Source organism: Rhamphochromis sp. 'chilingali', assembly GCF_963969265.1.
Source record: "Rhamphochromis sp. 'chilingali' genome assembly, chromosome: 16".
Classification (NCBI taxonomy): Eukaryota; Metazoa; Chordata; class Actinopteri; order Cichliformes; family Cichlidae; genus Rhamphochromis; species Rhamphochromis sp. 'chilingali'.
Genome location: NC_137943.1, coordinates 23,645,947 through 23,718,035, shown reverse-complemented (window position 1 = coordinate 23,718,035; position 72,089 = coordinate 23,645,947). Strand labels below are relative to the sequence as shown.

Genomic DNA, 72,089 nt, shown 5'->3' with positions numbered 1-72,089 from the left:
ACAGACCAAACTTTTAGGCATACTTCACGAATTTCCCTTGGGTTGAGGTTGGGGTTTTGGGAAGGCTGCAGTGAAATTACAATAAAATTCATGTTCATAATGAGTATATGTTCTGACCACCGCTGTATGGAAGCTTGTTTCTACAGGTTTAAGTCAAAATAAAGTCAAAAGTTACTTTATCAGAAGCTGGAGTCAGTAAGTCAAAATCTTAACATGCCTCACGTGAAATTTTGAGATAATAACCTGATAATCTGAAATTTTAAGTTATAGATGGGATTTTCCTTTGAGTGGCAGAAACAAAACGTTTTTTTTCCAATGGTGGAAACAAACTTCCATAAGGATCATGTTTCAAATCCAGTATGTCTCTTCTTTTTTTTTTTAAACAAAGCATATATTTTCAGGGATTAGCCAACTGTGCAGTAAGACCTTGATTTGTTCAATAGTAACATTCCCAAGTGTGCTTTAATACAACACACAGTTTGCATAGCAGGCAAGTCTGTAGTTTCTGATTTGCAATTCATAGCAGCTTCCCTCACACGTTTGCTCTGGTGTAATAGACTCGTGTCATTGATGAGTCCCTGGGGTGTGTAGAGTGAATCCTTTCTCAGGTCTGTATCGATTGGTCTGAGAGTCCTACCTGATTTACATTGACAAGAGCAGCGGGGCCCAAATGAAAGTAAGCATGTTTCTCAAATTGGAAACACAAGGGGCACGGTGCTCCGCAAACAGACAGCTGGGAAGGTAGACGCTGACATTTAGATTGAACACCGGTGAGGAAGGCTGACTCGGCTGCTTTTGGGGTTTCTTTAGACGCAGTGGTCACTTCTAATTAATCATATACTCAAGGATTAACAGATTATTTCAGGTTTATTTTATCTTTTAAATGTGACACAGGGCTACTGTTGTTAATTAGTTACTGATTTTTCAGTTAAAATAAATTATTTAATTACATATTTTGAACTTCATTAACTATGATCATATATTTTTAAAATAAAATTATTATTGTGAGTTTAATAAAAGTTACTTCTTCATTCCCCAAGGGGACACCACAACACATGGATCTGAATATCTGATTTGACACTACCTTGGGACCAGCACTTACAACATTTTATTTCTTAGAGTGTATTTACTCCACCCAGTTATGTCAACCGGTTCCACACAACTGGGTTAGTGAAATATAAAATGTATGATACATTTAATTTGAACAAGAAATTTTAAGTACATCTGATAAGATTTGGATAATTAAATGCAAATCAAAAGAATCATGTTGTATTAGCTGAATATCATAATGTTGATATAACTAACCTTGTTGATTTAAATTGAGAAGACTAAATAAAACCTACTCAACCAAAACAAGCTGTACTTACTTTGAGAAATAACATGTTGTATTTACTCCACCCAGTTATGTCAACCGGTTCCACACAACTGGGTTAGTGAAATATAAAATGTATGATATATTTAATTTGAACAACAAATTTTAAGTAAATCTGATAAATCTACTCACCCAAAACACGCTCTACTGAAACTATAGGATTAAATCACTTTAACAGAATTGCAACTTAGTCTATTTAAGTTTGTAAATTAAATAAATCGAACACAAGTTTATTCAGTTAACCTAACTTTAATAACACTTTGTGTAAAACTTGTTGAAGCACACTTTGAGCAATTCAAATGCTTCTAGATCTTTTCCCCCAAACAATCTTTACATATATTCAAGTGCATTTTAGGTGCAGGAAGACAAGATACAGAATGTCATGTTAAACTGAAATGATTAAAACTGGAAAGTGTTGTGATTCCAACATTTTTAACATTAACATGACTTAATTTAAACTTGATTGGGCTACAATGAAAAGCCCACAATACAGCCCTGCAAACAGCAGGTAGAAATTACTTTTGTGTCATTTTTGTCCATATTTAGAAAAATAACCTTTGCTTCAAAACTTAAACTGAAGTCCAAAGTTAGGAGCAGTCTTTTTCAGTGTAGTTGGATGTTGGTAAAGGTTCAAGAACAAAGAACGCAGAAAAGTGAAAGGCCTTGCAGAAGTTCTTGTGGCAATTCAAACTGAACAGTTTATGAAGTGCAAGGAGAAGGGTTCGAGAACCTTAAAGTTCAGTGTCCTCTATAGTTCACTGCAGGCTGTTTCACTCAAGCAGTTTGTTTTTCAGAACCTGCACCTTCATGGATAGGTTGTTCCCATCCAACTCCATCAGCACCTTCTGAAGAAATTCAAATGTGTATTTCAGGTGCTTTGGGTAGCTCAGATTTAGACTATAGATTAGTCCAAGCAGGAGGGCACAACCCTTTGCCACATCACTAAGAGCTTGCAGCACAGTGCATCCTTCTATGATGACACCAATGTCCTCAGGTGTATCTGCAGAGTTTGCTCTCATGTCTGACAACATAGACTCCCAAAGTCAGCTGCTCTGTTTCTCTGCTTGCACCAAGATCCACATCCTTTAAATAAAAATTAAAAAAAGATAAGTTAATTGCGTACATATACATATGGACAAGTAAGTCCACCTTCCATTTCCAATCCCAAATTTAAAAAAGGAAAATAACTGATCGTTTTCCTTTTTTAACTTACCAAGAATTCCTTGAACAGGTCATCTGGCTTTTCATTTAAGTAGACACAGACAGCTTTCAGAATGCATTCCTGTCAAACATCAACGCTGGGATTCTGGTGGAGATAAGAACTCAATATGAGAGAAGTTTCCTATTTTGGTTCCTTTCAACCTCTTTACAAAACAAAGTCAAAAATATTAACACATAGCAGATATGTGATTAAGCAATGTTTCATAACTCACATCAGTGATGTGCAGTGAGGTTCATGATTGGTAAGGCACTGACTCCTCTGTGTCAGATTAACAAATATATGAACCCAAAAATCGAAGCTTTTCAATTTTGACATTACGTGAAAGCTTTCATTTTTGCTTTAATCAATTCTAGATTGTTCAACAATATATTTAATAATTGTGCCCCTAAAAATATTAAAATTAAATAGAAGATTAGAACTGGGCAATATGGACTTAAAATCCTATCATGACATTTTGTGGATAACAATAAGTCTGTGAAGGTTCACAGTCATCCCCAGGTCATCGTAGTCTAAGGAGCTTGGAAAGAAAAGTGAAGCTTCTTCAGTGAAGATTTCTGACACTAAACCAGAAATCAACATGGAGTCGAATTCTTTCAAACAATGTAGCAACTTAATTGATGCACATTTCTAAAATACACTACACATTCATTTCATTCTTCAAACTACAGGATCGCTGGCGCTCCCAGTGGTCATTACTGATGTCAGGGAGCAGGTGCGGTAGATGTTGGGAGTAATTTTAAAACTGTCGGTCTTAGTAGGCAAGTCTCATCTTAACAAGAATCGCAAAAGATTTTGGAAAATTACACCGAAGCAGGTTCAACAATATTTGTTAAATGTTTTCATACTTCTAACATGTGAGAGAGGTATACAAGCTAGAGTGTTAAAAAATTTGCCAGGCATCATTTGTTTAAAAAAAAATGCAAAAGTATTCCCGAAAGTGTCAGATGTGTATCAGTTAGTATACATTAATCAAATTTGTCATCCTTAAATTGTTGAACTTACCAAATAATCCTCAGATGGCGATGGATTCTATCCAGGATGCTAAGCATATGCAAGTCTCAGTTGAAAATGGCGGATGATCAAACTTCCACACTGCACATGTGCAAACTCAGAAGTACGGAGAGCCTATTAGGACAATCCTCTTTAAATTAAAGTGCTCTTCATTTTAAATGAACTTTTTACATTGGATTTAATTTACTGCACTTTGTTGTATTGAAATATTATGTTGTTAATTAAATTCAAAACAACATACTTGTGTTTAAAGTTAAAAATCAATTGGTGGCATTAGTTTTAACATGAAGCATTTACATAATGCTACCAACATCAGTGTGTCATTTCTTAGAGTGTAGAAATGCTAGCATATGACCTTCCTAGGGTGGGTTTGTGTGCCCTCCCAGTTCCAAACTAGGGATGTGTGAGGTGAACAAGTCTGGTTAACCGCTGGTTAAGGACTACACCATGGAGCCACTTAAAATATATTTATAGAACATTTATATTCATATAAAATAATTAAATAGTTAATAAATTAAACTTAAAGTAACAGAGTTAAGTACAAAATGAAAATAAACTTTAATATACGATAGGGCTGCCACGATTTTTCGACTAGTCACGATTACGTCGACTATCAAAATCGTCGACGACTGATTTAATAGTCGACGCGTCGTTTGAAGCTTTGTAAGATCACAAAAGACGCAGGAATAAGTGGCAGGATTTAAGAGTGTAATAACGGACTGAAACAGAAGATGGCAGCATTGCATGTACAAGGATGCCAGCTACCGTTAAACCCCGAAGAAGAAGAAGAAGAAGCAGCTGTGTCCCAGAATTCATTGTGCGGCCCAGCGCAGTTTCCAACAATGGCGGCAGCTAGTTAGTTTTAATGTTACTCTTATTATTCTTTCTGGGTCACAAAATAAACGTTTAACATATTTTCAGGCGAGAATGTAGCTGTGTAAACCTCAAATATCTGCTCAGTTTATCAGGACACCACATATTTTCAAAAGCGCTCCGACGTTTTCGGAGACATCTGTTACCCACTAGGTCGTTAGCGAGCCGGGGGCTAGGCTCACTAGCCCCGTGAGAACACCGGACTCCCCGCAAATCGTTTTCAAACCCACCGCCGTCTTTCGCTACTCAGGTTAAATATATATGAGTCACTTACATAACTTAAAATGTTATTGTTTGGCTTTTTTTTTTTAGTATTTTATTTGTTCCTGAGTAAATCAGTTTGTCTGAGATTAAAGTTATAGTTTTTACACAGCTGAATAAACGTCAAGCAGACAACTGATTATCAGAAGTGTGAGATGCTCCAGAATATACTCCGGTGTCCTGTTATATTTTAGATAGCAAGGAGTTTATTAAACTTCACCGAAACAATCTGCAAATTTCATTAAAATTTAATAAACTATCATCTTGTCTTTATTTTTAGTTAGCACAGACCTTAAACACTTAAAGCTGTAAGCTAATGATAGTTATATAAGAGCAGATGCTGCTGGTGCAATAAGCTGTAGTTTTACGTCCAATGGATGATGATCTGATTAGTCGACTAATCGCAAAAATAATCGGTGACTAGTCGACTATCAAAATAATCGTTTGTGGCAGCCCTAATATACGACAGATATGCTGTGTATATATACACACACACAAAGCCTCTGTAACCTTAGAAATCTTTAAGAGGTCACGTGTGTAAAAGATGTCCATGATACAGTCCTGGACTGCGCTCAGATCGTGGGTGGAACATGTTTTTAAAGCAAAAACATTCATTTGTATTTGACAGGGGGCAGATGATGGAGTGAAGCTGATGTAATTATGATGTTGAAGCCTGGTATGAGAGTCGACGGAGCCAGCAGCTCAAGGAAATGTGAGCCTAAAGAATGTCAAGGGTTTTAGTTTCTCTGAGGAACACGACAGATCTTGGGAAATGTCAATGTGTAAACACATTAAAAGGTTACGCTTCATCAGTCACATGTACCCGACAGGTGCACAGACGAATCTGCACATGAACAGACGCTCACTCTTAGACGTTTGAGGAAAAAAGACAACAAAAACCCCCACATAAATAAATGCAGGCAGATTCACAAAAAGCACACATACAGACTGACTGCATCAGTAAATGACCTTTTTGTCTAATCCTTATTTTTGAGTAAGCAGCACAAATGGCTTTTTCATGAATCTCAGAGACAACCAAATTACTTTTCTTTGCGTAGTAATTTCTGTGAGAAATGGCAGGGTGTGCAAAGCAATGCCTGAAAAATGGGGTATGAGCAAAAACAGAGCAACAGTGAAGGGAAAAAAATTACAGGACAAGCACTCAAAATTTCCTCAGAGCTGTAATTTAGACACCACTAAAATGCAGTATTTTTTCCTCCCAAAGAACCTTGAATAATAGCAGCAGCATTGCACCAGGACAAAAAATGATTTGGTCTTCATAGATACACCACTCAGCCACCAGCTTTCTGTTCCCTTTCTGCATATCCTAAATTGTATTTAATAGCTTCAATCAGTGTGGGGTAGTGAAGCCTGCTGCTAATGCACTAGTCGTGTTTGAAGAGGGGGCATTGTGGGCGAAGCATCAGCCCGTCTGCCATTAATGTTGCATTACATGTCCCGTTCCCTGCTATAATTACAGCTCTTTCTCTGCCTCAGTTCAGACTCGTGTCTTGACCTGAGGCTGGGAATAAATCCAGTTTATCAGGGGCTGAGGATGAGACCGGCCCTGCAGCACACACAGCTCGGCTGCAAACACCTCTTCCCAATGCAGGCGTGTGGCTCGGACCTGGGAGTGTCAGCCAAAGTATCAGCTGCATAAGGCGAGCTGCATGCCAGATATTGTTGGTCTATCCACACAGAGCTCGGGATCCCAGCCAGAGAATTACCATGCGCACCGGGGTGGAGGAACGTGGCTTGAGATGAATAGATACAGAAATCCTTAGTCACACTGTGCTGGAATGGCATCTGCTCTGAGATTTGTGTGACACTGAGCAGAAAGGAGTGGTGTGCATTTTCCCTTTGTTGCTTTTTAGGTTTTTGCAGAAGTGAAGACTCAGACCTTTCAGATGCGTTGCTCTAGGAACAGTAGGCCACAGATTTCTATAAAAAGTTGAAATTACCCTCAGCATACTTTTTTCTGGCTTCTGTTTGAGACTTTGGCATTGGATCTAACATTGTGTGAAACATGGTCAGTAAAAATAAATTTATGCTTCTTATAACAATGGCTCTCACCTACAGTGTGGTGCAAAATCCTTGAGTCTCTCGTCATTTTTAAAGCGGTCTTGAGCAACCATTCTTCAGGCTTTTACTTTGGCTGCTTTCCACTCACTTTCAGTCCAGTTCTTGCACCTGACTTTCAGAGGAATGCTTTTAGTTTGTTTGGTAAGCCGCTTAACACTGACCTATGAGTCATTCAAGCACAAAACTAACCCAATTCAAAGGATATGTCTACACATAACAAACAACGTAGAAATAAATCCATTTTAAATGGTATCTTTAGGCATTTTTTGGCAAAAATGCATCATTTGGTACCATTTCTTCAGTTGAATGAGCATGCCAATGACAGGACAATTTGACAGGAATAAAACACAATTAACGCACCAACGAAGTGATTCTCAAAAAGCTATTAGCTGTAAACTTGGCCAATCTTAGCACGATGTGCTATGTGTCCTTAAAAAAAAGGAAGAAACTGGACAAATGAGGATAAAAGAAGAAGTGTCACTGTTAAAAAACAGTCTGCAGCAGATGAACTGTATCTACAAGTCATGCCCTTAAGAAATAGATATAGCTCTTACAAAACATAGCTTTGAATATCCTGGAGAACTATTCCTGAAGACTACTTGAAGAAATTACAACAAGCTTGGCTAAGAGAGTTCAGGCTGTGCTGAAGAATAAAGGCGGTCATACCAAATATTGACTTTCAGGCTTGTTAGAATTGTACAGACTCTGGCTTTGCCTGATACGCTGTAATTACTGCAACCATTTCCCAATTTCCTGGCAAAATATAAAGAAAGACGCGCCTAGTGACTTTTGCACAGTGTTCTAAATTGGTATTATAACATTATCACACTGCCTAACAACCGGTTAACAGACAACAACATTAAGACTGTACAGCTAGACCAAAGCGTTGCAGGAAGCAAGCAAAAATTAGATAAGATTAGATTTTTCCAACTTATAATGTATAATTTTATTTAGTATGCTTTGGTTAGATTATTTTTTGAGGGTCAACTGCACAAACACACCAAACACACATGAGTGTGTCACAGTGTTGCTGTAATACAGAAATCTCTGTCTGTCTGTATGTGTGCAAACTCCTACACGATCAGAAGCTGAGAAACCAAAATTGCCACACAGGTACATGTTAGGCCTATATCCCACATTATGTCATTGTGTTTCCTAGCAACCACCTACTAACAGTCAAAGGAGCTTGCAAAGAAAAGCGTCTGGACTTCTTTAAGTTGCTTGAAGACGTTTCACCTCTCATCCGAGAAGCTTCTTCAGGACACCAAATGTCTGCCATCTATAATCCAGTTTTGAGTTCCCTCCCCAGACGTCTTAACTTTGACTAGTAAAAGCGCTATATAAATACAGGCCATTTACCATTTACCATTTAACACCCACTTACATCCTGGGCCATCTGACCTCAGGAATTCGCATGATAAGGTGGGGCCAGGTTTCACAACGAGCTCACCCGAAACCCTGGCTGATTGGGACCCACACCCAGTTTCACACCTTTGCTCATGCGATTAGAGGATCATCAGGGGGTCCTTTTGTCCCTCTGTGGGGGGATACTCCCACTAGGTTTAAATCTGGGACTCCCCACCATTTGACCTTAGAACTGAAGAAGCTTCTCGGATGAGAGGTGAAACGTCTTCAAGCAACTAAAAGAAGTCCAGACGCTTTTCTTTGCAAGCTCCTTTGACTACGATGACCTGGATGACTGAGAACCTTCACAGACACCTACTAACAGGCTAAAATGACACATTATGAACCTGTAAAGCCTCATGAAAGCATCTGATCAGTTCAACTTCATGACGGTAACATATAATTTATATCCACAAAACCTGACTTATGTATGGTATATTATACACCGACTGTAACAAAGAAGTAAAATTGCTGGCCACACAATACTCTAGTATATGCTGTTGCTAGTTTCAATTCTACTCTTCTATTCTATTGTAAAAACTCACTGAATAGATGCATTCCAATTAAAAGTTTAAAATACATTTCTTTGGCTTTGGGATTTATGGGGAACTTCAGATATTTATTAGAAAGAAGTAAAGGACAGATGTTCTCTAAGACACCTTAGGAACTCATATGTCTAATTTTCTACATTTCAACTATACTAAAGTCAGAGCCTTGAGAAAAGAGTTGTAGCAGACAGGTGATCAGGTTGAAGTTTGTCTTAATTAATTAATAAGCATAAAACTGAATTAGATATAGAGTGGAAAGTATTCAGAATGAGTCATATTGTACGGCAGCTTTTAATATCAACCACGTGCAACATAAATACCTCTCTCCATCCAGTGCTTGTTACACGGTGATAGTCTCTTGACAGTGATATACCTATTATCCCACACAAAGGTGTGTTATTATGGATCACATTATGATTATGCAGGAGTTTCCAATATATCATGATCTGCTGGCAAAAAACGGATAATTTAATTGGGAGATTTATTATAATGAATTTGCATCTATTAAAAAATATACTTTACCAACCAAGTTTTTGAAAATTAATCTTTAAGCCATTTATAATTTTCAGTTTAAACCATCAAAGTCAATGACTTGTAGACCCCCATCCATGTCATCTTTAATTAAATCTGCTCTTTTAATGTAATTGGGTTCTTTATACAGAGATAAGCAAAAGTAATGTCGTTTATTTTTTGTAATAACTATTTTAAATAGCAAGTAGTACTGAGCAATGTTCCCTCTAATTTTTCATTTGTCTGAGGAAAACACACAATCTCCCTGAGCGATCCCTTGGACCACTGTGAGCAACAGCACATGTGTGCACTGTGGTCACGCCAGCATCGAATCCATCCAAGTTACATGGTTTATTAAAATAATCAAATTACAGCACTTACATTTATTTTAGACTACTTTTAATTAAGTGCTTCAGCCCATTTACAATCAAAATTTAAAAATAAATCTTGTTCATGACCTGTGTAGTATGTTAACACTATTGGAAGTAAAAATAACTTTAACTCCAATTTTGAAAACACAGCTTTCTTTTTTTTTTTTTTTTTTTTAAATAAAGCTCTGACTTGTATTATGAATCCGTGGTCTGGGAGAGAGTCCTGTAACTCTCTGTCTGCAAACTACAGTATATAACGACCAAAGTTGGGCAATTAATTATATAGTTACTTCTTCAAAAAAAGTTACTGAGTTTTGCAAACAACAAAGGTTTTTTGCAGCTGTTTACCTAAAAATGCAGCCAAGGCGGGTTTTTTTAAACAAACATTTCAAACTATTTACAGAACAATCAGGTGTTCTGCATCAAATTTGATGCCACACAAATTATTTGTGCCACTCCAAAAGATAATTTCTGTCCACTATGAGATAAAGGAGAACAACAGCCTGATACCTGCAGGCCTGACAACAGGAGATGTATCACTCCTGTAACACCTGTAACATTCAGTAGTCGCCTCATTGTTCTGACACACACAACAAAACTATTGACTACACTACACACTAACTACACAAGATTTGCGCTAAACGTCGAAAATCTCTCACATCTCAAAACACCGCCGTCACTCCTAAAACTTCCCCCCTTCCTAAACAACTAAATGCCATGTTGCCATATCATTTTTTTGATTGGTCGACATGGTACTTTTTTCGACCAATAGGAAAGGGTGGGGGTTTTTTTGGTTTTGTTTTTGCTCACAGGCTTTCGAGCGTTTTCCTTATAAAACGCAGTTTTTACCGTTTCTTCCCGCAGTAAAGATAGTATTCAGGAAGAAAACCAAACATTGCATATATTTTTGTCATAACTCTGGTTTTACGTGGCCTATCAACACAATAGAAAAACTGGTATAAAGTCCACACTGTTTCCGTCAATTCTTCCGTCTGTTCTGCTCACATCTCCAATGGTTGTGCACGTTGTCATTAACATGGCTTCACTCCACATCAGCATGTGTTGGCACATAAGGACGCTGCCATAGCCTGCCTGACGTTGATTAGCTGCGTATATACGAATGTGAATCACATTATTGGCTGGACTATGGGATAAGGTGGCATCGTTCTAATCCCATACGGGAGCAGCCAGTCACTTACTGACTAACTGTCACGGTCCTGGGTCGTTTTGACCCAGCGTTTTGTGTTTTCTTGAAGTTCATTTTTGTGCCTTGTGTTTGTTCTGATTTGTATTGGTTTAGGGTTGAACCTGAAGTTAGTGTATATTCAGCCCTACCTGTGTCTGTCCTTGGTGCTCTGTTCTTGTCCCCATGTTGTGTTGTAAATCAGTCCGTGTGTTCCCTGCTTTACTTTGTAGGCTCGTGTCCTAGAGTTCCTGTCTTATTCTGAAAGTCTGTGTCTCCTCCGGTCCTCATGTGTATTAGGTTCAGCTGTTCTTCCCTCCTGTGAGTGATTACCTGATTACCTTGTGTGTGTATATTTAGTGGGTGTCGGTCTGTGTTCTTTGTCGGCTCGTCTGCGTTATCTGCATTCATCTGCCTACATTACTCTGCCCCGCACCCCTTTGTATGGTCTCAGGTTTGCTCTTTAGTTTCTCCCAGTTTAGGTTTCCGTTTGTAATTGCTCATGCTGCGTTGCCTGTTTTTGCCACCTCCACCTTGTAAATAAACATCACTCGTATCATCAGTTTGCTGCATTTTGGGTCCTCCTTTTCCTCCACAACACACGGCTCACTCCGCCAGCCGTGACACTAACACTGCAAAACAGAACTGTTAAAGTATTAATTTTAATTTCAATTCAGGTTAGATTTTTTTTTTGTGCGCAACACAGATTTTCCGTGCGCAGAGACCGTGCCAGCAGTGCGCAATTGCACACGCGCGCAGCTTAGAGGAAACATTGGTACTGAGTATGCTGGATGAATCCAAATCGAAATGCTCTCCAAACAAGCTTGAATGAAAGACAGGAACTAAAAGCACAGAAGACTCATAAAGAAATATATCAAAATAAAACAGGAGGAGAAAACCATGAGGGCAAAGGCCTTCATACAGAGACAAGACAGAGGGAGGAACAAAAAGACACTGCTGGAAACAAAAATACATTCCCAAAACCTGAAACTGGGACAATCACAGTTATTTTGAGTAGCTGGTCTTTGACTCTTATCATTCATTATTGTAAATGATGAGTTGTAGCCAATATGCAATCTGTCACATCTGATGTGCATGATCAGCCACAACATTAAAACCTGCTTCCTAACATTGTGTAGGTCCTTGTCTAAGCATGAATCTCTGCGTGTCTCCCGCTCTAGGACACTTGCAGCGGACCCTTTAGTCCTTTGTACTGTACAGTAGGACCTCCTTGTGGGTTTGTTTTGGCAGCTCAGATTGGGATCTGGGGAGGTTTTAATCTCAGCCGTGCTGTTAAGGGCAGTTTTTGGGACAAAGCTGTGGCCATTACTCTGCTGAGAGAGGCTGCTGCCTTCAGATCACAGGGATAGGTGTTTAGGGGCATGTCACAAGTTAAAGTAACATCCACATCAATAGCAGGACCTGAGGTCTTCCTTCAGAACGCTGCATTTTAATGAGAAGATCGGTTTTACTTACTTCACCAGTCGGCGGTTTTCATCTTGTGGCTGATCTGTGTGTACCTGTGTAAAAGATTCCTGCCCCGAAGGTTTCACAGTGACCTTCACAAGTTGTGTAGCGTTAATACGTGAGCATTTCTGGCCCTCGTCTACAACGGGGATCGTGTCTCATGCAATATAATTATTTTCACACAACATCCCATGCTGCACTAAAAACACCACTGACTTACTGGTTGCTATGGGAATAAAAAGGAGGAAAAAAACCTCATGTTGTGGCCACCATTATCCGGCATTTCAGGGTTGTGTTCAGAGGAGCCAAGAGCATGGCACACAGGAGGCAGCTGGTAAAAGCAAAAGAAGAAAAAGAAAAAATAGCAAGCGTTGCTTACAAAAAGAAGGTTAACTGTTCCAAAACAACGAAGCATGAAAACACAACACGGGAGCAGGCCGAGGCTGAATCCAAAGCACAGGCAGAGTTCAGAGAAACAAGCAAGAACTAAGAGCTGAAATCTGAATCCGTAAATACACGGTGATGCTCTGGTTTCTGCTGAGGCAACAAGAGGTAGGAGGGTGGGAATGTGCTGCATAAACTGAAGAGGGCTGATGAGCGGTGTGAAAACAGGTGAGAAGAGGGTCAGGAAACATCAGGTAATGCAGCAGGGCAGGTGGGACTGAAGAGGCAAGTGAGTGACTGAGTCAATGACTGCACAAATTAGGCCTCCAGCTACACAATATATTTGTTCCCGACATCTAAAGCAACCCACCTAAGCACCACTGAAAAGCTGCACAGTGCAGGAGTGGCTCCACTTCAAGAGAGTGAAAAAAAATCAGAGGGCAGGTAGGGTGCAGGAACCACAAATGTTACAGCTGACTTTTGACCACAAAATTTAAACTGCTTGGCAATTTAACATTGCACGCTGTGCAATGTTAAATACATTTTGTCGGTTGTCAAAGTGTTTAAGATTAAAAACAACTATAAAACTACAAATAACCTATAGCAACTGTCTGGGGGAGGACAGTCTCAAATATCAGTGATAAAACCTGCTATGAACGAAACCTTACTCAGAACCCCATTTAAAAGCAAAATCTATGGAGGAAGCGATACCAGCATATGCAAATAAACTACGACATATATTTTAACACATGAACTGACGGTTGTTTAAAAAGAATCCGTCTCTTGGATAAACTGTGAAAAAATGTGTCAGCATCATAATAGAAACTGAATGAAATCACAAAAGTAGCATCAGTTATGTTTTTGTATACAAATATTAAGTCTCTGTAAAAACATTATCTCCTGATGCATAGTTACATTCACTGGCCACTTTGTTAGGTACATCTGATCAAACTTCAGTGGAAATATCTAATTAGCCAATCACAGCAGCAGCCTGCTGAATATCGAGCTGAGCATCAGATTGGTGTGGTTGTCAGTGTCAGGGGCTCAGGAAGTTGCAGAAACTGCTGATCAGCTGGGATTTTCCTGCACAACTATCTCCAGGCTTTACAGAGAACTGTTTGAAAAAAGAGAAAATATCTCTGTGTGAAAATGCCTTAGAGGTTAGAGGTCAGAGGAGAATGGCCAGTGCCAAAAGAGCATCTCTGAATGCGCATCCGGTACAGCAGCAAGAAGACCACACCAGGTGTCACTCCTGTCAGCTACAAACAGGAAACTGAGACTACAGTTAACACAGGGTCACTAAAACTAGACAACAAAAAAACAAAAAAACAAAAAACAGTCTCACTGGCTTAGTGAGTTCTTATTTCTGCTTCAGCTTTCACATTGCCAGAATTTGATGTAGACAGCACGAGAGCATGGATCCATCTTGCACTGTGGTTCAGGCTGCTGTTGGTGATGCAGTGTTGTAGGCCCCTTGAGAATTGTTTAAACAGCACACCTGACTATTGTTGCTGACCATGCTGAACATGAAAATGAGTTCACTATGAGTGTATGGCCTTCACAATCACCAGAACTCAGTCCAACAGAGCACCTTTGGTGATGTGGTGAAACAGGGAGATTCACATCATGGATGTGCAGCTGTCAAATCATCTGCACCCGCGTGATGTTGTCATGTCAATATGTGCCAAAATTTCTGCGTAATGTTTCCAGAAACTTGTTGAATCTATTCTACGAATCATTAAGGCTGTTCTGAAGACAAAAAACTGGTTCCAATCCAGGGCTATTAAGGTGTACCTAACAAAGTGGCTTCTGGCGTTATAGGCATTTGTTTATTTTGTGTTGCAAAAATGAATTTCTTCTTATTGGCACTAACGTTTTTTTAAGCTTTACAAATATCAAGTGAAGCTCAAAGAGATTAAAGTTTGTTATCTGTATCAGTCACAAAACACACTTTACACAAGTTTTCCTAAATCACACTGTATCAAATCAAAGAAGCACAAAGAACATGTCTGATAAATGCCGGTCCCGAGGTATTTGTCAAAGTCTATTAGGTTATTTGTCTTTGTAAAAAGAAAACAAAGGTGCATGGAAGCAGGCTGCCCCTGCGTCTATCTGCCTGTGTCTATCAGGGCCTTGAGAAGTCATTGATCCATGCAGACCCTTTGCTCATATGCCCGGCAGATGCTGCAGTAACAACAAAGACTTCTGTTCCTCCCTGACAGCACGACCACTCGTGTTTCCGTCAAGAATGGGTAGAAACCCTGGAGCCGTCAACCTTGCACAGCAGGATCAAATAAAACACGATGATAAGCTGGGGTGAAGTTTTCCAGACCTAAGAAATGCTGCACCTTTCATGTCCTCGAGTCGTATTAACATCCTGCAGAAAGCTCAGTAAATACTGCTTCTTACCTGTGGCCAACTGGCAAAGTGGACATTAACTGAGCTTTAAACTCTGTTATTGAGCCGCTGCCATTGACATCTTCATTGATCACCAGTATTCTCATAAGGCCCAGTAGAAACTCAGCTGATTAATCATTTAAGCGGATTTTAATGAGAGCACAAAGAGGCTTGAATTGGAAATTGATGATATATGAAAATCTTAGAGGGTGATACTGCCCTCAGCAATGATGGTTAATTGGCAAAAGGACTGAATTTATGTAAATAACATAATGAGCTACAAGGAGCGGTGTAATGAAAAATGTTGATGGATGTCAGTGACACAAGTAATTCTCTCTTATGTTGAACATTTGACAGCGGCATAAAGGAGCTTCAATTTATCATACATGCGACAAGATTGCTATTTTTCCCCAGTTTTGAACATCATGTATGTCACTTGTGAAACTGCTGAGATCACCACTGTGAGACCGTGATGGCTAAAACGAGGAAGACAGTTCATCAGGTGATCGAACAGGATTTAAGCTCAACAGATATTGTTTAAGGACTGTTTTTGCATTACTTCAAGATAAACGTAGCCTCAGAAAATAATGTCCTGTCAAAGTCTTTGGTGGGTTACATTATACAGTGTACTTTGGTGGTGCTGCAGAGCTCATGCAATGGCAATATAAACAGGGGTCACTTCCAGCTCATCACTTTTCTACATGCATTTTTAATGTTTTGTAGATCATTTTAACCTGAACCATGCTTTTCCTTAAGGTACAAAAGCAGTTTTTAGTGAGTAAACCTAATCAACAAGTGACAATGAAAGCAAAAAGTGAGTGCAAACTATGGTCTCCTGGCCATTCCCACCCCCACCAGCCTTCTTGTCTGGATACTGTAGGTCTGTTAAACCTGATCATTATTTCTCGGATATTGTTACCTTGTGCAGGGTGGCATTATACAGTGCAACAACCTGGGATGAGAATATGTTATGGAACATTTACATAACCTCACAATACTTTTGAGTTATTTCTCCTGCTACATATTCACTAGAGACTGAACCGCAGCAGCAGGAGAAGTCCGAACAATAACCACTTATCCAGGCGCAGTTCAACAATCACAGCAGGAAGAACAGCTGCAACTGTGCTCACAACCTGCAGCTGGATGCTGTTGGACATCTACAGTTTAATATGAGTAATGAGCATTAAATGCATCATGTAAAATGTCACATCATTTCTCCTCTTCAAGTTATCTGCAGCCTTTCTTTTACTGGACTGGATCACAACGACTATTCATGTGGATTAAAATTCATGTAAACCATATTACGACTAAATTATTGTGACATAAAGGCAAAAGCATTGCAAAAAAATCTACATTTTATGGTGAGTTAAGAAAAAAATGTCCTCTGTGGTCTTTAGGGAGCGCCATAGAAAAGGGTTCAGCTTATTTTGGAGATTTGGGGTGTGGTCGTTTTAACTCAGAGTGAAGGTTCTTGCCCCATCTCTCCTAATTTTAGTGATGCAGTCCTAATTTTTGTCTGGGTACTGTTATATAATGGATATAAATGATGACCTAGAAGCTGGAGTTATACTAGCAGTATGCTTAGGAGAAACTTTTTTAGACAAACATCTCAGTAATTCCCAGAAGTTAAAAATTTAAAGACCCCAAAGACGCTCAGATGTCTTATAGGTAAGTTCATGCGGCAGATGTGCTTTCCTATAGCAGCTCCTGCAGGGCTTTAACATTTCTGTAGAGAAGCCTGTTTTTGTTTTTTTTACTGTCCATCCACCCAAAACTGTGTAACTAGAAATTTTGAGATAACTCAAAACTTTGACTTAGCACTGCTTGACATTTTTATTTATTTATTTCACTGGCAGCAACAAGCTTCCATACATCTCTGCTTTTCTGGGTCAACTCGGATTTAATAAAAAGTTCTCAGACCAATCAGAGGATGAGCTATCGGGCCTTTTAAGTCAGTGTTCCTCCAGCAAATCAAATCAATCTCCACATTATACAGCAGAGAGGTTACAAGATGTTTGCAGACTGTGAATTCAAACTGAGCTTGAAAACTGTCTCTAAACTGTATTATTAAAATAATCACATTGCATGTGTTTTTTTTTCATGTAATGAACATAATAAATAATTGGGAAATAGATGTTATGTTACCACATGGACCCTCCTGGGACTCCCGCAGTGACCCTCAAAGAGGTGCCGGTCTCTATTTTGAGAAACTGGAAAAGCTCTACGTGGAAAAATCAGTGACATTATCAGAGAGAAAGAGAAAGAGAAAAGCAGAAAAAGACAGCAGCGAATACAAGAAGAAAGCTCGGACTGATTCAAAAACTCTGACCAATCCGAAGTCACATGACTCAACCACCAGCAGCGAACGGAGAGCACAAAAGAGACGCAGAGCCTCGGTGTACACAAGCCTGCACACCGCCAATCCGACACGGCTATACGCCCAATTTCTTTTTAATTGAAACCTTTTACTCCCGCTCGGTGAGTACATTTCCCACTGCCATTTTCTTAAGCATATTTTTGTCCTCTTTTTCTTCCTTCCTGTTCTTGGTGTTTCGACACGGGGAAAATGTTTTCTCGTTTTCTGCATGCAATGATTTAAATCTTGGATGCAGAGTGTTTGTGCTCCGGTGACATCCACTGAGAAATAGCCCTACGTGCTTGCGGACGCTCTTGATATTTTTCCCCCCTCTTCTCTGTCTTCCTCTCCTCTTCCCGAAGCAGCTTTTTCACGAGCTCACTTGTTCCGATCTCGACCTTTTGCTTATTTTCTGGCTTTTTCCTCCTTTATCATGGCTTATTTTGGTGTGGTTTTGGTGCTTTTCTCGGGTCTTACAGTGTTTCTCTGGTGTTCGAGGCTGTACGTCTCCTCGGGCGCAAAAATAACAGTTTTGATTTTCATCTTTGAGGATTTTGCTTTTCCAATAGGTGAGAAATTTAACTTCGCTGGAGTTTGTTTTGGTGCTGTCTTTGTACTTCTTTCTGCAGCCTAGATGAGAGAAGTCTGAACTTCCCTTTCCTCTTTTTTTGTCTTTTTAAGTAAATGTCTCGAACAAACCTGGATTTGTTTTAAATAATGAACTAATTTGAGCTCTTTTAATGAAGAAAAAAGAGAAGAAACATAAATCAGTCACCATGCTACAGTTAGAAAGATCTCCACTGTAAATGTGTAATTTGTTTCTATAGAGAGCGACTGGAAAAGGTGAAGGCATTCAGCTCTTTTGCTCTTCACATTTGCCTTCCAGTGACAGCATTGTGCAAAATTCAAACAACTTTATGAATGCAAATCGCTGATATGCAAAAGGAAACAGATTCCTGCCAGCTGAACCAGACACAGCTGTGCTTCTCTGCCCTGTTTGTCTTGCTACACACATAAGCCTTGATGCATGTGGGATTGATAACTGGTTGACACAGTCAGGCTTTACGCAGAGAAGCTGGGAAACTTAAACTCACTAAATGAGTCAATGAAGAGGGGAAAGGAGTTGGCTGGAAATTCTGTGACAGCTCATTATGCAAATCAGGCTTGATAGATTTGATTAATAGTTTGACCTTGCTGTATCAGCCAGATCTCACCCACAAACCTGCAGGCAACAAATCCAAAAAGAACACTAAATCCCAGACAATCCATATTACGTTCCCCTTTTAAATGGCTGCTGGAATCCTTGACCAAAGTTTTGTTTTTGTGCTCCACTGAGGGAAACTTTCAGAGCTCTAGACAAAAACCTTTCAATCAGCCTCAAAAGATGTGTGTGGAGACGTTTGACAGCGTTTCCAGCCTTCAGACTTCGCAGGTCAGGGAACAGGTGGGGGAAGCCGAGCATGAAATGTGCTGCTACGCAAACAATACTTATCTCTCACAAGGAATGAGGGTGGGAGGCTGACTCTGGAATAGCCAGCCGATACACGCATGCACTGAATCGCTATGAGCTCAGAGAGGGGATGGAAGGAATAAAGTTTAGCCAGGCATTTCTGGACCGGTCAGCAACCTGCCCGTATCCAGCGGAGGCCCGGCTTTACGTTTGTGCCCCCGTGGGCTGAGATGATCATTGACCCTTAGCAGGTGTACGATGCGGGCTGCCTTGAAGCCACGCACCACAGAGCCCATCTTCAGCGAGCTACGGATGAAAAACATTTTAGAGCGGCTGCAGCTTTCAAACTATAGGTCAAAGAACAGATTAGGAGAGCTGTCTCTCTCTGTCTCTTTTTATATCCCCTGCATGTGAGAGATAACCAAAGAGAAAAGCATACGGGCAAAGGCAGAAACAGAAAGAAAGATGATGGGATGCTCATGTGGAGGAGTGGGCTTTATGAGTACATACGTGTGATATCTACTTCAGTTCTGTGTTACATTATGCATGTGGTAATACCCACTGCTCCTTATTAAGGCTGCTGCTCTCGGATGCTATTTCTATGCCTGCATTTGTCATATTCAACACATTTCTCTGGGCAGAGTGTGTGTTTGGATAGCAGCAGCTTGACTGAACGACAGCCAGTGTGTACGTATGCATGCACCTGATGCTCACTTTTGTTGTGAGACGTGCCATTCGCCTTGCAGCGTCAGTATCTCGGCATCACGGCCAGTTACTTCTATTCCCTGTGCACAGAGATAGTAGTTGATTTCAGCACCATGGACAGCTCCCAACACTTTATTCCTTTGGCAGCTGGAGCGAGATGATTCTTGCCTGGAAGTCTGGAGCGTCTCTACTCACTAACCCCTGCCCTCTCCACCGCAGACGTCTTATTCTCAGCTATTTCAAGCTCTGCACCTCACATTCAAAAGCCGAAGAAAGGATAATTATCATTTTGTGTTTTATCAACAGAACAGGGAAAGTAGTTTAAATTAAACATTTGAGCATTTCTTGAACCGTTTCAATATAGGAATCTAAAGTATAAGTTTAATTTAATACTTTATATGAAACAGAATTAATTAGTTTCTGGATTCACATGTTGGGGAATTAAATCTTGTTTTATGACCCACGCCATCTTTGTTTTCTGTTCCCAGAAGTGACTATATTTAGAGGAGAGAATTGAGTGCAAAGTTAACACCTGGAATCCTCACCCATAAACTGCACAGGTGCATCACGCAGACACAGAAACATGCTAATTAGTAACAGATTGATAAAATAATTTCTCCCAAACCAGAGAGCAAAACTGTTAGACAGCACATATTTCACAGTCAGCCTTATTATTTATCACATAACTCCAGTGATGTGCTCCTGAAGGAACTGACACCACAAATTGAGGCCTTAGCAGATCGCCTGCAGCTGCCTGTGTCGGTGCTCCTCTCAATCAAATCAACTGCGCCCCTAAATTTAATTGTTAACAAATTCAAGGGTGATCATTGTTCTGTTGTTATAAAAGAGAATATCAGCTTTCAACACTAAAACCATTTCCAGCACCAGGGTGTAAACATGCTTTTTAGTGCTTAGAGTTGGACATTTTGACTGACTGTACACAGGATAAACAGACAGATGTCAACAGCTGGTTTTCAAATATGCATTTTGGAGCTTTGACGTTAGCCCTTGCTGGCATGTTTGCCAGATTGGATGAAAGGGTGGAGTGCTAAGCTATCAGCTAATGTCAGATTGTTTTGTTAGGTGTTAGCAAGCTGTATTCATAAATTACATCCCTGCATTGCGCAGACACTCACATCTAATCATTAGTGCAAAGTAACATTAAAATACTAAGATTACATTTACCAAAACTGAAGCACAAACTTTTTGAATCGATTGAAGCTGTAATGTTTGTCATCTGTCCATGAAAATGCTCCTAAAGGCACCAACAGCACAGCCAGAGTGCAGTGGTCCAGTTAAGTGACTAAAAGAGCCTTTTATTCTAGTGTTCAGATGGATAAGTTATAAAAAATTAAATCCCTTTCAGGCATTTTTGTGAAGGGTAAGACTATCCATAGAGATACTGGGCTGTAAATGTGCGTTTTAATGATGGAAATTTGGACATTTTAACATGAGTCTATATGGGTCGACTCACTTTTACAGCCAGGAATTGTCCACTAGAGAAAATGCACATTTTGGCTCATCCTTGTGGGCTTGATTCTTTTAATTCCCCCTCATACTGCATGTGATCTGTGGAAGTTTGTTTATGCCACTGATACAAAAATGTTTTGGTCAAAATTTCATGTTTGTATCGCAAAATTTTGACTTGCTCAGAAGTAACACAAAATTTAGAGATATTAAGCCAGAACCTTGACATTTAAGATTACATTATTTTCTTTTTTGTGTGTGTGTGTTTTCAAGGGACCACAGTGAGCTGTTTGTGTTGACAAAATATAAACAGCACTATAAAAGCACACACTGTGCCCTTTAAGTTACTCTAGAGCTTAACTGAGACTTCTTCAGCAAACATTAAACATCAGCTTCATTAAAGAAGCTCAAGTGTAGCCGGCCCAATTTTAAAAACCTAACGAGATAACTTATTTTAATGATTTCTGCTGTGTTTTATTCTTTAGTGTTTAGAATTTAATCTCTAATCTTATGCACTAAGAATAAACAGAAGTATAGCAGAGTAGATATTTCTGTTTTACCAGTATCAGGAACATTTATACTTTTTCCCAGAGCGTTTTCTGACCCAACCCCAACAGAAGTAACCCTATGACATTCACCACCATTTTTTACCAAAGAAGAAGAAGCAGAAAGCATTTTGTGAGTTGGACTTTGTTGGCGGAAATAAACTTCAGTACACTGAGATTTAACAGGTTTGCAGCCACACAGACAATAAAACAGAAAAAGAAGCTGCTATTTTGCTACGTGTGCAAGTATAAAACTATTTGCTGCCGTGGTATTGGTATCCTAAAATGACCACACGCTTTGAGCCATGCGGCTTTGTGCTTTCAAACAATGTATAATCGAGTCCAGTGCCATTCAAAATACAATGGTTTTCAGTTTTTACTCTGCATTTTGAAGATTGGTTCTTGGTAAGGAGTAAATATTATTGTTGCTCCAAAATGTTATTTGATGAAGATTAAAGAAGCTCTTTCACCTTAAAAACATTGAAATGTTTTCGTAGAATACACATTATACTATAGTAAATCTTTAAAACGGGAATATCCTTTAGTTTTTAAGGATAGAAATGCAGATACATTTTTTTTTGCTACTTTACACACAAAAATTACTCAAGAATTTAATAAACAGTCAAACTGGTAAAAAAAAAAAATGCATCAGATCGTGTTCTGAACACACCTCTGAGGAATCCACTTAGATAGGAACCTTAATCACAAATCCCATTAAAACCAACCACCGACTGATCCCACAACATGTATTGTCTGCATGCAAAGCCTAAAGATTATACCGCCGTGCCGAGTATTCCCAATCAGGGATACATCATCCAAGGGGCTATGCAGACTGTCGGTGTGAAAGCTGCACAGGACTCCATTTGTTGCTATTAATTTACAGCTGAAATGGGTATTTGACCAAAAGCAGATCAGCAGCATACCAGGCTCAAAGTTTGGGAAATTCCAAGCTTAGTAAATCTAAAAATACTAAAAGAAATTCAGCTGTTTTAAAATTGATTGTGTTTGATAGCAGCCACTTTAAAACCTTTAAAAAGACACACACTTTGAACATGACTCATAAATGACTCAAGCTGTTGCACGGTCTCCATCATTACTGTAAACCTAAAAAAATGTGGTTTATTTCAGGCACACTCACTGTCAGAAACTGATCTAAAGCACCCAGGTAATTTAGTAAATTAGTTATGAGTTCTACACTTTTGCCTAAAAAGCAAAGGATTCCAGGAGGAGACACAGAACCCTTGGAAGTTGCATCAGGAAGGCCACGCAACATAAAAATCTGCCAAATCAAATATGCAGAGCTTCCCGCTGGCGACCCCTTGTGAATGAGGAGCTGAAAGAAGCTGTTATGTAGTTGTATAAGTGAGACTGGTCTTTTCTGTAGTTAGATTTCAAAGCCACGGGTAAAAAACAAAACAAAACAAAGCTGGAATATGCTCTACCTGACACTCACTGGCCACTTTATCAAATACACCTGTTCAGGTGTTTGTTAATGATGGCTCTAATCAGGTCAGATGGGACCAGGCATTAAAAAAAAAGTATCAATATTTTGTGTAAAAACATGAAACATCGTGTAGCAACAGTTCAGGCTGCTTGTGGTGTCGTAACAGTGCAGAGGATAATTTCTTGGTACACTTTGGGCTCGTTAGTAGCAACTGAGCATAATTTAAACAGCACAGTCTACCTGAATATTGTCAGTGACCATGTCCATCCCTATATGACCAAAGTGTACCCATCTTCTAATGGTTGCTTCCTGTAAAAGAATACATAATGTGACAGGGCTCGCATCCTGTCAAACTGGTTTCTCAAACATGATGTTGAGTTCACCGTACTCACACGACCTCCAGAGTCACCAGATCTCAATCCAATAGAGCGTCTTTGTGCAGGGATGGGAGATTTGCATCATGGATGTGCAGCTGACACATCTGCAGCAGCTGTGTGACGCTATCATGTCCATATGTACCAAAATCTCAGAACAGTCTTTCCAGGTCTACGTAAAAAAATTGGCTGGTGGATGTTAATTAACATTCTTCCCCTTATTTTCATCTCCAACACAAAATAAGAACTGTAATATTTACAAATGTAGCATTTCCCACACGACTCTTGTTTGGGATTGGGATTTTTTTTTTTTTTTGGTCAACAAATATAGAAACCAGAAAGCGAAGGATCACGAAGAGAGAAAAACTGGCTCCTGCCCGAATGTTTTTGTTCTTTTTTAATTGAATCTTTCCTGCTTGCATCACAGTGGATGTGTATTTGCATTAAAATGAGCACTATTTAGTGTTTGTGACACAGCATGCATTCACCATGCCGTCACTCTGCTTACAAAATCTGTTGTGCACAATAAACTGAAAACATTGTCGGCACGTAACGTTTAGCAGCAGAAGAGAGCCTTTTTTTCATTTAAATTGCAAATTCTTCCTAAAATGAAATGATAATCAGCTCTTTGTCGTGCTGTTTTTCACATTCATGGAAAAGAACCTCCACATCATCCGCATCCCCCTCAGCCTCATGCATATTTCGACTCATTTGCTCCATTTCTGACTTTCACGTTTGACCTTTCACCCTGGGTGTCAACTCCTGCCCCAAATTATTACCTCAATATGCCTTTTAACCCCCAGTCTTCACCCTTCTGGTGTCATAAAGCGGAAACATATTTTGTTATCTGCTAATTACCCACAGCTCTAGTGACCCAGTTACTTTAGCCTGCTGGAGAGGAAGCTAAATTTGGCACTCACACAAGAGGAGAATTAAGGAAATGGAGAAATATGTCCGTGCCAAGAGATATGGGAAAGCATGGCATATGTTCGTATGCCCTCGAGCAGAGCTGTGTGTGGACTCCCCCTGCTGCAACAGCAGGTGGAGTCTTCCCCCCCCTGTCATTCATTCACATACACATATTAGTAATGCAGGAGAAATCCTCTGTTTTCATGAGAACAGGGTAGACTCCCAACAAGACGGAAAGTAAAATTTTAAGAATACTTTGAATGTAATGAATTGGTGCACAGCGATGCAGTAAAGCAAAAATGCCTGAAAACAATGTCCCTGTGGAATCAGTGAGACTATATGTAAGCAGCTTTTACCATCAAAATCACCCCAAAACAGAGTAGTGTGAAAGACACACACTGACCTCACAGATCACGTTTCTGGTATGTTATTAAATTGCACCGATTTCAGAGATAATCTGAACTTCTATTATTGTAAGATGCGAGATAAAATGTCTTCCAGAGATATGACTTCATCCCATCTCACTGTACAGGTCACATTGTGCTTTATCTCCCGGCTGTCGTCGCTATAGGTTGCTCAAATCAGATTATGGCACTGCTCATTTTAGGCACGTGACCGTGTGCCCTCAGTCTTCATGCTTCACAGAGACTCCATAAAGAGGCTGGTAAAGCTGATGGAAAATAGAGTGTATTCTCCTTTGAGAAACTCTGCATATTCGCATACTTGTGGACTCTCGCACAGTAAAGCATAGCCTTGCAGTTCAAAAGTCAATTCATCAAATATATGAAAAATATGTAAACGATAAAAGGCTGATGGGATAGTAATATAAAAGGATAGAGTCGCAGTAATAATTTATAAGCTAGCACTACCTACCAACCGCATGATGTATGCCTGCATTTTCCATCTTTGATATTCCGGTCCAAGGCCCAGTTCTAAGCTCCTTGAAAATGATTGGCATTGCAAATGTCTTTTTCCCTTCTTCCTTTTTTGAAGTTCGCTCATTCTCTCCTTCCATCTCACCTCCTTTTAAAACCCCCCTCTCTCTTTCTCTCTCCTTTTGTTGCCATTTCCCCTCTCCTTCTTCAATTCAAACTCAAGACAGGTATTATGCAGAAGGTAATGGGGTGTGAACTGAAGGGAAAAAATATAAGAATAGTGCCTGACAGTCATCCTTCCTTGTTAAGATCCACAGCAGAACTGAAATTCCTGCTACATAGTAAACAGGGCTCGAAACTGGAGGGCAGGTTTCTGGTTATATGTGTGCAGTAATGGGCTATTCTCTATTTCCTTTGCACTGTTAGCCAGTATTTACTGTACAAGTCCTGCAGGAGAAATTAGATTCCACCAGGCTCCTCTGGGCAGGGAGGAAAACGGCCCAGCAAGGACCTCTATTCATTAAGTCCTTAATTGCTAATTGGGGTCTTTGAATGATTCAGCAATAGCTGCTGCTGTTGGGGCATTAGCCGAGTAATTTATGGCTGAGAGGGAGCATGGAATAATGAACGAGGGTGAGACAGGGTTATTAAAAAAGGGCACTGGTGCCCACAGTGTTGTTATTACACAGTCACCTTATGTTAATGCTCAGAAGTCTGTGGTATGCTCTTTTTTTCTGTCTGATTTTCACCATTTGTCTGAGTTAAATTCATTATGTTCTGCAATTAAATTTAATTTAGCACTAATGCAATTTTTTTTTTTTTGATTAAGCATATTATTGTGCCTTTGTGGAATTTGTGCATTTAAAGTGATGACATCTCTTTCTTTGACTGTGACAGACAATGAAAAATTGCGGCGGTCCTATCAGCTGCAGTCATTATTCCTGCTCCAAAGTCTCCCAGTAACAATAAAAGCTGGTGGGTCACTGAGAGATTCTTAACAGCATTTTCCCCAGCATTTTGATAAATCTTCACACCTCATGCTGTGTATATTCTCACATAAGAGAGGACGGGGAAAAAACTCATACATGGAAGCAGCATAGTTTATAAATGTTTTTCTGTCCACATTTAGTTTCTCATTTGGCTGTGATTCAAAAGAATGGAGAAAACGGGCGTATCATAAAAACTGATTCCTTTGTAATGCGCATGTCTTTGAACAAAGGAGACATAAATTAGATTAATAAGCTTCAGGTATATTATTCTCACTCCCTACAGCCTCAGAGATATAGGTCTAGTAATCAGCTGTTGACCCCCTGGCAACCTCTGCTTGCTATGGAAAATGTATTCCCCAGCCTTACCACATTTCAAATGGTGCAACTTTGAAGGTGACATTCTCCATTTCTGGTTTTTCAGTTTCATTGCTGCTTGACGAGTAGAGTGTTTGCACACAAGTCGGTGGTTACCAATAGTTTTCAAGCCTCCATGAATGTGGGACTACCAATAAAGTTTATAGCAACCGATTGGGGAATACAAATTTTTCCGTTGGAACAACACATCTCTTACTGTGCTGTCAAGTTGTTTTCAGATAGTTTCATTTGCTGAGATTGAAAGTGGTTACTTCCTTTCATGTGCGGCGATTACATTGAAATTACAAACCAGATGTGATTAGTTTATTGCATTCAAACTAATCATTAATGCCCGTTTCCAGCATAACATTTAATAAATCATAATACTAGGTTTAGTCCTAATAAATAACATTCACTAATCTACATCACTCTACATGATGAGTAGTTAAAATAGTTTTTAATCATCATCCAATTGTTACTTTGATCTGTTGTGTTTTTCTATTATAAGTTACAGAGCGGCTCATTGCACCTTTATACTGAACTCACAAATACAACAGTGTTATCAGTTTATATTCAACAAAATATTTTTCTGTTTTTCTGAGTTGAATTCATTACAAGATTGTATTCAATGCACTCCTCATGCAATTTTAACAAGGTTTTTCAATTTTGAAAATTAAACCTGTTTTTGTCTGGAGATGTTTTGCTGCTGTAATTAAGCTTTTTTACTGGCCCATGACTGAGAGTGACAGCCACAGACCAAGTAACTGAGTGATTTCAGCAAAATTATTGAAACATTTTGTTAAATCCTCACATCTTCACAACAGAAACATGGAAAGTGCTACGCGTCTGCATGAAAAAAAACAAAGAAAGAATTAAAATACACGAATGCTTCATTCTTCATGTCTGTTAAATTCGGAACAACAGTCAAGAGAAAAACTCAATTAACCTGGTATCACCATAGTGTTTATTGTTCTTATTACACATTAAACATTCAGGGTATATAGTGTTAATATAAGGCAGGGATGTCAAACATAAGGCCTGGGGGCCAGAACCTGCCTGGAAAAGATTTCTGTTTTTTCACGATTGACAATCATTTTTTTATTTATTTTACAGCAGTAAATTCAAAGTTTTTCACACTGAGAGGAGAGTTCAGTGGCCCATGATGTTAAATACCCCTGTTTGACACCTCCGGTCCCCTGATAAAAGGTTAAGAGGTGGTTGAAGAACTTCTATTCTCCAGACATGCTACTCTTGCTGTTTAGCCTCTTGGCTAAGCTAACCTCCAGCTTCATCTTTATCAAACATACGCTCAGGTGGAATCTATCTTAAACACCTTAAACCTACCTGTTGTTTATGGCTGATTAACATTTGTTTGATCTATTTTAATCTACATGATGATCCTCATGGTTTGCGTTACACATGTTAAACAGTAGAAAGAGAAGAAATAATCCATAGCTGCATTGGTGCCCAGTTTGTAAATTTAGATTGTATGAAAGCGTAATTAGGTTTCAGTACACAGTATTTCCCTTGTAATGTGTTTGGCTGTCCATCAAAGAAATGAGGCAAAAAGGTGAAAAGGTGTCTTATTATAAACCAATATTTTGTTCACTTGAGCAGCCACGTTTTTCCAGAAAGGCACTACAAGCAAGAGACATGAGACACAGCTGAAAAACACCTGCCTCCTGATAAAGCAGAACCGACGTGTGTCGATGGCTCTGTTCAGACAGACTATGAAGACGTCTGCAAATTAAACTTTCCTCTGTTGACGAGAGTCGAGGTTAGTCGCTTTTGGTTGTGCGCTGTCAACTTGCTAAAGATAAAATGTTGCAGTGCAGCATTCAAACAGTGGGGAGTGAGTGTGGCCTGAATGCATCTTTCACATCCCATATGTATTTGTCATATTGGATGAGAAGTTTTCATCTTTCTTCCTCAGACAGGAGCATGAGTCAGTGAGGAGAGATCAGGGAGAGAGGAAGTGCTAAAATGATTACTTTCACCAGTTCCTCGCTTCTTTATCTCAGGAGAATTCAGGCTCTGAAGCCCCTGACAGTCAGTGTGAAAGGACCAAAGAGGATCCATGAAATACTTACACTTGGAACCTCTGCAACACGGGAGGATGCTGTAGAAGCCCTGAACAAAAAAAGGAAAGGAAAACATCACTGTCAGACACTCACTTCTGTGTTATAAGAAAGACTTTTAAGAGACAAAACAAAGTCTGTGTGTGGAAAAACATGCCAGTGATGAGTTTGGATGTATTCACAGCTCCGGTGATGCACGAAGATGTAATTTTGCATTAATTTCAGGAGCGTTAAGCATGCCAAGATGAATCCAGCACCATCTCTCTCCTCCTGTCTTGCCTATCAGACTGCTTTGAATTCGATGTGAGCGTGTTTCCTGGCCTGGGACGTTTCCACCAAGCATTTGCCAGCAGTTATGCCACATGCTTCTTCTTAAAAGGCTTTGAGGATCTTAGAGCCTCATGAATATTGTAAATGGCCTTTGAAGTCTCTTTCTTTCCATTTTGAAAACCAGAGGAATAATGTTACTCCTTTTTCCTGTGATCACTTTCATTAAAAACATGTAATTGAGGATAACTGAGTGATGCTCTACGTGAAAAATGTGGCGACTGAAAGCTTCTGCTTAGACTGACTGTGGTTGTATTTTTGTACCAGATGCAGCCTGCGGTTATTTAAAGCGTCGCTTGAGCGGTTGCTCAGTGACCATCTGATGCTGTCAGCTGCTAATAGAAGTTTGACAAGTTTGCAGACATTGTAAGAAACTTCAAGCCATTAGTCGAGGTAATGTCTTGTGTCTACAAGCAACTTTGCACCAGGCTTTAAATTCAGAAACAGACATACAAACACTTAAGAAGCAATTTGCTGTTTTCAACCGTTTCTGGTCCATATAGCTGTTTTTGCTCGATGCCGTTCCCTCAGGCTTTGAAGAACCTACTGATGCTGGGCAGGCATTTGTCTTCGTGCTCATTACCTTACTTAGATGCTAACGTTTGAGCAGCTGTGGCTCAAGCTATAGAGGGAATGTCCCCTAGTCACAGAGATGGCAGTTTGAGAACAACATATATTCAACCCAAAGTTACTCTCGATGTCCGGTGAGCTTCTAATATTCAGGTAGGAAAGCTTAGCCACTTGCTATGCAATTATCTAATGAAAGTTTGGACATCTATGGTTTGGATGGTGCGGTGGTTAGGTGGTTACAGTTGCCAAAAGGTTCCTGGTTTGAACCTGCCTACAGGCTTTTATGTGTGAAGTTGGTGTTTTGTTCTTTCTGGGTACTCCAGCTCCCTCTTACAGTCCAAAGACATCCATGTTAGCTTAACTGGTCATTCTAAATTGGCCATAGCTCTACCCTGGGTACCCCACCTTCTACCCAGTGGAGGTTTCAGGTTCCCTACGATTCTGAATTGGATAAGTGGCTAAGAAAATGGATGGATGGCATAAAGTGTGGATCATTTGGGTTCTAATGTATATTTTAACAGTTCAGTGTATATTGGAACAGTTGGATTTTAGCAATAATGAACACATATACTGACTCCTCAAACTGCATGAAAATAAAATAATAAAATAATAAGGTACCCTCTAAAATATGTCATTAACTCTGAAACAATACAACCATGCATGCTGTAAAGTCTGTTAATTATAATTTCAAGGCTGTACTTCCAGTAGTTTACTGGAATATTTTCTGGACCAAAGCCACATTCCCACCTCCAAAGCTAAAATTCTTTTTAAAGAATAAATCCTCACTGCAGTTTTTTTTCTTTTTAAGAATGAGCGATGGTGCAGATGTAAGACTCTTTTGTCTCATATTAATACATGTGATTAATCTTGTGATCACTGAAAACTCATTCTCTGTTTTAAGACAGAATATGTATAATTGTTCAGTTTTTGCCTTAACTGACCGACGTCATTACGAGTAGGCTATTCATGCCTTTGCGTACCGTCTGCCTCCTGGAATCCTTATATTGAAGCTATGATTATTTTTCTCCCACTGATAAGTGAAAAAACTGTGGGAAAGAAGTATCTGGAAACCCAGGAGGGATTGACAGTACTGAACAGGCCAAACACAATAGTTGTAGGCTGCATCGACATGATGTGTAGCTCGATTTTCCAGGGAGCTGCTTGTCAATTATGGCATCTGTTATGGCGTAGGTTACATCGTAGGGTTAATGCTGAGTGTCCATTAATTAAATGTAAGAAACAGCAGATTCCATTTAGCATGTCCCACTCCACTGTATGTAATGAATAAATATATAATACCTAAAAAAATTATTTACAAACTACTGTAGTCTTTCCAGCACTGTGCATTTAAACCGCTTAACTAGTATTTAATAAGCAAATGCCACCTCTTTCATTCAGTGCTCAGCATTTGTCTGAATCACATTTTCTCTTATTAAATCTATTTAAAATATTCTCCTGCTTAATCAACTATCTTCCATCTAATGGCCTCACCTCTGTACATTTGCCTCAAAGAGACCATTCAGTGCACTCCACATCCATCAGTCACTCCGCAGGTTGGGTAAGGTGTTGGGGGTGCGATACCATTCAAAAGGTAGAGACGGGGTGAATGGGATTTGAGGTTTGATTGGATAGAGTGTCAGCTTCCTGCTCTCTCACTACCGATAATTAAGTCAATTAACTCCAAACTCACAGCACTACCGTAATATGGGACATGCACCAGTTTTAATTCATCTACTCTTCTCTGTTGTGCAAAAGGAGATTTTTTGAAGAGCAGCAGAGGAGATTTAGAGTGGATTATATGTGGGTGGAGGCAAAGGATGGAAGTAAAGAAGCGGTTGGGGAGGATGGGGGAGGATGGGGGAAGCTGTGACGCAAGGGGAACCTGAGAGAGGATTGACTGCACTCAGTGCGTCTGTGTTGGTGTAGATGTGTGCAGATGTTTAGAGTAACTGTCACTCGACATGCTTGCACTCCACCTCCAGCAGGGAAAATGTTTCTGAGAAAATACCTATGGATATAACTGCACCTCTTTTTGTATATGTTTTATATTCAGGTCATTTGATTTCAGCTGTGCAGCAAAATCAAGCAATTAAATATATTCGTAAGAGGCACATCAGCTAGCAAGTACTATATAGAAAACAGTAAATATTTTAGATTCTATAAAATGAGTTTTTTAGATTTCTTAGCTTTAGTGTTTAATTAGAAGAAGACGCTCATCCAGCAGGTGATTAGCTTAGCCTAGCACAAAGACAGCTAACTTGATTCAGTACAGGAAATAAAATCTACTAATGAGACTTTTTAAAGCTCCATAACACAAGAACAACCCAGAGCACCCTCTCAATTAAGAAGCTTAAACCACAGAGATTGTAAATTAATTGATTATGACTATATATAAACAAATATATCTAAATCTAGTTAAATAATTCTTAGTATTAATAATTAATCTCTCTACTCTCTGTGAGTAGCTGTAACAGCGCTAACCACTGGGACTCACTTCTGTCCTTATAGCCTCATGAGAGCTTATCCTGCATGGCAATGTGTCTACACTTTGTGAAATCTGGGTTAAGAAAGCCTCATTACACACTCTCACTCACAAACAAAGACCACCACCAACTGGGAATTCCAAGAAGAAACAACTTGAAAGTTTCTTCCTTCCTCTTGAAGTGGATGTGTCCGATTATTGTGGTGCACATCTTTATGCTCGTCTCCCAGGACTGTGGCATGATAGGAGCAAACAGTGCAGGCTCCACAGAGGTAAAAAGATCATGATGTGCTGCTGATGTTTACAGAAGGATTGCCCTAAGATTAATTCTAGATGACCTATTGGCTTTATGCTTAAATGCAAATTAATGTTAGGAGTCCAGTTAAATTATCTTTATTTCTGTTGACCTGGTTTCTGTTTGAAAGTAATTCTTCTTCTGGTGGTTAAAATATTCACATGCTTTCACATACCATGCTGCACTCAAATAAATCTTTCATTCAAAGAGTACTTAACCTAAGCATAAGTAGTGGTTATGCAGTTAAATGTCATTTGTGATATTATGATGCAAATATAATGACATACTACAAGATTAATGCTGATAACCTGGGAGGTTGGTACCTTTACACAAAGCAAGTTTGTACATATACAGTCATGTAAAAAAGAAAGTACACCTCTCAAGTCTAAGGTTTTATCAGGTGTTTATCAGGATATAATAAAAAAAAATCTGTGTTTTTGCTTGTTAAAAAAAATCTAAATACAACAACGTGTTACACCATGTCATTTATTTGTTTGAGTTTGTAGAATGACCTTTAGCTGCTTTAGCATGTAGTAATTGTTTTCTGTATGAATTTATCAGTCTGTCACATGGCTGTGGAGGAATTTTGGCACACTCATATTTACACCATTGCTTCAAACTTGTTTTGGCCGGTTGTGCACCAATTACCTACACCTTGAATGTTGGTTGCTAGAGATACAGCCAGTTTGTCGTGTCGATTTTTTAAACCACCAGTTTAATGATATATTAGTACAAGCCCAGAATTCACAGTGTATACAGAGAGAGTTATTGCAAAAGTTTGAAAAGATTAGATTTCTCCTCTTATACCAGTGCTGATGTCTGGGGCCTCACACCTATCATTCAAGTGAATGCAACATCAATAGCAATGTGCAAAGCAACCAAAGCGGCATGTATAATGTGATCCTAAGCTGTGTTGCCATGCTGTTTTTAGAAAAAAAGACACTTTCTCATGGCATCCTTTACAAACAAGGTAAATGTACTGTCATGAACATTAACATACTTCTGCATTTGCACTTAGTTTTTGGTAAATAAATAAATAATGGATGTAAATAAATAATGTTGGTATATTTACCTAATTTTAAGACTTGCTAAGGACTTTTTTAATGTGCTGATAAGTAGGGTGTGCTTTATTTATCACATGAACATGTATATAGAAACAATGTGTCAACCATAGCGGTAACAATATATAATACTACATTTTCTCCTTTTTGAAACGCTGTGAAAAAGATGAACATAGTGATTATAATGTGAAATACTCAGTTGGAGTATAAAGGCCACCTCTGGCACTGCATATAGAAGAGACTCAAAAGGAAAAAAAAAAGAAAAGGGTAAAACAGTGAGTGGGGATTCTTGTGACTTCAGTGTGATGCGCTATTTTCAAATGTGGGAACACAGTTCACATATATAGTGAGATCTATCAGATTCACACGCCTGAATCACAGCCGCCTCCGTGTCAGAGTTCCTCTCCCCTCCTGCAGACAGCAATCTGTCTCCATGCTCACTGAGGTAGGCACAAGTACAAGTGAACACTTAGACAAGGATAATAACAGCATAAGCAGCATAACGACTCATGAGCTGTAACCATGTGATTCATTGAATACTCGAGATAAATAATGTAGAATTTTAAAATAGCAGTTTAGGCAAAAATAACCAAAATCAGTCTGTTCAGACATTTTAAATGTATTTCATTTTCATTGGGTTTTTGATTTTTGCTTCCACAATCAAGCAATTAGTTTAAAAATATATAAGCAGTGGAGTAAATCCAAAGTTACTGTCAGTCATTTTTTAAATTATAGATTTTCTTGTTTTTTTCTTTGTTTTATGTCAGCAAACTGAATATTGTTGGGTTTTATCAACTAAAAAAATAGACACCAGGAAAGAGTTCCCTCTTACCTTATTTTATTTTTTGATGTTTTAAATGATTAATTGAGAAAACAGTTGAAAGATGATTGAAAAAAAAATGTCAGCAATCAAGGTTTGGCTTTGTAAAATTATGTTCAATGGTGCCTGGAGTTTGATTTAAACTTTGCTTGATATTTATTGTAATTATTATCTATCAATGTCTTCCTCTTTGTCAGTCCTTTTGCTCATTTGTTTAATCATAAAAATTTCTCAGGAGGGAAAGATGACACCAAATACATGCTGTATTATAATTTTTACAAGTGGCAGTTTTAAAAATAAATAAATAAATAAATACGTGAATATGACTAATCTAAAATCATTAAAGATTTGTCTACAAAAAGCCTTTAGGATAACATGCAAGCCTTTTTACCCCAGTTTTACTAGGGAGGGATTTGTTTCTCAGCCTGTACAAAGAAAATCTGAGGAATTATTTACAACATATGCTCTCAGATCTGACCAGTGTTTACATCCCACTGCTGCTCGCTGTTTGACTCTCTATGTATAACCTCTGCAATCTAACCTTCCTGGCTTCCTGAGCAGTGTTCAACTGTGTCTCCCTGCAGGCATTGCTGCAGGAATAGGATGACTGGGAAGACCCAGACCAGCAACGTGACCAACAAGAATGATCCTCGCTCCCTCAACTCTCGCGTTTTCATCGGCAACCTCAACACAGCCGTAGTAACCAAGGCTGACATTGAGGCCATCTTTGCCAAATACGGCAAGATTGTGGGCTGTTCTGTCCACAAAGGCTACGCCTTTGTTCAGTACGCCAGCGAGAGGAATGCCCGGGCAGCCGTGGCTGGAGAGAACGCCAGGATCGTTGCTGGACAATCACTTGGTAAGCAACAATTTTGATCCATGAACAGGTGAAACTTTCCATTATACTCCACATATACTACAGTGAACATATGATCAACTGAAGCAGTATATTCAGTACTTGCAGTATAAATAGAGAGAACTTTGTTTACAGCTTAAATACTTTCAATACTTCGGAGTTGGTTCTAGTTTCACTGTGTGTCAGGACATACAATTGTGGTCAGAAATTTTTATACACTGATCAACAATAGTTTGGGGCTTTTAATTGTTATTTTTTTTTTAAACCTTTTCCACAGTGGAATGATTGTACAACATACATCTTTAATGTCCTCTTAGCAGAAGTGAGGAATGCCGAAGGTTTTAGAGCAGGGGCTTCCTTCTTGATTGACACCCGCTACATGTAAATCTCGCTGCACTGTGGACAGGGATGCTGGTGTACCAGCAGTTTCTAGTTTTCAGTTTACATGGCCACTTTTATTCGTCAGATTGATCTGAAAATTCAGAGCAGGAAATTAACGTGATTATTTACTCCAACACTGTACTGTACAATTTTCAGGTACTTGTATAAGTGTTTGGATTTGCAGTCAATCTACTACATTCTCTCAATACACTTTAATACATTTACTTCTGAGCTTAAGCTGCTATTGTTGACAGATCTGATTATGACAGAATAAACTTCTGGGCACTTTCATCCAGAAAGCCCGCATCCGTGCTATACAACAGCAAAACCAGACTGAAAGCCTGCTGGTGGTTTATCTTTGTCTCTGTGCTTCTTTTTTTTTTACCGCGTTGCTTTGACTGCAAACATTTTGTGTTTCTTTAAAGCTGTTGGCATTTTCATCTGTATTGTGACTTTTTTGTTCTGTGCCTCTTAGTAGTGTGGCTGTTTAAGAGGTTTTTGTGTCTCTTTGTTGTTTGATTGACTGCCCAACAAGAGATGTTAACAGTCATGTCTTACCAGGGCTCTGGCCAAATGAAATCTCTAAGGCCATGTGATCTGGCTCTGTGCCTGGCAGTCCTATTCAGTAATCCATCCTGATACTACTCTTATAATGTTATATGCACACAATATAGTTATTGAAAAATGCTCCAACTTGACCTGCTGCAGGGCTCATTTACTGCTCAATAATGTATCAATAACAATAAAATGCTAAAGAGGTCACTTGCACACGACATATACGGTACAGCAATTTGAGTCTTTCCATTATATCTTTGAAAGACTTTTTCTTGTTATGAACGATTTCATAGTAGTATATTTATACTTTTACTAAAGGAAATGATCTTAATGATGTCAATTTGGATAACCTTGGTGGAAAAGCATGGGAAACAATAATAGAAGTTCATGCAAACGAGGTAAGCAACAGCAGGTCATTGCTGAAAAGGATGGCTGTTCACAGAGTGCTGTATTAAAATTAACTGGAAGGAAAAAGTATGATGGGAAAAGGTGGACAAGCAACAGTGGATTGTCAAGAGAACTTCACAAGGACTGAGGCTGGTATCAGTGCAAGAGCCACCACACACAGGGGTATTCAGAAAAGGGGCTATTATGATATTAAGCTATTCCTGAACCAGAGACAGTGTCAGAAGTATCTTGTCTGGGCTAAGGAGAAAAAGAACTGAAATATTGCTCAATAGTCCAAAGTCCTCTTTTCTGGTGAAGGTACATTCTTTCATTTCATTTGGAAATCAAGGTCCCAGAGTCTGGAGGAGTAGTGGAGAGCACAGAATCCAGACCAGTGTAAAGTTTCCTAAATCTGGGTTGATTTGGGGTGCCATGTAATCTGCTGGAATGGCTTGTCCACTGTGTTTTATCAAGTCCAGAGTCAACATAGTCGTCTACCGGAAGATGTGTATTGCCTTTTCCACCAGGACTTAGTACCTGCCCACAATGCCACAGCTATTACCAAATTGTTTGCTAGACATGTCATTACTGTATTCAACTCCCTAGGCCTGTTACTATCAAAACCACCTGGGCTTCAGTGTCAACTCAGCAGTGTCACAAGCTGATTGTCTCCATGCCATCCTGCATCGACTCCCAACCAAGTACTCAATATAAAAATGAACATATTTTACAGAATACTAGGAAATGTTCTTATGATATTTTCACAATTTGAGAAGCCTGAGTTCTGATTTTCATGATCTATAAGCCAAATACAGGAAAGACCTGATATTTCACTTTACATTGAATAAATTCAAAATATATGAAAGTTTCCATCCATAAATCCATCTGTTCCTGCTTACCCATCCAGATATTTACATTTTCTGAGATGAACTAGTAGACTTGATCATTTTTTCCCTTTTTAAATAAAATAACTAGCAATAATAAATGTTTATTTAGAAACCTAAACAAAATCAGTTTTAATTTAAGATTTAAAATATGATTGATTTGGTCCGTGTAAGGGCTTCTAGAATTATGTTTCAACCTCATGGAGCCTGAACAGCTTACAAATGATCAACTCTTATTTTTAATCAATAATGCCGGAAGACCTTGAGCTGTCATTTGGTTTTTACCATTCATGGTCAAAAGTTCTGCACTGTATCTGGTTGCCAGTCTTATATTTGATCTGTAAAAAGTATGAAATAATTTAATAAACTGAAGTATGGCCTCGGCAAAGTTTCTGAGATACAGAATACGTTTTTACTTAATCAGCTGAGTTAAAAAGGGAGATGCTGCGGGAAGGACACAAGGCGAGCTCGTACTGTACATACATTCAGGCCTCAGTCCTCATAGGCATTCTGTGGATCCCTCTAAGTCTTCCTTATATTACTTATTGATTGGCTCACAGCCTCCTCCATAGAGAATAAAAGTCCTCCCCAAGCCCTGTTCTCTCATTAAATATGAATAAGAGTGCTGCAGGGTCACATCTGTAATTCCACCTTATATTTTCCCAGTTTCATGCATTTCTGGATATGAAATTACATGCGGCAGTGGTAAAATTGCAAGGTTAACAGTTATTACACATAATTACGTGACTTGAGAACTGTTCTGGTATTATTGTAACTATATGACTGATCTCTTTAGTGAAACTGTCACTCAAGTTATCAGCCTGAGCCAGTAATGAAAATGTATCCTTAAAAAAACAAAAAAACAAAAAAAAAAAAAAACACCACACACGAGTGTTTTTGATGATTATTCATATAATATGATTATTGTACTCACCAAGATATCAGTACAAGTCTAATGGTGAGGAACCCTCCAGATCTCAGACCTCTCTGGAAATGATTAACTGGAACTACCCAATCTATCAGTTCATTATAATTTAAAGACTAAGTTTCTGGTTTTGTCCTTTAGTTTGTACCAAACTTTGCATTTATACATCAACAAGACTCTAGTTTACAGTCCTGTGAAAAAGAGTTTTCACAGACCTCTATTCAGTCCCCATGATTGAATAGCTGGTAGAAGCACCTTTAGCAGCAATAACTTGAAATAACCATTTTCTGTATGGCTTTATCAGTCTCTTACATCATTGTGGAGGAATTTTGGCCCACTCTTCTTTACAGCATTGCTTCAGTTCATTGGCGTTTGTGGCCATTCGTTTATTCACAGCTTAAGGTCCCACCGCTGCATTTCAATCAGGTTGAGGTCTAGACTTTTCTTTTTCAGCTATTCTGTTCTACATTTGCTGCTGTGCTTGGGATCATTTTCCTGTTACATGACCTCGTTCTGGCAAAGGTTTAGCTGGTAGATGGGTTCGCCTCACATTTGACTCTATAATACTTTGGTATACAGGTCGACTCAATGTCTGTAAGGCACCCAGGTCCTGTAACTACAAAACAAGCCAAGATCATCACCCCTCCACCACCGTGCGTGACAGTTGGTACGAGGTGCTTATTCTGATGTGTTTGTTTTTTGCCAAATCTGGCTCTGAGCATTATGGCCAAACATCTCCACTTTTGGTCTCATTTGTACAAGTCTTGTGTCTTTATCAGATGCGACTCTGGAAGCCTAAGCCTTGCTGCCTTGTTCCTTTTAGAGAGAAGAGACTTTCTCCTAGTAACACTTCCAAATGAGCCACACTTGTCCAGTTATTTTCTAATTGTGCTGTCAGGAACTTTAACATGCTAACTGAGGACTGTAGAGTCAAAGCAGTCCACCAACTAACTAAAAGAATACCTGAGCTCACCACAGTTAGGTAAAAATATAAAAACTTAAATTTGGTAACCGACAGCTCCTCAGATAACGTAACCCTTTCTAACATTTGCTATAAGGCTTTACTTTTCAAAGTGAATAGCTGTCTCAGGCAGAGACAATATTAGAGACATTTCAGGGATACTTAATTTAGTAAAACTGGAAAAAACAGTAAGCACTGTGATTTTTTTTAACATCATAGTTAAAATAGAAATGCCACAAAAGCCAAAGTTGTTTGCATATGATTAATTCAAGTTGCTGTTCAGACTCAAAAATTGTCAAGAGTATAGTGAAATGTGATAGGTGGGCACCAGAGATTAGCATCAATTCACTATCAGACAACATATGAAAAAGTATCACAATGTCTCCTATGTGTTTGCAGGACATTTGTCAGCTGAACCCTTAAGCTCAGTAATGAAAACCCAATGTCAAATCCCTGCTTATATGTCTTGCTAGCTGTCAGCTTATCAGGCAAACCAGCTGTGTCTTTAGGAAACAAATATAAAATAAAGACAGACCAGCCAGGGTTTGCTCCTTTTGATTTTCTCTCTATTTTTGTTTGAAAAAACTAAAAACAAAACTACATAAAGACCATAGGTCTATTTTAGAAATAGCAGTATTCTAGCTTTGAACAGTCTCTTTATGGCTAAGTTAGACTATCTGTCAGCTAGCTTCAACTCAGCGCCCAATCAACTGTTTTAAACAGTTTTCCAGCAAAGATTGTGTTTAAAAAATAGATGTGGTCTTTATGTTAGCTTCCTTTTAGCTAGAAGTTGTCATGTAGTTGTACAAGGCAGTAAAGTTATTAGTTAATGCTAATGAGCTTAGCTAGCAAGATATCTATAGATATCTATAGACATGCATAACCGCTATTTAGTACTAACCGACTAATGAAACACTAGAATCTCACTCACCTAAACTGAAGCACAAGGATGCACCAAAGAGCAAGCCAATATTAAGTGTCAGATTATTTCCTAAATTCGCTCCAAAAGACACCAACAGTGCAGACAAAGTAGAAAGTTTTAGTTTAGTGACTCTAATTAGCAGAGACGAGGCTGCTAATTAGATGATCCACCACAGCTGCCAGGTGTTGAGGCATCTGCCTGTCAAACCAGCCAAGCTCCTACCTTCAGTGTCCAGGTGGATAAGTTATAAAAAAAATTAATTACCCTCCTGAGAGTTGTTATGATGTGTTAAACAATCCATAAAGGACCAAACTGTTTGTACCACACTGTAAATGTGCTTTTAATGCTGCAAAGTTGGGCATTTTAACATGGGAGTTTTTGGCACTGACTTCATTTTAATTCTCTTTCCAAATTAAGTGGCTGCTGGCTTTAGCTTAACTAGCTATCCCTCCTGTGTCCCTATCTTCCTGTCTCTGCTGGCTCTAGCTTTGTGTTAAATGTACCATGAAAAAAATGGTATCAATCACTTCGTCTAAGTAGCAATCAAAGTTTTTACTCCGGTGTAAATCAACATTTTAGCTCTAAATGTAGGCCAGAAATTGGGGGTATAATAAGATCTCTAATAAATGCTGCTCATCACTGCATTCATAAGACCCAGTTAGTGCCAAGAAAAACAGTCGTAGTCATAAACACCACTCTGTTTCACTTTGCCACAACACAGACATATTCACAGTGATGTCAGCACAAAACCACATGTCCCCTTTGCTCTGCTAAAAGAAGCTCGCCTCATTGTTATGCATGCTGACACAGTTGTATTCTCTGAGAAACACACAGAAAGAGTGTCTAGAGAAGATCTCGGGTCAACACGTCATCTGAGCTTCATACAGCAGCCAAAGTGAAATACTACTTTGCTTAGTGTGCCATACTGAGGCTCCACTGGCTGCTCTTGATTGTCTGACCATCTGTGCGCGCATGCACACACACACACACACACACACACACACACACACACACACACACACACACACACACACACACACACACACACACACACATTAAATCCAGCATATTAACAATGCACAGTAGTAAGTTGCCTAAAGTAATGTCTCTTCCTACTTTGGAAGTAATCTCTTCTGCCTTTATTCTTCCAAGAAATTTAACCCTAAACACCTTATCTTTTAAACATGAACAGGCATCTGCAGCCTGCCTAAGATATTAATGCTTGATATTTTCCTTAACATTTTTTTTTTTATTAAATTATATTCACTGAAGCATGACAGAAAATGCAGCTGTGTGAAGGTATGATATGTGACAGGAATGTTACAAGGTCAGAATCAAACCTGTATATCCTGCAGTGAGCAGCTCAGCCTGCTGAGGTACCACAGCACCCCTTGCATGAGTAGATTTGATAGCAATGAGATACTGACGTGCTTGCTTTACCTGCTTTAATTTCTTCAGACATGACTGGATTGCAGATACAATGACTTAAAGTGTTAAATGTGACTAAAAGTGACATTCAATCACCCTGATGCGGTCTTCGTCTCGCAACCGCTTCTTGGGCCCCTGATGAAGATGTCTGCTGGTCATAGGGGAGGGTTTCATTTCTTTTTTTACTCACTCAGCTTCCCTTCTTGTAATGTCTCTGTGGATAAAATCTGGACACAGATGTACTGATATTTCCCACATTCATTTTTCATAATCAGTGTTTGTGTGATCACATCTTGCTTAGGTTTATAGTGTTTGAGAGCGTTCATGGGTGACAGCAGTCTTGTAGTGTTTGAGTGCCTCCCTGTGGTTGAAATAGATACTACAGTAAAACCTGTGAAATCCTGGCGTTTAGTTGAGAAGAGCGGATGGTCCTATAATAAATTCTGCACTTGTGAGTTTGAGTCAGGAAAGGTGTTACATTGTAGTAGTTAACTAGTAATAGTTTAATTGTAGGCTTGTTTACTGAAACTCCATCTTAAATAAAAATAACCCCACAAGGAGAAACATTTCTTTGAGATTGCTTTAGTTTAAAATCAATTTATATAGTACGTTTTGAAGGGCTTCACAGGAACGAAAAAGATAACAAAGGAGAACAAACGTCGTTATACGCACAAGAATAATGGCATAAAATCAATACAGAGGATTGATTAGATGCCTGTTTGTTTTTCTTTTGCTAATTTGATATTTATATTGATTCATGTTCTTCTGCTTATCCAGTTCAGGGTTGCACGAGTGGGGTATCCTATTGCAGCTGTCATAGGGGTGCACAGTGGACAGGTTGGCAGGCTTTTGCAGGGCTAACACAGAGAGACAGACAATCATTCACGCTCGCATTCACTTAGAGTCACCAATTGGTACAAGATGGACTGTAGGAAGATCCTGGAATACCCAGACATAACCCACGCAGACACAGGAAGAACCTGCTGGGGTCTTTCACACTGAAAGACCCCAGCTGGACTCAGGACCTTCTTGCTGTGAGGCCACATTGACATTCATATATTAATGCTTAAACTTTTGTCTAAAGGTTCCTCTGTTTTCTTTCCAATAGCAGCAGTTTGTTGGCCTCTGCTGATGCATTTATTAATTTCTCATCTGCATGAACACTAGATGGTGCTGAGAGAATAGCATTGAGACCAAAACTGGGACATCTCATGCTGTCCCTCAGCATGTATCATTCATTTGTAGTCAGCGAGGGAAAGACTGCATGCATCCTGCACAGAATATCCAATCGCATTTTTCCATTTATGAATCATTAAATTCCACAAAAAGATTTTTCTCTGTTTGTTAGAAAGTTCTTCGCCTGCCACTCAATGTGGTTTATTTCTAAATTAGCCACAGGCCAGTTTTTTGAAAATATGCCAGAACACAATTATATATATATGTTATATGTTGTTGTCACGCAGTATTTTCACCACTTAAGTCACACAGCGGTATTTTTACTCTTTCTTAAGAGATGTCAAATTGAGACAATAGCTGATGACACTGGAGTTTGATTTCGGCGACTTGAAGCCACAAATCGTCTCACTCAGCCTGTTTTCTTCACGAGCTTTTAGTTTCTTGTCTTTTTTTTGTGAGAACAAAGAAACAATTAAGACTTCAGGCTTTGCACGAGGCAGCTGCAAACCCCATGTCAGTGTAATTAGATATCACAATTACAAGGCTTCATCTTCATCCAAGCCTAAGAGCTGCAACAGCTGGGGAGTCGGCTCCTTTAGACACACTGCTGATTTTTTTTTTTAAATCTGTCTCTTAAGTCCACAGGCTATCCACTTTAAAATGAATTAAAAACCCTGATTGATGAATGAGTGATTGATGAATGAGAGACAGTGACAATGGGAGGCTGATTTACTTTTATGACAGGATGCCATTTGAATAGTGAGGTCACACAGAAAATTTCTGTGGCTTTAGAGGACAGAAAAATCAGGACATTTTTTAAAGATGTAGCTCAAATATCAAATGAATCGTTCATTTGTGACCCCCGTGATTAGATTTTGTTTTGTTTATTCTGCTAAAAAGATTGGTTAAAATTCTGTGATTAATAGAAAGAATGACCTTTTTTTATGCTTGCATGTAGTCATTATACCTATAAAGCATCATGGAACTAAGGATAAGATCTTAACAGTTCTTACAGTTGAAATTATATAATAATAAAATGAATACAACAGTCTGTGTGTATGTAATTAAACATGTTAAACATATTATCTATGACTGGGCAAGTGTTCACACAATGCAGAAGTCTATATTTAGAGTGTGCAGTGCACACACGTGTGCATCTTTGTTGTTGTACCAATCACTATTTTTATATCATTGTTGGGTTAAGTGAGTTAGAGAGGGCCGCTCACAAGTGCAGACTCACACATGTGAGCGCACAATTCAGCATCTTTCAGCTTTTAGTCTTGCTTTTACTGCCTACAGCTTTATGTTTGATACAACCCCATTTCTCTTTTGGGGACCCAGTCTGGGCTAATGTGGGCAAAGGTCAGTTTTTCTGTGCTGTTTCTCTCTGCTGGGCACTGTTTAGAAAAGAAAAATAAGTGGAAACATAATTTGACGAAAGTTCAAGGCTATCTGGACAAATGCCATGAGCTGTTCACCTGCATGCAAGCTAAGCCTGCTCAAATCTCCTAGGTCACAGGCCAGGTCGGCTAAAATCAAGAACCCAGAAAGTTATCAAAACGTTTCCCCTTGCCAGCAATTTTTACATAACAATATCACACATGTATGTTTATTTACATCTGGTCATGATTATGCAAACTGGAACAGTGCTGGTCAGTGCTCCTGTTTTCGCTTTATATTAGGCCTACACTGTAGATTGGATGCAAGTATTTTATGTTCATTTTTATTTTTTTAAATGAAGATTTTTAAGGCTAAGCCTATTTGATACACCCGGCATCAATCATATTGGTCACCTGTGAGTCTCATGGACACCCATTAGTCTATGTAACCCCACCCTTTTTGCCTAGTGGGTCTATTCACCGCCGACCTGGCGCAGCAGATGGCGGCCCCTCCCTCAGCCTGACTCTTCCCACTGTTGCCAAGTGCTTGTTCATAGGGGGGCGTCGGATTGTCTGGGTTTTCTCTATGTTAGTGTGGGGTCTTTACCTCACATTATAAAGCACCTTGAGGTAACTGTTGTTGCAAATTAAATGGAATTTCATCTCCTCACCATCAAAGTGAGAACAACGAGAACCCTGTAAGTCAGGAAGAATCTGTGTAACCTTTAAATTATTTGATTACCATTCACTGTAGAGAAATATTTCACCTTTAAAGACGATGGAAATAATGAGATGGTGAATGCAATGGGGATGTAAACTGATTTTATCCTAATTTATTAATTTATTTTGATGTGTAGAAAAACAAATCATCCATCCATCCATCCATTCAATCATTAACTGTCAGATTACCAAAGAAGATATTTTAAGGACATATCTGTGGAGTCTTTGAAAAGAGTCTTTTAAACATGCCATGTTTGTGACAGTTACATTTTTCTGCATCTATCATGGCTATTTTAGATTCAGTAGTCTTAGATTAAAGTGGATTCTACTGAAGCAGCTTTGCATGATCAGCATAGTTCAAAATAAATGATTTTCAACATACAGTGGGGGTTGGGGCAGACACTCGGTCAACCCTCTCTCTCTTTCCGGCACCCTCACTTTAAGCCAACCCTTTTCTTATTGGCTGCCCCATGAAAAGAGAAGGTTTGAACTGCAAGTGAGTGTAGCTATGTAGAAAGTAGAAAAAAGTAGAGCCTCAGCTCTTTTTTTTGTCTCATGGGGATAACACATCTACACTGACCTAATTTTTGAAAACTTTGACCATGTTTAATAAGAACATCCAACACTGGAACTGTTTATATGTAACAGAAAATTAGAATATAAGACAAAATTTTCTAATAATAACAAAAGCATATTTTGGCCAGTAAGTAAGTGAAATATGATGTGTGGCATCTTTTGAAAATATTCAAACATTACAGGAGAAATGAAAAATGACAAAAACCCGGTTAATTTGGTAAACACTTTGTGAAGGAATGGAGAAACTTTGAATGTAGCCATGGGCAAAATATATAAAACATTGGAAGACTTATCTACTGGAGTCATACAGCTTCTTCAAGATTTTTTATTTATTTATTTTTTTTGGCTTCAGGGGCTCCACAAAAAATACCAGATATTACAACAACTTCTATTAGGCAAAACTTTAAGGGGAGAGTAGCCAGTATTTTTTTCTGCCATCCTTAGATAATCATTATAATTAACGCATTTTAATTCTCAGCAAATAAACCGCGCAAAGACGTGAAAGCAGGATTTTTACTTCCCCTTCTGTGCTTTTGCTATTGGAGCATAGCGGAGCGTTTGCGTCTATGGCTCCCCCTGGAATAGGTGGATTAATGGTACGGTCCAGAGCGGCTCAGCTCAGCTCTGCTCGGAGTCTGGAGGTGCTCCGGCAGTCTGTCTGGTTTTTAGGAGAAAGAGGAGGCAAAGTCGGCTCAGCCACAGCATCACCCGTTTTGTTTCTACGCTCGTCATGACCATGTACAAAGGCAGGCGTCGCAATCAGAGATGTGAGTATGAGGAGGTCATTACTGGCACTTTAAACATCTGGTGCAGAATGTATAGGAAGATTGTGGTTTTTGTTTTAGTCGTGTAAATGATTAAAAAGTTGTTCAACTGGAAGTGAGAAACTAAGTAACTGGAAATGTGTTTATTTGAGGCACTTTTCGGATTAAAGTTTGTAACCACTGCTTTTCCATCCTCAGTATTTTAATGAGTGGATGCACCTTTTCGAACAACTCGCTTGATCTCACAGCGTGGGCTGTCGCACTGTAACTAAATCGCGCAGAATCAACACCTCCGAGTCATTTAAGCACTTCATACAGCAAAAGATCCTCTTCCTGTTTCTTTGCTTTTCAGAGGGCTTGGAGATTTCTGAGGATGCGGGATCTGATTTAATTTTACTGTCGCTGGAGACAAATTAAGAGTGCGGTTGTACGAGTAAGACGTCTTCTCTGGAGCTGCTCAGTGGCTCGCAGCTCCAGGTGAGGCTGAGTGCTGCGGGTCCATCTTTGCAAATTTGTGGGTGCATGAATAATTTTTAATAAACCTCATGTACCAAGCTCTATATGTACTAACTGATAATCGTCATCAATTATTTATAAAAGGCTGCAGTTTGCGTTTCTAACTCTCCTATTAATATTTTATTGAAATTAATTCAACGTGGCCCGCAACTGAGCGTTATTTTTGTCAGCAGCAGGGATTTCTCAGCAGACATGCTCATTCACACACGCACAGCCCCGAGTTTGTAACGTCACGTAAGGCTCTGGTGCATCAGGACTCTGAAATTGAAGCGGCTAAATGGCACCGCATCATTAACTTTAGTATTATTATTGTGATATTTCCTATTTTAAAGAAATCTAAGTCACTACTATTACATAAAATCAACCCATGCAGTAAATTTGAATGTGAATTTTTGTATTTCTATTTTGGCTTAAATGTGATTAAGCCAGTGGTTTTCAACCTTTTATTAGCTTGCGAAGGAGGAAAATGTCACAAAAATTGTTCTCCTTTCAAATACAAATAACCTCCACATCGCTTGTCTGATTAAACTTTGTCCTTTTATTGGAGGATGAGTACCAACATGTTGGGACCTACTGGTTTGAACAATGAATTATCAAAGTAGCTCATCACAGAGTTGGTGACAATTCATGTATGCTAAAGATGTCTCACGGGAGGTTTGTGTGCTTGTATTAGTTTAGGCAGGTGGTTTTGTCTACAGTCCACCTTTGAATGAAGTACACAAGTTTTGGAGCAGATGTTCAAGTAGTTTCAAGCACGTTGCAGCTGTCACTTTGTTTTCCAGCTGCTTGCACAGATTAACAAGCGTGTGCTTATGTGGAAGTGTTGGACCGGCTCCAGGGGTTAAAGTGCTTCAAAGTGTTGCACTTGAGAGCCACGTAGTTACATCATAGGAAAAAAAAATGCCAAACTGGAAAAGGAGGAAAGTGCATTAGTGCAGGAGTGCAGCTCAGGAGAGATGAAAGACTCTTAAATTATCTTTACCTCAGGCTACAGCTGTATGCTCATTATGTTTTAATGCAAAAAAAATTAACACATACCAATGTTGGGAGATACAACAGTGGCATCAGAATGTTGCCTTTTGTGCTTACGAACATCCGCCTACTAATAGGTATATCGCCAATGTGATATTTAGAGTCCAGTGACTCCAGTCAACTTGGAAGTTCAGTGGCCTAACATCACATTCTTCTAAATGACTCATAGATCAGCAGGTCAAATAATTTCATTAGATGCTCAGGAGCTTGAAGACAGGCTGCCAAATTTATGCACTGCCAGGAAACCATTTTCCTGAAAAGGGCAAAAGAGTAAAGTACACGGATTTCATTAAGGAAGGACAAGCTGTTGAGCGATTAATCCCCGTATCCCCACAACAAAAACTGTCTAAGCCCCGAGGTCTTCATCCATATTGGAATAACTACATGGTTAGACGGAGCCATGCAGTTCAAAGAGAGCTGACAGATTAATTACAGTACACTTCTTGGGTGGGAGTCCTGCAAGCAGGTTAAGACTAAAGTATTTGATATTGACAGGATGATTCATATATGTCAGTAGCTCATTAAAGCAGTCCAATCTTAAATTCACTCTAACTGCGTTTGACTTCACATTGAAACATATATAACAAGCTATTTCAAATTCCTATTAGTAAGAATGAGCTAAATCAAAGCGACTTACAGGGAATTTTGAGATAAAAGATATCTTCCAGTAATTACCTGGTCACAGATCTAACAAAAAAGCGGAGCTACAGCTTCATTCATAGTACTGCATTGAATCCCTGTCACAGTGCGTGACGTTGTGAGCTGGTCCGTCTGCATTGCTCCGTCCTTACAAGTGAAACTCGGCTGATCATTTTCAACTCGGAGCTGGTAAATATTGAACAACTGTTACTTTTAATCAAGTGCAGGGAGAAGAGAACACTTTATACACATTTGATTCTATACACATAATGTCACACAGAGCTGTGACAACAAGAAAAACAGCCTGTGTCCACACTGGCAGAATACTAGCTGTTGCAGTAGAATAATGGGCACACTAAATACAATTACAGCCTATTACATTTTGTTTCACAGAGTCACGAGCCTTGTGCTAATCAATGTGTGCATATTACCACCAGTCAGACCTGTCACAGCTGCTGCATCGCTGCGACGTGTAGTAACATATTTTGGGGAGGCGCAGGTCAAGCTACAGCATAGGGTGTAGGCCTACGCTGTAGATTGGATGTGGGTACTATAAATCAAGCGTAACTATGTTAGTTAAGCTGCTATTGAGCTTGGAGTGAGGGGGGAGCTATTTTGGGCACTGCTGGTCCAGGAAGGATAATTTATGGATGTTTTTCTCATAGAATATAGAATAAGGACTCGGTGCTACACCTGGACGGCATGAAGCTCTAAATTATTAACAGCTAAATACAAACTATCAGGTTCTTTTAAATGATTTTTCAATGAAAAGTACAATAATAATAATAATGGATTGGTTTTATATAGCGCTTTTCAAGGCACCCAAAGCGCTTTACAATGCCACTATTCTTTCACTCTCACATTCACACACTGGTGGAGGCAAGTTACAGTTGTAGCCACAGCTGCCCTGGGGCAGACTGACAGACGCGAGGCTGCCATATTGCACCATCGGCCCCTCTGGCCAACACCAGTAGGCGGTAGGGTAAAGTGTCTTGCCCAAGGACACAATGACCAGGACAGAGAGCCCGGGGATCGATAAGGCGACCTTCGATTACAGATGAGCTTCCTCACCTGATGCTTTGGCATGCTATTGAGAGTGCATGGCATTGTTTTTTTGTGTGTGTTTATAGGAATGGCGATATTTTTCAGAACAAAAGTAGAAAGGTATACATGTCATCATCATCAACAACTTGTACCTCAAGATATTAACCGAGACGTCCTAGGTGTATTGATGAAAGGATTCACTGCTTTAGTGTTATGTCTGCATACATACTAAGAATATGTTAATGCAGTAGATGATTCAGTTTATATCTCTGATCAGTTTACCTTCAGATTCTTTGCCGGCTTTGATGGTTTTATCAACGCTGCTGGACTTTTACATATAAATGAACATCAGTCACACCTGAGCCCTTCAAAAATGAGTTCACACAGCACCGATTTCTGTGTTTTGCAGTACACACGTTTTCAGTATCTTGCCTGTCACAACACATCCACGCTGTCAAATCATGGAGATGTGCTTTTTTTTAAACTAGCATTGATTGAATTGCCAGAACTCAGGAAATGGTAGACACAAAAGGCAAATACTCCTGAAACCTGGTGTTCAGGTAAACGTTTACAGGCTGAAACAAAGTATTAACAGCAGAGCAAACATTTGGGTGTCATAAATATACAAAAGATAGGATGTAGCCTCCTGGTCTGAAAAGAGAGGCCAGTATTGACCAGCAGGGGGCGACTTCTGTGGTTGCAAAAAAGAGTCCAACTGTACAAAAGAAAGTTCCTACTTCTTGTTTGTGGGTGATTTCTCGTTACACACTGCCTGATGAGATTAGGCTTTCCAGGCAAAGGTTTAAGGTCATCTACTGTAATTTATGGTGTGGTAAATAAATGATAAAGCAGGGTACACTTTAAAGTATTGATACTTTGTTATTGACAAGTTACTACTGTAATATATGAGTGTGCAGGATTGTTGGTATCTTAGTATAATCCATGGGAGAATGCATGTGATGCCTGGGTAGAGTTTGTCTTTAAATGGCACTCTCACCACATCCATTTATTCTTTTTATCTCCAACTTTTCAAACTTAGCATCGTTAGTCCACCAAACAGAGATTCAGACAAACGCACACTCGCAGTCCTTGGACTGCAGAGTGGAAGGGGAATCACACAGACACAGTGAGAGGACAGCATCTGAAATCCACCCGGAAAGATCAGGTTGATATCCTTAACATGGCTGACCATTCAGCAGAAGCTTTGAGCCTTTCCAAATTAAAATGCCGCAACTTGTTAAGTCTGCTTCGCTTCGTACGGCTTAACATCATGAAATTTTTCTCGGTTAAAACACTCAAGAAGCTCCCACCAGAGATGATTCATTTATGAACATCTGACTATCCCTGTGATCCACAACTCAGGTCAGAGACTTTTCTTGTGAAATCAGCTCTAAATTGAATAAATGTGTGTTAAATCGAGAGAAGTAGTGTTTTATTGCATCGTGTGATGTAGTCTACAATATAGGTAGCCTAACATGAACATAGATGGTTTGTAATAACATTCAGTTCAGATCTAATCCCATTGTCATTCCTTGCGACTGTAAATCACGCTCCATTTTCATTGTGAGCAGTAGCAGTCTCGTTCTATTACAGTAATCAGGTCATCAACTTCCAGACTGAATATCCTTAAGAATTAATAGGTCTTTGTTTTTATATTAATATTATTGGATAACTGGCTTAAAACGGTCTGAAAATTACATTAACATCATTTCTTGGTATTATTTCTAGGACAATATATAATCCTCTAAATATAATTATGTGAACCAGAGATGATGATGTCCGCATGTGTGAGCAGTCAAACGCCCAGCGGCACATTCGCCGTGTCTTCTCTTTCAACCTTTCAGTCACCCTGCTCCATTTGAGAAAATGCATTTTCAGGTGTCGCAAAAAGAAAAAGAGCTGCCTGTGCCGATGAGCTGTGATCGGAGATTATTCAAGTCTGCTCTGTCAGATTTACAGGGCGCGAGAACACAGCCTAGATTGAATCTGCGGCCGCTGTCTTGCAGGATGTCTCTTAGTGGTACATTTGTATTCATGCAGGTGCCTGGATGATCTCTTAATCAAATATCACTCACCTGCTCTCAGGATGCGTGTAGACTCCGCAGAGATGGGAGTTTGTTCTGTGCCAGAATTGATCGTTTGCCTGCCAAAAGATTATGTTTTGGCATTAGCTGAGGAAGAATCAGAATCAGAATCAGAATACTTTATTGATCCCTGGGGGAAATTATTTAAGGAAGGAAACGTTTTCTCCCATTTCTTTTCTCAGGTGATATTGTAGTACTACAGCACTCACCTCCTCTGTCATAATTGTTTTGTTTTTGCAGCGAGAACACTGAAGGACAGCAGTGTTAAATGTTCAGTTGCTTTGTACAGTCTCTTCAAATGTATTATCACATATCAAAGTAACCTCACTCAAGAGGAAAATTGCAAGTGCTCTGTGATTCAGCTTACGCTTGGCTAAATAGAGGCAGCGGAGGGGTTATGCATCCATTTCCTTTTTTTTTTAACTTTTAAAAGCAGGCTCGTCTGATTCAGATTTAGCCTGTGCTATGACTCCCTTTGTCTGTGCCCAGTCCAGTTATCATGTCTCCGGAGGGGAAAGTTACGAAGGGCACTGTGAGCTGAGGGATCAGTATCTAACTAAAACAGACACGCATGCAAGCAGTAACACGGCGAAGCACTCATAGGTAATTCAGCACAGCCTCATTAATATGAATAAATCCAAAGTGAGTCAGAGGGCCCCTGAGGTGCAGATGATTGTATTCTTGAAGGAGCCACTGTGGATAGATAGAACTGTTACTGAGCTCAGTCGCAGCTTTTCTGTAGGAGACGCTGAGCTGAAATGAGGTCTTGTAAAGTCGGCTATTGGCCCTTTCATCTTCTACACAGACGAGGAAGAGGAAGACAGTGTGAAAACACCACTTCAGCTTTTGAGACTGTGACTTACAAACTGACTGTGTAAGACAGAAAAACATGGCTGGAATATTTCACATTGCACAGTAAATAATAGGACGTACCATTGTAGGTAGAAATGTTAATATGGAGTTGTAGAAGAGGGAGGTTAGTTGAGAAGTTTATGAGAGAAAATGCACCAAATTACACAAAAAAAGTAAATATGTTAGTACTGAAATTCCCAGATTTTTAAAGTCTTAAAAAGTGTAAACAGGGAATATCAGTTACACATTAGTGAGAAGCTGCTGTTGTGCAGTGCTCAGGTTTAGGAAATACTTGTGTAGCATCCACAGAGGTAGTTTTATTTGTAGTCGTATTACTTCCTGAAAGGATGCAGATGCTCTGTGGAGGTAATACTTTCAGTACCATTTGACTATCTGTTTGTGCGATTCTGCTAAAATACACAAAGACTATAAAGCTGATATTTTGTGAGACTTGTTGTACAGGCAGTGGAAAGGAAGAGGAAGAAGTCTGATGAATTTTTTGTGTGGATCTGAATGACTTTTTAACACATAGTGAGATAGTGTCATTGGCCCTGGCAGATGTCCTTGTCCTTCTGTTATTAACACTTGAACCAGTGTCTAAATGTGAGGTGAACATAAGAATTATCAGCCTGCTGATAATTATCACCCTCCCTATGAAGTGTATAAAAGTCTTTGGTTGTTTCAGCAGACAGCTGAAGTTACTAGCTGGTGAGCATACTGGAGCACTTAACGACAAAATATCCGTTGAGTGCTTTAGTTAGCTAAAAACAGCCAATGAAAACATTTATTTAACCAGATTAAAATTTAAAAAAACACTCTGTAACCAAACACAATGTAACTAAACTAGCTAACATAAAGAAAAGCTATAAAAAATGTTATTTAAAAAATATAAAATAAATATAGAATTTTATACATTTTTGTCTGTGTGACTGTTTCAAGTGTTTGTAAATGTGACTTTGTTATTTCCTGGTTCTTGTTTTATTACATTAGTTCCTTCTTGTGTATCTCCTGCTGTCTATATATTGTATGCATCTCCTCCTGTTCTTTGTTGCGTTCTCCCCTCTAGCTGTGTTTGCAGATTGTTCCAAGTCTCTTCCCAAGTGCCTAGTTATTTCCTAGTTTCTGCCTGATTTGAGATTTTTTTGTTTGTTTTTTGTTTGTTTCTGCTGAAGTAGAGCAATAAAGCTACAAGTTTAAGTCAGTCTCGTCTCCTGCACTGGGGTCCTTTTCCTGTCTGCCACACAGTGAACCATGACATGAACACTGAAACTAAATATTTCTGAACAATAAAACTGTAACCTTTTGCCTTCAAAGCTTTAATTCTTCATGACAGATGCAACAGGGTGCTGGAAACATTCCTCGGAATTTAAAAGGTGCTCTATTGGATTGAGATGTTGTGACTATAGCAGCCATTTGAGTACAATGGACGCATTGTTATGTTCAAGAAACCAGGTTGAGATAATCTGAGCTTTGTGAAAAGGCACATTGTCCTGTTTGAAGCAGCCGTCAGAAGACTGGTACACTCTTCATAAAGAAATAAGCATGGTTAGCAACAATGTTCAGGCAGGTTGTGGTTTTAAAACAATACTCAACGGATACTGAGAGGCCCAAAGTGTGCCAACAAAATATCCCTAACACCATTACTGGACTGTTGATACAAGGCAGAATGCTTTCACGTTGTTTACACCCAATTCTGAGCCTTTGTGAATTGTTGACACTGATGGCACTGTGTGGTCTTTTGCTGCTGTAGACCATCTGTTTGAAGGTTTTCTGGATACCTTTTGGTATTTTAGTTATTGTCGCCTTCCTGTGAGCTCAAAGCAGTTCTCTGGCATCAACCATTTCAGCTATGACACTTACCAACTTACTGAAATCACTGTCCATACTCATTCTAATGCTTGTGTTGGGCTTGAGTAGGTTGTTTTGACCATGTCTGCGTGCCTGAATGCCTTAAGTGTTTGCTACGTGACTAGCTGATTAGATATTTGCTTTAAAAAGCATTGAACAGGCATACTTGATAACGTGAGTAGATGTGCGTTGTTCATCATATTCTGACAGCAGTGCATTCTGCATTGTAGCAGCGCCAATAGGAGTATGCTCTCAGGAGTTAAGAGGGCGGCCAGTGTTTTTACAGTGTCTGTGACAGACTTTCTTCTACTTTGAGTTCACCTCTGTGATCGGTTTTTGTGGCCAACCTGGACATAATGGCTTCAGCAAAGTACATTTTTATATTCCCCTTCAATGCGATGCCGCATGCAGTTTATAGTATCAATCAAGTCCTAAGTGGCTATTGCTTAGCAACACAGGCTCTATCTCCTCTATCTCCCGCTTCAACTTTTTATGAATACACGCACAAACAAGTCTCGGCTGCAAGCACACATATACTTATTCATGCGACTTTTGAATATGATTAGTATAATGACTGTAATTAATCAGAGACTCTATGTGTGTCTGTTGCGATGTGGAGGGAAGGGGTGTTGTGAGGTGACAGTGTTCATTTTAGAGTGCTTTTTAGTGCTCCACTCTCTCTTTAATGACCCTAGCAGGGGCCCAAAGAAGAGCAGGCTTTACAGTGCGAACCATTCCTCACGTCTTCCTGTGTCCTAATGATAATGATACAGCTGTCCCTGTGCACCTGAGAGCTAGCGATACATCCCCCCACTCCATTAGTCCATTAGGGAGAACAAGGAAGGAAAGGAGGAAATCAAGAGAATGAGAAAGAGCGAGACAGTCTGGGCTCCAACCATTGCACCCATGGTGATTCTGTAGACAATGTGATGGAAGATCCAGACATATCTGCAGCTGCAGGACTCTGTGTGAAAATGTGAATCTGAGAGAAGTGCTTGGATTTATCTGAGATATTTTCCATTCTTTAATTCATAAGATTGGTGCATTAATATTGCAGCAGAGAGTTCATGCTTACCCCACCCCTGGAAGAAAAAGCCCAAAAAACTGTGACTGCAACCCTTTAGGCACAACAACTTGACTCCAGCTCCAGTCATGACACTTGCTGCTGCATGATCCCCAAAGCTGATGTTTTATCTCTGCAACTCAAGGGTGACTCATCCATCAGAAAGGGATCTCTGTTGCTGCTTTGTCGGTTCACCGCTGTGTTCGTTTGTGTGTATGCGTGGGAAGGTGGCGTTTTGATTTTTGTTAGTGTTTTTTGTGTATGACCTTGAGCAGCACTCGAGGCTGATTGAGCAGAAGCAACGTCGGAAAGCCGACAGACTAAACGCGGTATGATACCAGCCGGGTTTAATGCGCCGGTGTTCTTGGTAGGTAGAAGGGGCTGTCAATCATGGCAGTAGTCATGAGGTGCGTGCAGATGAGTCACAGCTGTCTGCTAATGCATTTGAAGGGGATTTCTTTCTTGAAGTCCCTTTTTTGCACAGCCAGTCTCGGTTGTTTCGAGGCTCTTACAAAATCTTGCAAACTATGCACCGTCTGTTTGAGCGTTACAATGAAGTGAAGTGAAATCATTAAATGAATCAATGTTTTGTACCCCAGTTCACCTGGTTAGTTTCATCACACAGAGCCCTATAGGCACCCAGACAGCTCAAACTAAGAAAAGCTCTTCACTACTTCCTCATCTCTGATGAGATTGCTGCTATTTCACACCTATTAAAACAGAAAATAGAGGAAGGCTTTTTCAAATGGGTTTTCACATGTTATACACTAGACAATCTATAGATAAGTCTTAAAAGATGAATTTTCATTGTTCAACTATTAACTAATTAAACTATAAGAACATTTGGGATAAGATTTGTGGCTCTTTTCCAAATATAGACTGTATATAAAGGGTGGACGTAGCTATTATGACATCATCAGCTGTTTTTGGAAAGCTTAAATTGAGGAATTTGAATCTGACCTACAAATTAAGAATGCCAAATGCTCATATGGCAGCAGCTCTCTAGTTATAATGCAGGCCTGGCATTGTTTATCGTCTATTTTACTTAAATGGGGCCATAATTTACATAATTTACAAAAATATACGTTCTGCTTTATTACAGAAGTCTTAAAGTTAAAGGTAGACACTAAACATTAATCAGGAAAACATTTAAGGAGATCATAAATAACATGACTTAGATGGTTGTTTTCTGATAGACTCTGATACAACTCGATTTGTTTTTCATTTCCCCTGGATCGCCACCTCCTGGCCACTAGAAAGAATGCAGGTTTACACTTTTATATCCTTGTTCTTCATATAAAATCGAATAACTGCGTTAATAAGGAAACAGGAACAGTAAAGTAGCAATGAATACTCCATAACATCCTGACTGTTATAAATGTTTTTAATGACAAACACAAACTGACCATCGCTCACTCGCTCTCTCGCTCTCGCTCTCTCTCTTTTCTTTATTTGATCCCATTGATATGGTCATGCACTCAGAAATGCTACGAGACGTAATTAGCTTTAGCTAGCAACCACCCTCTTACTTTTACTGCTGCTCTTTAATTTAAAACGATGTTGGCCCACTTTTCACAGCATCTTTCATCTTCAAAACCCACTTTGACCATTCAGCTAAGAAATTTTAAATAAACTTCCTTTTAATGCATGAGATCTGAGGGTGAGGATCATACAATTTTAAAATTCACAGTTTCTGCTGAACGTCTAGTTCAGTGAGGATGAATGTACACTGCTACAGTACATGAGCCCTGGCCCATAATATGGCAATTCTGAATGAAAACACTGTCACACTGATAATCTCATAAAAATGCAGTTTGTAATTTGTTCAAACCTTTAAACAAAAATTCTTAGGAGCTTGAAAATGCCCAGGGAGCCTCTTTATAAAGACTGTGCTACATCGTATGATGTGGTATTCTGCAGGACAGGCTAAAAAATAGCTCCTGGAGTCAGGCAGGTATAGTGCTTTTATAAGAATATAACTATAAAATTATTACAGTATACATATGAAGATATGTTTACCCTTTATTTTCCATTATCCTATTGTCTCCTTGGCAACATAATTTTATTTGTGCCACTCTTTAAAAAGCTTTGGGTGTAGGTGCTTTGAAGTCTTTTGGTTTCATAAAAATAAAAGTTTATGGTCATCCAGGGGGGAAAAAAAGCTGGACTCATGAATGACCATCATAAATAAGCACTTAAAACATTGAAGATTTACTTCCATCTGTCATAAGATGTATATGAATATAGAGGATTAAAATGTGTTTATACAAATATTCAAATAAAAAATAATATTATGATCTAAGCATCGGTGTCCTTCATTACAATATAAATATTTATTTTTTTCACACTGTAGAATATTTCCAGTCTAAGCAGAAAACAATTTTTTGTGTAACATTTAGGTAAAATTACAGTGCTTGGAAAATCAAGTTATGTTTTATCAGAGAAAATAGCTACAATATTTGCATTGATATTAACCAAACGATAACTTAAATGACAGAAAAAAATCATGTTGGTTGTTTTTAATTAAAACCCACTTGAACATTTTTTTTAAATTGCAGCTGTCTTCATACAGTCTCTCACTTCAGAGGCTTAAAAAACTGTTGGACAAGATAAAATAATTTTAGATATAAGTATTATATTTTTATACTTTCATAAAAAACACCAGCTGCTGTGTTTTCTCCCTTCAGATGCTCTGTTTGGCTTTTACTGCAGCCACCTTCAGTAGCTGCTCATTTGTGGGTCTCTGCCTTCAGTTTTGTCTTCAGTAGCTGAAAAGCATGCTCTGTTGGACTGGGATCAGCTGACTGACTTGGTCATTGAAGAATATCCCATTTCTGTCTCTTGAGAAACTCTCGGGTTTCTTGGGTGCAGCTTGCTTTGGGTCATTATCCAGTTGCACTATGAAGCACTGTCTGAGCAGTTTGGCTGCATTTGGCTGAATGTGAGCAGAGAGTACAGCCCCGTGCACATTTTGCTTCTTCTACCAGCAGTCACATCAACCAGCACTTTCGTTTGGTTTCCCTGGCAGCCATACATGCCCACACCATAACATTGCCTCCATGTCTGACAGATAATATGCTTTCGATCATGAGCTGCTTCTCTCTGTCATACTTGTGTCGCCCCATCACTCAAGTTTAGAAATTATATTTTTCCAGAACTAAAGGCTTTTTCAGATGTTTTCTGGCAAATTCTAATCCGGCCTTCTTGCTGAGTTTAGCCAGTAGTCTGCACCTTGTTCTGCATTCATCTCCTATTCATGAAGGCTTCCATTGATTGTAGACCTTGACAGTGATACTCCTACACAGCAAAATCTTTAGTGTTAAATTAACACTTTTGACAGTGTTATATGTTTAAAAGTAACCTAGTCAGTTTTGAAGATTAACAAAGACTAACACTGAGCAGTGCTGATTTTCTAACACTGGAAAATAACTCAAAATGTTAGAAATATTCCAGTGTTAGAAAATCAGCACTGCTCAGTGTTAGTCTTTGTTAATCTTCAAAACTGACCAGGTTACTTTTAAACATATAACACTGTCAAAAGTGTTAATTTAACACTCAGAGGTGTGGACCCATATAGACACTCTCCAGTGTTAATTTAACACTGGAGAATTTGCTGTGTACCTCCTCGGGAGTGTTCTTGATTTAAGTGTTCACCTGGACCTTTAAGTGTTACCTTTGAGCCTTTGAACATTTGCCTCTTGAACTATTAATGCAGTTCTTTTGTTAAAGCCCTTGAACTGAAGTTGAAAATGTATTGTCTGTGATGGTGTGCAAAGGCAAAACGACACAAATTGGTGCAATTGTCCAAATATACGTGGATCCAACTGTATGTTGTGGATGATCTTTATATTATAAACTGCTTCTCTATCACACCACGACTTCAACTCTCATTTTTTCCCCCAGATATCAACATGGCTGGAGAGCCCAAACCGTACAGGCCTAAGATGGGCTCCAAGAGGCCTCTCTCATCCCTCTACAGGTGAAACATGTTTTTCTTATTTTAGAGTGTCAGGTGGATGTTCCTTTCCTGACCTACTTTTTCTGTTGTACCCTCTCCCTCTGCTGTCTGTAAAATATGTGTTTATGATCCTCTCTGGCAGGCTGTGCTCTTAAGGACAAACAGCCAATTCCCTACTTGTGCTATTAGTGCCATTTTTTTTGTCTGTTGCTGTTACACACTTTGCTCTTTTGTCATCTCGTTGAAAGAAACAACAACAAAACAAACAAGTCCACACAAAGTTGCTTAGCAGTATAATAAAAATACAAAATAACACCTTATTCAGGCTTTTAAAGGAATAGTTTTGGGAAATGTCTCTTCCTGCGGGGGCTTTGAATATGATTTACATAGTTTAAGACACAGACTGGAAACATGACCAAATTCTGTCTATATTATATTCTGTCCCAAAGTAACAGGATCAACCCAGCAGACCCTCTGTTAAAAGCTTACACAGTCGTGTGAAACAGACAGGTTTGGCAGGACTCTTTGGAAAAATGTAGTGCACACTTAGTGCTTCAATCAGAATTAAAAGGGTAAGTAGCAGCCAGGTGCTGTTAATCAAATGCACTTGATTAACTAATAATCAGCACGTGTGAGCGCCCCCATAAGAGCAGAGGTTTTGACAGTTTGCTGGTCTGGAGCTTTCAAGATTGTCAAAAAAAATCCACAAGATACATCTCCGACTCAGTTAGCTTATTGAAATGTTAAAGTTCACCACAATACAAAATGGAACAAGTGTGGTTTGTTTGGGAGGTTTGCACAACAAAGTGTCTTCTCTCTAAAAAGAAAACAGCAGCACAGCTTTGGTTTGCATGGTTCTGGAAATCTTGTGAACAAACCACTTCTAGGACAATGTCATTTAGACAGATGACACCAAACTGACAATGTTTGACTATAATGCAGTGTCATGTTTGGTAAAAACCAAACCCATCAGCACAAACACCTCATACCAACTGTCAAGCACCGTAGTGAAGGGGTGGTTAATTGGACTTGGTTTGAAAATGCAGTCCCTGAGTTTACCATAAACTCCTCTGTATACCAAAGTGTTTTAGTCAAATGTAAGGCCATCTGTCCTACGGCTAAAGCTTGGTTGAATCTGGGTAATGCACATATCAAGCCTAGCAGCAAATCTACAACAGTCTCTTATTATACAAGCTATAATAACTTGAAGCAAATGAATCATTGGGTGTTCCTTGGTTTTCTCACACTGCTTCAATATGTCGGCTTAGTTGTTGTTAAATAAGTGAGATGGTGTGTTTAAATAATTTTAGAACCTGGTATTGAGTCATGAGGCTATGAAAGGTTTATTAGTATTATTTTTTGCATGATTATGTGTTATTTAAAAGATAATAAGATAAGAACAAGAGTTTGGGAACTCCTTTACTAGAGGATTTGAAAATGAGAAGGAACACAACATACACATAACAAATTCTACCTATTTAAACTATCTCACTAAAATTTAATAAAATCTGACAAAACATGTGTTTTATGTTTGTATGTTAAGTAAAATGGTCATGTTGTGGTTTTGTAGCAGTTTTATGTGTCAGACTGCTTTTGAAGAGATTACATCAAACATGTTGCCTGGGTAAAACGTGCTGAAACATGTCAAAGATCCAATCTTCATAGTAGATCGTATCTGTAAAGGGAGCTACTTATTCATCATAGTTGACGATTCTAGTGCGCTGTCTTGCTTTTACTGCTAATTGGTTGCTAGCCCAATAGCTGTAAAAGTGTACTTCGAGCTTAACAACTATCCTGCAACACAAATCTGTTACATTAGGAAGGAAGCTGTCATGAACCACAGTATTTTCATCTGTATTCTTGCCATTGGCCAGTGGGGATGCTTATTAAAAGGCAGGAGGGGAGGTTTAGGAAGACGACAGCTAGCAGCTGGACAAATTTCCTTTGTTTCAGCCTTTTGTGAATTGATTAGAACCGTGCACCTTTAGGTAGTCAGGCGCTCTAATCACACAACTTTAATGTGAAGGCTGTATCGAGGTGCTGGGGTAACAATAGATGAAATACTCTTCACATCACAGTGAGCAATGCAATGGGAACAGAGTGGCCTGCATCATTATAGAGCTCAGATTTTCTTCTTCTTTTTAAATTTGCAAAAGAATTCAAACATTTGTGCCTGATTTTTGCCTCCAAATCCAGAAAAGAGATCGCTCTCTTGGACCTGTGTGTCAGGGGCGGGAAGATGGCAGCACTATGCAACACACACACACACACACACACACACACACACACACACACACACACACACACACACACACACACACACACTGTGTGTATTTATATCCTTGTGGGGACATCTCATTGACATAATGCTTTCCCTAGCCGCTTACCCTAACCATCAAAAATGAATGCCTAACCCTGACTCTTACCCTAAAACTAATCAGAACCTAATTGTAACCCTGACACAAAAACCACATTTAGAGTCTCAAAAATGCCTTCAAACAGCCCACGAGGGCTGTTTGTCCCCACAAGTATAGTAAACTACCAATTTTTGGTCCACATGAAGATGTTAATACCCGTCCACACACATGCGCGCACACGCACACACAGTTATTGAAAATACTCATGAAAATGAATTCGTTAGGCACAATATTGTAAATGACAGTGCTTTAATTTCTCTACATTTATCAAGTTTGTTCGAGTTTTACTGTCGCTGCTTCCTTTCTTTTTCCAAAATGGAAGAGTAAGCTGTGTAGCTGTGAGCAGTGTTGAGCTGCCCACCGTCTCTCAAGCTCTTTTGATTCCTGCTTTCTTTTATCCTGAATTTTTGAAAAGTAATCAAAATGCAACCATCAGGAACTCGTGCATATCGTGGCAGAAGTCTTAAGGCCACTCCTGTTGTGCCAGATTTATCACAGTGTAATTTGTAGCCGGGAATGGAAGCTTCCTGTTGTCAGCAGTTGTTTGTAGAAATAGCCTGCATTACCTTGCTTTCTAGTTTGATGGGAATCTGGTAAGTTTACCGCTATAGCAACCAAGAAAGAAATGCAACATAATGAGGCAAACTTGTTGTTGGTGCATTTCATTTTTTAAATGGATTAAAGGAAATTCAATTCCAGTGCTCAGCTCAGTTAAGAAACCACACATCAAATCTTAACAAGAAGGAATTTTCCAGTAATAGTCTTTTAGGACACTGAATAAAGAATTCAGTCTAAATGTATTTGCACCGTCATTTTCTTCCTTTATTGTTTTATGTTTTTGTGCACAAAAATCAAAGTAAAATAGAAATGTTCTCTTTTATTTCCACAGTGGCTATGAATTTGACTACGACTACTACAGAGATGACTTCTACAGTAGGTATGTTTAAAAAAAACGTTGGCTCACTGGTAAATAACACGTCTTTGTCATTTGCAACTTTTCTTTTTTCAACCAGTCCCTTTCCTCCCGATATTTTGCCCTTAGTATACACATCCTTTCTCCCCATTTCCCATCTTGAATAAAGATGATTTTTGAGCAGAATGGCCCCATTTCCTTCTGAGGCAAAGTAACTACATTATCACAGGCATAATGAATGTCATATTGAGGAGGTTTTTATTCCTCTCCGTTGGGCTTACTAATGATGGTTTTATCCGCATAGCCGGGTACTGAATGTCAGATAGTCCCCCGGCTGGTCATTTGCGCTGGCAAGGCACAGAATGTATCTTCATTCTGACATTTTCATTGGTTTGTTTACTTCCTCTTCTTTGCAATATCCCCAAGAGCAGAATCCTTCAGCTTTGAGTCATTATTGCTATTTTGGCAATTTGATATGTCAAAGGTAACTGGGAACAGGCTTTGATTGAATTGCTGTGGCATTGTTCAATGTGTACCTCTATCATTCAGACATCTTTTGCAGCATGTCTATTAGGTGCTTTGTAAGTGTTCCTTGCTGCTTGAATAAAAACATCTGACCAAAAACAAGGGAAAAAAACTCCACAAAAACTCCCATAGTGATTACAGAGTTATATCCCCACTTTTTTTGTTTTGTTATTTCTCTGCATTGTAATACTCTTGGAATATTTCTGTTGCTACAACTTTATTCTTCATGTGTCTTCAGACTGTTTGAGTACCACGGCCGCGTTGTGCCTCCGACCCGAGCTGTGATCCCCATCAAACGCTCACGACTAGTTGTCCCAACCACACGCAGAGCCAAATCCTCTTTTCCAGTCAGGGCTTGCTCTTCCTCTTCCTCCTCCTCTTCCTCCTCCCGAGCACTCAATGTCGGCTCTTCCATCACTGGCCCTAAACGTATGTTTGGTGGTTTTTCTTTGTCCCTTTTTTGTTCCTATAGTATCCTGCCATCTCTAAAGTGATTTCCAAATGTTTTCTAAATGTGATTTTTATGTGATTGTTTGTTTTGAACTTACCTCCATGTCCATTTTTGGGGTTTGAGTCAAGTTAATGGCAAAGAAAATAAATTCAGCCGCTACAAAGAACATTTCCTATTATCATAACTTTGAACACATGTTGGCGGGTATCATTTCTGCCCATTATGATGGAAATGTACTCAGCAAGTGTAAATGCTAAGCTCTCGAAACAAAAAAAAAGGTTAATAATCGAAAAAGGTCAGGCCTGCAATTCCTGATTATTTTCATTAGTAGTCTTGATAGTCCCTCTTGAACTGATTAGAGTATACGCTCATTGGACACTTCATTAGGTACACCCGTTCAACTGCTCTTTAACTCAAATATTTAGCCAGCCAATCACATGGCAGCGACTCAAAGATTTTAGACATGACATGGTCAAAATTAATCTGTTATATTATGTCATAATAATAATAATAATAATAATAATAATAATAATAATAATAATATTAATGGATTGCATTTATATAGCGCTTTTCTAGGCACCCAAAGCGCTTTACAATTCCACTATTCATTCACTCTCACATTCACACACTGGTGGAGGCAGCTACAGTTGTAGCCACAGCTGCCCTGGGGCAGACTGACAGAAGCGAGGCTGCCATATTGCACCATCGACCCCTCTGGCCAACACCAGTAGGCGGTAGGGTAAAGTGGCTTGCCCAAGGACACAACGACCAGGACAGAGAGAGCAGGGGGATCGAAAAGGCAACCTTCCGGTTACAGATGAGCTTCCCAATCCCCTGAACCATGGTCGCCCCCAAGGCGTGGAGGAAACTTTCTTTGCTCAATTTGGGCCTCTTAATATCAACTGGGCATTGTTTAAATGCCACAGACTACTTGAGTATCGTTATTGACCATGCCCAGTGCCTTTTTGACCACAGTGTACCCATCGTCTAATGGCTGGTTGTAGCAGGATATAAAACCATGTCACAAACCTCAAATCTTCTCAAATGGGTGTCCTAAACAAGACAGTGAGTTCACTGTACTCAAATGTCCTGCACAGTCTCCAGATCGCAGTCAAATAGAGCACCTTTGGGATGTGATGCAGGGGGAGATTTGCATCATGAATGTGCACCCAACAAATCTGCAGTGTGCACTGTGTGATGCTATCATGTCAGCGTTGAACCAAAGGTTTTGAGGAATGTTTCCAGCATCTTAATGAGTCTTTGTTGAATAACATGAAGAATGAAGGCAGTTCTGAAGACACAAGGAGGTCCAACCTGGTCCTAGTAAGGTGTACCTAATTAAGTGTCTAGTGAGTGCATTTAAAAAAAAAATATTGTAATTTTTAAGATGCCAAAACTGACATTTACAGTACTTTGTTTGTTTGTTTTTTCACCAAACTGTCCAAAACCCCAAAATAATAAGAGATTTTCATACAAAACAAAGAAAAGTGGCTTATCCTCACGTTGGAGATAAAAAACTGTAGTGATTTCCAAATGCTGAATCATTTTCATGTCAAAACTGTCGTTGAATGCGATTTACTCTTGAATAAATGAGTAATTTTTTAAAAACACCACCTTTGATTTTAATAAGAGGTTAATGTACAAGCTATTTTGATTGTTGAGGCAAAAACTGTCAAATAATGCAATAAAATGGGGAGGAAAAAAATGACCATAATGACTTCCTAAGCTAACCGAACAGATTCACAAGAAATTGTCACATTTGAAAGCTGGTTTTAAATATTTTCTTCTTGAAAAATTACCTTATTATGGCATTTATTATCATTTGATTTTAACAATCATTGCTGATTAATCTTCAGTCAGGTGACAAAGCCAGCCATTGTCAAACTTAAGGATGTCTTGGCCAAATTTTAAACCTGCGCCGACTGAACCTTTAATCAAAACTCTGATTGAAACACAAGACTTGATGTGTTTTCTCTGATTCCTTTTGATCTTCTGGTGATTTTCTTGTTGAGGCTGAATCTTCATTAAACACTTTCCTTTCCCTTGCCATCTGAAAAGAAAAACAAATCATTTGAATCTCACATCTTTTCTTTAGTTCTGATGACCTTTTTGATGTAAATATTTAAGCTGTTCCATTGTAGCTTCAAGCTAATTACATGTTTGTACATGAGAAACTTTGACCTCCCTCAGACCACCGCCACACTCTTTAGGAATGACTGGGATAAACAGTAAATTTTTTTCTTTTCTTGAGATGCATTGAAACACATTTAAACCAGAGTTTTTATTCGTGTTAAAACAAAAGTAAGCACACCAGAAATGTTGGGAATAAACCAAAATTATACAGAATAAATCTTAGATCAGAGTCTCAGCTAGTTGTTTGGTTATTTTTTTATTTTCTGCTCTGTGTAGCATTTCTGCATCATATTGCTCATCACTTTCTATTGTTTTACAGCAAGCAGGCAGCTGTTTTCTCATCATCTAAGCTAGTAACAAGGTGGTAAATCTAATAGTAAGAGCCAGATCTTTCCTCTACAAAAATTGAGGTAAAACATGGCTAAGAAAGAAACATTTTCGCTGGTAGCAACAACAGTGAGATTATGGCTTTAGCAGCTGCTGTACTGTTCAAACTCTCGCATGCTTATGATTATTCTCCCCTCAATGCAACACAGTGAGATTTCCTGCTTTTCATCAGTTGTGCCACATTTTCAGTGAAGAACTTGACTGTTGAGAAGAGTCTGCTGCTGTCACAGTGTCTCTTGTAGAACATCCCATTAATTATGCTTTTTAACTTTATTAATGTATGCTTGCAGTGAAGACAGATCAGCTTCTAACAATCAAAAAGGAACTGTCGCAAATCAAAACCAAGATCGACTCACTGCTGGGAAGGCTTGAGAAGATAGAGAGGCAACATCGCTCTGACGCCGGTAAGATTTGACAGCCAGGAGGGGAGGACCTGTCTGATGAGCATGCATAGAAAAACGGGGAAGATGCTGAGAGAGGCCGCCATGTACTGAAATAAAAGCCACACAAACGTCCTTTGAGGAGAGTTGACGGAATGATACTGAACATATTAAATGCTTGTTCGGAGGCTTGTCTGAAATACAGGTTCTTCTATTATCAAAACAAGATAGAAAGTCAATAAATCTACTATGCTCTGATGTTAACTGCCAGTCTTTGTCTCTTGATGTCTTTTGCCAGAGATGCAGAGGAAGCAGGAGGAGATGTGCGAGTGTCTCCATGGTGATGCAGCAGACCACTCTGGGGGGGAGGAAGTGGAGGGGACGGCTGAGGTTGAGGCAGGGGAGATGACAGACGGTGGTGAAGACGACTTTGAAGATGAAGGCACAAGCGACATGGTGAGCAGGCCAAGTACCCATGTCCAGTATTAATAAGAAGTTATTTGGTTCCAATTTAGCTGCAAAGTTGTGTGTGTGTGTGTGTGTGTGTGTGTGAAAATCGTTGGCAACAAGGCCTGTAGACTGATGAATCCAAATCGTTGTCATCATTAGTGTAAGTCATTGCCAGTATGCACAGAGGTCAGGAGAGAGGTATAGTGGTGAGCAGCTACATGGAACTATGAATGCAGAACAGAACCATCAAATTTCAATCCACCAATACCATCTGCAACACAGCTGATGTCATTTTCTTTTAACACGACAGTGATCCAAATACACTGTCAATGCCGTAAAAGCCGATAGTAGCTGACGAGAAACACAGTCATGAATCACACCCCTCCCAGAACCTGGACCTCAACATTTTGGAAGCAGTGTGGGATCATTTTGAGAGAGAACAGAATAAAAGGCACCCAACATTCAAAGAATACTTTGATTGTCCTTAAAGAAGCCTGGAGAACTATTCCTGAAGAATACTTCAGGAATAGCTTACATGAAAGCTGTCTGTGAGACTTCAGGCTGTGTTGAAGAATAAAGGTGCTCACACCAAATATCAACTTTCAAGCACAGCAGAATTATAAAAACTCTTTTTCTGTATATCCATGTATATTTCGACGTTTCCCATCCCATCTCCCAAGCAAGATATAAAGAAATGAGGGGTGTTTCAAGACTCTTGCATAGTAGTTTATCTATTTTATGATGCGGAAAATGTTTTCCACTGACATAATATGCCAATAATAACAGTAAGTATAATGTACATTCAACTCTGTTGTATAAATAACTTTGCCTTAGATGGAACCATTTGAGTCATACAGGATTCTTATAAAACTAAAAGGTGAAATGGTCATGAAAAAGTAATCAGGTTGTTCGTGGTGATGGATACAAAGTTTTGCTGTCTTTTGTGACAATCAGCATGATTTGAAAAGTCTAAACTATATGAGTAAAAACACTCAGAAAATGATTCTTCACCCACAATAAACACAATACAATACTCTGAAATATATATAAAATTACATTTGAATTTATTTAATTAATTAATAATTAAAGATAATGTGCCTGGTACAAACTAAATGTGTATCAATCAATTAAGTTTAGTTTGACCAGATCCCATTAAATGTAACATTTTACATTGTACTTATGCAACAAAATTACATGGATAAATTACATATAATTAAATTAGTTGAAGTCAGAAGGGCAATTTTTTTATTTTATGTTATTTTTGAGTGAGGTGTATTTTGTCTCTGTCTGAACAACATGCATGCTGCAAAGTGGGGACACGTTGTTGTGGCAACCAAGAAAAGTAGTAGCTGTTGTTTTAAAGCTTAATCTTAATGTGTTTTGAATTAATATTGTATTACAAAGTAATAACTATCATCAATGACAAAATAATTCGAGGTCGTCTCTATCACAAACCGCCATGAAACTGAACAAATCACATGAAAACACCAAAGTCAGCAGCACGTAACGGTGTCTGTGAATACTTTGGCTTTCCTTCCCTGTCTCAGACAAACCTGAATGGGAGGAGTTTGTCTTCGGAAATGTATTTTACATTTTTAAACTCTTAGTTTGGTCAGGTTCAGGCAACAGAACTTAGGTTTGGGAGAGACCCTTATAATTTTCCCTCAGATTGAATAAAATGTGTGGTACTGAGCCCATCTGCCAGAAGAACTCGAAGGCAAACTTCTTCTCTGTGTTATACGCAAAGCCTCAGGCATAGAAGTTTTATAAATCTTTGAAAGCATTGTTTATTTTAATAAAAGAGTAAATAATTTAATTATACAGTTAAGTGCCAGACTTTTTTAAGTCACTATCTATCGCTGAGTGAGGTAACGCACGATCACTGATGAAGAGAGCGTTTATACTTAGTTTCCACGGCAACATACTTGGAAAAACTGCTGTATTGAAACCTGCCATGGCAAACCAAACATTTTCTTCTGATGCCACCAAGCATTAAAAATAATTTAACTGACAAAACAAGACTTGACTTTCACAAGATATTTACAAGAAATGGGACACATCTGTCAGCTACCTCAGTAATTACTGCTGTCATTCATCTATGAAACAAGACAGCTGGAGTAACGGAACAAGACGGAGCAACAACACTAAGCTGTTAGATGAAGAGCTGCAGGTGACAAGCTATGCACCTCCAGCTCCTCGGTGAAGTTAGGCTGCTGTTTGCAGACGCTTCGCCGTGTGCAGAATGAAATCGGAGCAAAGTTTCTCACAGAGTGTTTGAAACTGATCTGCTACTAACTACATCACTCTCTGGATACACTTGTGAAACTTTTTGGGTGGTGTTAATTTACTGTAATGCAGTAAAAGAGTGTAATGCATGCAGCATATCACCAATTATTACTTTAAAAATCATAAATCATCTAACTGAACATTTGCTTTCCAGTTTTATTACTGTGACAGTTTTATTTCTCAAAACTATTGCCTTACTTTGACACTAAAGAAAAGTTATATAATCATACCTGCTTCCTGTTTTATGAGATCTGGACCCACTGTTGGGTGGTTTATTGGCTTCATTCTGCAAGCAGACTAAACTATTGATTACTGGTAATCATTAAAGCTTATATGTGTTAATCCAATAGATACTGTGGCCAAAAGGCTTAGAATAAACAAAAACCCCAAATCCCTATATTGATTTAGTGAAAACACACTGTATAAAATGTGTCTCAGAGGACATGGATGAGATGTGAATTGATGCACATTTTCAAGGTTTGGACAAACAAAAAGAAAAAAAAAGATTTGCGAAACAAAAAAAAAAGTACAGCCATTTCTAAGGTTTTAAAAATCAGGACATGAAAGATCCTCAGGTATTGACCAGGTTCTGATGACTGTGGAGTCCATTTGAGTACAGTGAACTCACTGCCATGTTCAAGAAATCAGCTTAAGACATTTTGAGCTATGTGACATGGTGCGTCATCCTCCTGGGAACACTGTGGTCATGAAGCGATGCACATGGTCCGCAGCAATACTCTGAGTGTTATTTGTCATTGAAACAATGCTCAGGTGTTACTAAATGTGTCAAGAAGATATTCCCCACACCATTACACCACCAGCAGCTTGAACTGTTAATAAAATGCAGCATGGATCCATTTTTTCACGTTTATGGGTTTTGTTAAATGAATAACAGAACTTGTGCGAACCAGTTAATTTTTTAAATATGTACTGATGTGTATTTCAGACTTAGAACTGGAAGTGTTTCATTTTTTTAATGACTGTGGATTGAGCTAGAAAAGGGAAGGCTATGTTGCTGCCTAGTTATAAAAATTAATTCTTGACTGATTTAAAGCAATCTTATTTCTTTTACTGCAGATAGAGAACCACATATCGGACATTGACAACTGAGTAAGGTCAGTATTTAATCTTGGTTTAACAACACACATTTTGCACAAAGCTGAATTTATTTTTGGGAATAACGTATGAAAAGCAGAATCATAGAAACATTTTAGCATCCAGCAGTTGAAAGCAATTCGAAGGATCTTTCGCTTCCTGCTTTAAAAAGAGTAACAGAGTAAGAAACATTGCTCATCCTTGGAGTTTAATCCTCCAAAATGTTCTTCTAAAGGTGGGGTCATTCTCTGCATCTGGGGGCAAAAGGAAAAGCAGCTTCTCTGCAGTGATCGCTGATGACTGAACAGCCGCAGAGATGAGACTCTTTCTCATGTGCATTTCCTGTCAAACGACATTTAAATCTCCCCTGATTTTCTTTGTAAGAACAAATAGCTATGAGATTTAATTTGCCTCTTGGCTGACATTTCCTCCCTGCTGTCCTTAAGTGCCTGCGAGTAGAAGTTTTTCCTTTTTTTTTTTCTTTTCCTTCCTCAGGCGGTCTGAACATGATAGATTGTTAAGATGATGGTTTAATGAACTGCTTGTCCTCTGGTGGATATCTGAGTGGTTGCAGGTAATAACAGCAGCGTTAGAAAATTTTAATGTTGGTCCTCTTGAGTTTCCAAGCTTCACAGGAAAATTTAAACCTGCAGCTACCTTTTTTCACATGAGGTCGCTGTGAGAGATGAAAAAATAATAACTTTCTTTTTTCTTTCAAGTTGGGGAATAATGAAGCTTGCATTACAGAAGATGGGAGGACAGATACCAGCAAAATCTTCTTGATCAAGGAGGTGCATTTGACATTAAAGGAAAGGAAGTGACAGACAGCAGTGGAAGAGTGTGTCAGACTTGTATTTTGCTTGTTTGCCTCATTAGAACATGCCACTGCTGATGCATACGTCATCAAAATCCTGGGTATAAATATTCTCCAGACGACTGCAAGATCTTCGCAACCAGCAGTCAGTCATTTCCCCTCGGACTGATTGCTGTTCTGAAAAATACAGACAATACAGTATATTGTGTGCTTATTATATTGTGGTCTGTATTGTGTATAAAAATACAGTTATGTGATCTACCAGAAGAAAATTTGTCTTTTGTTGTACCTCAGATGTTTGTTTCTGTTTCTGTGCATTGAAAACTGTGAAAAGCTGCATTGCTGGCAGAGAGCTAAATATGAATGTAACAGTAACATATTTTCTTTGACACTCATTAATTCTGCATTTTGTTTTCATTCATTTTGAGCAAATGTACAGTATGTAATTTATTCACAATCTCGCCACATGGTATTGAATGCATTTCATGTTTTTAATTTGTTCTACATGACAACGTGTATTTGAAATTCTTTACTTTCTGTTTACAATTTTAAAAAATGAAAGACAACAATTTTTGCTGTCAGCATGTTAAAAATGTGGCTATCAAGGATCATTTCTTTGCCTCTGTTGTACAGCCATGGATAATAAACATTTTTGACATAAACTTGTGTCCTTCCTCCCCAAAACTGAGTGGTGTAGCTCGCATTTTTTGTAAATGTATTGTTTCTTTTTCTATTTAAATGGACCTAAAGCTAAGGAAAGATGAGATATACTTCTTGCATCTAGTTTGACTGCCGATTGCATTTAATTTTTTTCGCATTTGCTAACTGATGAAAAGTAGTGCTCATCCCCACCCAGAGACCGTGTTGCATGGACAGTCTCTGGGTGGGGATGAGCATTCAATGTGTCTGACAAGGCGATTGCACAGGTCACCTAGTGGGAGATGAAGTGTTTCCAAATGCTGTCAGACAGACTTCTGAATTACAAATATTTCCCATTAAATGTAGAAATGCAGGCAGATTGTTGACATGTTGCAATCAGTCTGAGTCGGTGTACGCCGATTATTGCAACTCATCTGTATCATGTTTCTTTGCAAAAAGAGGT

General features: G+C 39.0%; 1 protein-coding gene and 1 long non-coding RNA gene across 3 annotated transcripts; one reads left to right on the top strand and one right to left on the bottom strand.

Annotated features, from left to right (window-relative positions):
- Positions 1 to 1,141: 1,141 nt before the first annotated feature.
- LOC308412569 lies at positions 1,142 to 3,736 on the bottom strand. Its single transcript, XR_013974601.1, has 3 exons — positions 3,597 to 3,736; positions 2,586 to 2,678; positions 1,142 to 2,455 (listed from the first exon to the last, which is right to left on the bottom strand). It is a non-coding gene; the product is annotated as an uncharacterized lncRNA (long non-coding RNA).
- Positions 3,737 to 17,446: 13,710 nt separating this feature from the next.
- LOC308412566 (RNA-binding Raly-like protein) lies at positions 17,447 to 71,658 on the top strand. Of its 2 annotated transcripts, XM_080907025.1 has the most exons (9): positions 17,447 to 17,563; positions 34,771 to 35,045; positions 59,082 to 59,157; positions 62,443 to 62,490; positions 63,230 to 63,420; positions 66,253 to 66,366; positions 66,641 to 66,798; positions 70,156 to 70,193; positions 70,893 to 71,658. In XM_080907025.1, the coding sequence occupies exons 2-8, from the start codon at positions 34,790 to 34,792 to the stop codon at positions 70,186 to 70,188; spliced, it is 876 nt and encodes a 291-aa protein (XP_080763151.1). In that variant the 5' UTR covers positions 17,447 to 17,563; positions 34,771 to 34,789; the 3' UTR covers positions 70,189 to 70,193; positions 70,893 to 71,658. The 2 variants fall into 2 exon arrangements, with proteins under 2 accessions (XP_080763151.1, XP_080763152.1); XM_080907026.1 differs by lacking the exons at positions 17,447 to 17,563; positions 34,771 to 35,045 and adding an exon at positions 45,976 to 46,103.
- Positions 71,659 to 72,089: the final 431 nt, after the last annotated feature.

Bases quoted from the DNA above. Each gene is read 5' to 3' on its own strand.
- LOC308412566 (XM_080907025.1), top strand. From the start codon at position 34,790: ATGACTGGGAAGACCCAGACCAGCAACGTGACCAACAAGAATGATCCT. The intron at 59,158-62,442 runs GTGAAACATGTT...TTATTTCCACAG, and splicing joins CCTCTCTCATCCCTCTACAG to TGGCTATGAATTTGACTACG. The intron at 66,367-66,640 runs GTAAGATTTGAC...GTCTTTTGCCAG, and splicing joins GCAACATCGCTCTGACGCCG to AGATGCAGAGGAAGCAGGAG.